The sequence below is a fragment of the Phyllobates terribilis genome, unplaced genomic scaffold (genome assembly GCF_046119375.1).
Source record: "Phyllobates terribilis strain yellow unplaced genomic scaffold, ASM4611937v1 Scaffold_282__1_contigs__length_2493038, whole genome shotgun sequence".
Lineage (NCBI taxonomy): Eukaryota > Metazoa > Chordata > Amphibia > Anura > Dendrobatidae > Phyllobates > Phyllobates terribilis.
In genome coordinates this window covers 2,355,460-2,427,548 of record NW_027363042.1, presented here as the reverse complement: position 1 = coordinate 2,427,548, position 72,089 = coordinate 2,355,460, and the positions used below count along the sequence as shown (strand labels likewise).

The 72,089-nt window shown below is 46.5% G+C and overlaps 2 protein-coding genes across 2 annotated transcripts; both read left to right on the top strand.

Moving 5' to 3' along the window:
- Positions 1 to 19,959: 19,959 nt before the first annotated feature.
- Positions 19,960 to 56,268, top strand: LOC141220332 (microtubule-associated serine/threonine-protein kinase 3-like; the record flags this gene model as incomplete). Its single annotated transcript, XM_073666279.1, has 7 exons — positions 19,960 to 20,057; positions 53,917 to 54,018; positions 54,170 to 54,239; positions 54,813 to 54,880; positions 55,072 to 55,157; positions 55,986 to 56,194; positions 56,264 to 56,268. Coding segments are annotated over 7 exons (638 nt in total), but the record flags the coding sequence as incomplete, so codon positions are not given.
- A 53-nt stretch (positions 56,269 to 56,321) lies between these two features.
- Positions 56,322 to 60,923, top strand: LOC141220331 (microtubule-associated serine/threonine-protein kinase 3-like). The gene is made up of 8 exons (XM_073666278.1): positions 56,322 to 56,367; positions 58,102 to 58,240; positions 58,330 to 58,462; positions 59,761 to 59,926; positions 60,033 to 60,131; positions 60,356 to 60,478; positions 60,623 to 60,732; positions 60,834 to 60,923. The coding sequence occupies exons 1-8, from the start codon at positions 56,322 to 56,324 to the stop codon at positions 60,921 to 60,923; spliced, it is 906 nt and encodes a 301-aa protein (XP_073522379.1).
- The last annotated feature ends 11,166 nt before the right edge of the window (positions 60,924 to 72,089 follow it).

The window sequence follows — 72,089 nt, the reverse complement described above, 5'->3', positions numbered from 1 at the left end:
GTGTATCTAATCCTATCCTGTGTGATACTGTCTGCTGAGCTGTGCATCTAATCTTATCCTGTGTGATACTATCTGCTGAGCAGTGTATCTAATCCTCTCCTGTGTGATACTGTCTGCTGAGCTGTGTATCTAATCCTCTCCTGTGTGATACTGTCTGCTGAGCCGTGTATCTAATCCTATGCTGTGTGATACTGTCTGCTGGGCTGTGCATCTAATCCTATGCTGTGTATCTAATCCTCTCCTGTGTGATACTGTCTGCTGAACCATGTATCTAATCCTCTCCTGTGTGATACTGTCTGCAGAGCCGTGTATCTCATCCTATCCTGTGTGATACTGTCTGCTGAGCTGTGTATCTAATCCTATCCTGTGTGATACCATCTGCTGAGCAGTGTATCTAATCCTATCCTGTGTGATACTGTCTGCTGAGCTGTGTATCTAATCCTCTCATGTGTGATACTGTCTGCTGAGCCGTGTATCTAATCCTATGCTGTGTGATACTGTCTGCTGAGCTGTGTATCTAATCTTATACTGTGTGATACTGCCTGCTGAGCCGTGTATCTAATCCTATGCTGTGTGATACTGTCTGCTGAGCTGTGTATCTAATCCTATCCTGTGTGATACCATCTGCTGAGCCGTGTATCTAATCCTATGCTGTGTGATACTGTCTGCTGAGCTGTGTATCTAATCCTCTCCTGTGTGATACTGTCTGCTGAGCCGTGTATCTAATCATCTCCTGTGTGATACTGTCTGCTGAGCTGTGTATCTAATCCTATTCTGTGTGATACCATCTGCTGAGCCGTGTATCTAATCCTATGGTGTGTGATACTGTCTGCTGAGCCGTGTATCTAATCCTATGCTGTGTGATACTGTCTGCTGAGCTGTGTATCTAATCCTCTCCTGTGTGATAATGTCTGCTGAGCCGTGTATCTAATCCTCTCCTGTGTGATACTGTCTGCTGAGCTGTGTATCTAATCCTATCCTGTGTGATACTGTCTGCTGAGCTGTATATCTAATCTACTCCTGTGTGATAATGTCTGCTGAGCTGTGTATCTAATCCTCTCCTGTGTGATACTGTCTGCTGAGCTGTGTATCTAATCCACTCCTGTGTGATACCGTCTGCTGAGCTATGTATCTAATCGTGTCCTGTGTGATACTGTCTGCTGAGCTGTATCTCTAATCCTACCCTGTGTGATACTGTCTGCTGAGCTGTGTATCTAATCCTCTCCTGTGTGATACTGTCTGCTGAGCTGTGTATCTAATCTATGCTTTGTGATACTGTCTGCTGAGCAGTGTATCTAATCCTCTCCTGTGTGATACTGTCTGCTGAGCAGTGTATCTATTCTATGCTTTGTGATACTGTCTGCTGAGCAGTGTATCTAATCTTATACTGTGTGATACTGTCTGCTGAGCCGTGTATCTATTCCACTCCTGTGTGATACTGTCTGCTGAGCTGTGTATCTAATCCTATGCTGTGTGATACTGTCTGCTGAGCTGTGTATCTAATCCTCTCCTGTGTGATACTGTCTGCTGAGCTGTGTATCTAATCCTCTCCTGTGTGATACTGTCTGCTGACCTGTGTATCTAATCCTATGCTGTGTGATACTGTCTGCTGAGCTGTGCATCTAATCTTATCCTGTGTGATACTATCTGCTGAGCAGTGTATCTAATCCTCTCCTGTGTGATACTGTCTACTGAGCTGTGTATCTAATCCTCTCCTGTGTGATACTGTCTGCTGAGCCGTGTATCTAATCCTATGCTGTGTGATACTGTCTGCTGGGCTGTGCATCTAATCCTATGCTGTGTATCTAATCCTCTCCTGTGTGATACTGTCTGCTGAACCATGTATCTAATCCTCTCCTGTGTGATACTGTCTGCAGAGCCGTGTATCTCATCCTATCCTGTGTGATACTGTCTGCTGAGCTGTGTATCTAATCCTATCCTGTGTGATACCATCTGCTGAGCAGTGTATCTAATCCTATCCTGTGTGATACTGTCTGCTGAGCTGTGTATCTAATCCTCTCCTGTGTGATACTGTCTGCTGAGCCGTGTATCTAATCCTATGCTGTGTGATACTGTCTGCTGAGCTGTGTATCTAATCTTATACTGTGTGATACTGCCTGCTGAGCCGTGTATCTAATCCTATGCTGTGTGATACTGTCTGCTGAGCTGTGTATCTAATCCTATCCTGTGTGATACCATCTGCTGAGCCGTGTATCTAATCCTATGCTGTGTGATACTGTCTGCTGAGCTGTGTATCTAATCCTCTCCTGTGTGATACTGTCTGCTGAGCCGTGTATCTAATCATCTCCTGTGTGATACTGTCTGCTGAGCTGTGTATCTAATCCTATTCTGTGTGATACCATCTGCTGAGCCGTGTATCTAATCCTATGGTGTGTGATACTGTCTGCTGAGCCGTGTATCTAATCCTATGCTGTGTGATACTGTCTGCTGAGCTGTGTATTTAATCCTATGCTGTGTATCTAATCCTCTCCTGTGTGATAATGTCTGCTGAGCCATGTATCTAATCCTCTCCTGTGTGATACTGTCTGCTGAGCTGTGTATCTAATCCTATCCTGTGTGATACTGTCTGCTGAGCTGTATATCTAATCTACTCCTGTGTGATAATGTCTGCTGAGCCATGTATCTAATCCTCTCCTGTGTGATACTGTCTGCTGAGCTGTGTATCTAATCCTCTCCTGTGTGATACCGTCTGCTGAGCTGTGTATCTAATCCTATCCTGTGTGATACTGTCTGCTGAGCTGTATCTCTAATCCTACCCTGTGTGATACTGTCTGCTGAGCTGTGTATCTAATCCTCTCCTGTGTGATACTGTCTGCTGAGCAGTGTATCTATTCTATGCTTTGTGATACTGTCTGCTGAGCTGTGTATCTAATCTTATACTGTGTGATACTGTCTGCTGAGCCGTGTATCTATTCCACTCCTGTGTGATACTGTCTGCTGAGCTGTGTATCTAATCCTGTCCTGTGTGATACTGTCTGCTGAGCTGTGTATCTAATCCTCTCCTGTGTGATACTGTCTGCTGAGCCGTGTATCTATTCCACTCCTGTGTGATACTGTCTGCTGAGCTGTGTATCTAATCCTATCCGGTGTGATACTGTCTGCTGAGCTGTGTATCTAATCCTCTCCTGTGTGATACTGTCTGCTGAGCTGTGTATCTAATCCTCTCCTGTGTGATACTGTCTGCTGAGCTGTGTATCTAATCCTCTCCTGTGTGATACTGTCTGCTGAGCTCTGTATCTAATCCTATGCTGTGTGATACTGTCTGCTGAGCTGCGTATCTAATCCTATCTTGTGTGATACTGTCTGCTGAGCTGTGTATCTAATCCTCTCCTGTGTGATACTGTCTGCTGACCTGTGTATCTAATCCTATGCTGTGTGATACTGTCTGCTGAGCTGTGTATCTAATCCTCTTCTGTGTGATACTGTCTGCTAAGCCGTGTATCTAATCCTTTCCTGTGTGATACTGTGTGCTGAGCTGTGTATCTAATCCTTTCCTGTGTGTTGCTGTCTGCTGAGCTGTGTATCTAATCCTCTCCTGTGTGATACTGTCTGATGAGCTGTGTATCTAATCCTCTCCTGTGTGATACGGTCTGCTGAGCTGTGTATCTACTCCTCTCCTGTGTGATACTGTCTGATGAACTGTGTATCTAATGCTCTCCTGTGTGATACGGTCTGCTGAGCTGTGTATCTAATCCTCTCCTGTGTGATACCGTCTGCTGAGCTGTGTATCTAATCCCTCCCTGTGCGATACTGTCTGCTGAGCCGTGTATCTAATCCACTCCTGTGTGATACTGTTTGCTGAGCCGTGTATCTAATCCAATGCTGTGTGATACTGTCTGCTGAGCTGTGTATCTAATCCTCTCCTGTGTGATACTGTCTGATGAACTGTGTATCTAATCCTCCCATGTGTGATACTGTCAGCTGAGCTGTGTATCTAATCTTATCCTGTGTGATACTGTCTGCTGAGCTGTGTTTCTAATCCCCTCCTGTGTGATACTGTCTGCTGAGCCGTGTATCTAATCCTATGCTGTGTGATACTGTCTGCTGAGCTGTGTATCTAATCCTCTCCTGTGTGATACTATCTGCTGAGCTGTGTATCTAATCCTCTCCTGTGTGATACTGTCAGCTGAGCTGTGTATCTAATCCTCTCCTGTGTGATACTGTCTGCTGAGCTGTATCTCTAATCCTGCCCTGTGTGATACCGTCTGCTGAGCTGTGTATCTAATCCTCTCCTGTGTGATACTGTCTGCTGAGCTGTGTATCTAATCCTCTCCTGTGTGATACTGTCAGCTGAACTGTGCATCTAATCCTCTCCTGTGTGATACTGTCTGCTGAGCTGTGTATCTAATCCTCTCCTGTGTGATACTGTCAGCTGAGCTGTGTATCTAATCCTCTCCTGTGTGATACTGTCAGCTGAACTGTGCATCTAATCCTCTCCTGTGTGATACTGTCTGCTGAGCTGTGTATCTAATCCTCTCCTGTGTGATACTGTCTGCTGAGCTGTGTATCTAATCCTCTCCTGTGTGATACAGTCTGCTGAGCTGTTTATCTAATCCTCTCCTGTGTGATACTGTCTGCTGAGCTGTGTATCTAATCCTCTCCTGTGTGATACAGTCTGCGGAGCCGTGTATCTAATCCTCTCCTGTGTGATCATGTCTGCTGAGCTGTGTATCTAATCCTCTCCTGTGTGATACAGTCTGCTGAGCTGTTTATCTAATCCTCTCCTGTGTGATACTGTCTGCTGAGCCGTGTATCTAATCCAATGCTGTGTGATACTGTCTGCTGAGCTGTGTATCTAATCCTCTCATGTGTGATACTGTCTGATGAACTGTGTATCTAATCCTCTCATGTGTGATACTGTCAGCTGAGCTGTGTATCTAATCTTCTCCTGTGTGATACTGTCTGCTGAGCTGTGCATCTAATCATGTCCTGTGTGATACCGTCTGCTGAGCTACATATCTAATCCTGTCCTGTGTGATACTGTCTGCTGAGCTGTGTATCTAATCCTGTCCTGTGTGATACTGTCTGCTGAGCCGTGTATCTAATCCTCTCCTGTGTGATACTGTCTGCTGAGCCGTGTATCTAATCCTCTCCTGTGTGATACTGACTGCTGAGCTGTGTATCTAATCCTCTCCTGTGTGATACTGTCTGCTGAACTGTGTATCTAATCTTCTCCTGTGTGATACTGTCTGCCTAGCAGTGTATCTAATCCTCTCCTGTGTGATACTGTCTGCTGAGCTGTGTATCTAATCCTGTCCTGTGTGATACAGTCTGCTGAGCTGTGTATCTAATCCTCTCCAGTGTGATACTGTCTGCTGAGCAGTGTATCTAATCCTCTAATGTGTGATACTGTCTGCTGAACTGTGTATCTAATCTTCTCCTGTGTGATACTGTCTGCTGAGCTGTGTATCTAATCCTGTCCTGTGTGATACTGTCTGCTGAGCTGTGTATCTAATCCTGTCCTGTGTGATACTGTCTGCTGAGCCGTGTATCTAATTCTTTCCTGTGTGATATTGTGTGCTGAGCTGTGTATCTAATCCTATCCTGTGTGATACTGTCTGCTGAGCTGTGCATCTAATCTTATCCTGTGTGATACTATCTGCTGAGCAGTGTATCTAATCCTCTCCTGTGTGATACTGTCTGCTGAGCTGTGTATCTAATCCTCTCCTGTGTGATACTGTCTGCTGAGCCGTGTATCTAATCCTATGCTGTGTGATACTGTCTGCTGGGCTGTGCATCTAATCCTATGCTGTGTATCTAATCCTCTCCTGTGTGATACTGTCTGCTGAACCATGTATCTAATCCTGTCCTGTGTGATACTGTCTGATGAGCTGTGTATCTAATCCTCTCCTGTGTGATACTGTCTGCTGAGCTGTGTATCTAATCCTATCCTGTGTGATACTGTCTGCTGAGCCGTGTATCTAATCCTCTCCTGTGTGATACTGTCTGCTGAGCCGTGTATCTAATCCTATGCTGTGTGATACTGTCTGCTGAGCTGTGTATCTAATCTTATACTGTGTGATACTGCCTGCTGAGCCGTGTATCTAATCCTATGCTGTGTGATACTGTCTGCTGAGCTGTGTATCTAATCCTATCCTGTGTGATACCATCTGCTGAGCCGTGTATCTAATCCTATGCTGTGTGATACTGTCTGCTGAGCTGTGTATCTAATCCTCTCCTGTGTGATACTGTCTGCTGAGCCGTGTATCTAATCCTCTCCTGTGTGATACTGTCTGCTGAGCTGTGTATCTAATCCTATTCTGTGTGATACCATCTGCTGAGCCGTGTATCTAATCCTATGCTGTGTGATACTGTCTGCTGAGCCGTGTATCTAATCCTATGCTGTGTATCTAATCCTCTCCTGTGTGATAATGTCTGCTGAGCCATGTATCTAATCCTCTCCTGTGTGATACTGTCTGCTGAGCTGTGTATCTAATCCTATCCTGTGTGATACTGTCTGCTGAGCTGTATATCTAATCTACTCCTGTGTGATACTGTCTGCTGAGCTGTGTATCTAATCCTCTCCTGTGTGATACTGTCTGCTGAGCTGTGTATCTAATCCTCTCCTGTGTGATACCGTCTGCTGAGCTATGTATCTAATCGTGTCCTGTGTGATACTGTCTGCTGAGCTGTATCTCTAATCCTACCCTGTGTGATACCGTCTGCTGAGCTGTGTATCTAATCCTCTCCTGTGTGATACTGTCTGCTGAGCTGTGTATCTAATCCTCTCCTGTGTGATACTGTCTGCTGACCTGTGTATCTAATCCTATGCTGTGTGATACTGTCTGCTGAGCAGTGTATCTATTCCTATGCTTTGTGATACTGTCTGCTGAGCAGTGTATCTAATCTTATACTGTGTGATACTGTCTGCTGAGCTGTGTATCTAATCCTATGCTGTGTGATACTGTCTGCTGAGCTGTGTATCTAATCCTCTCCTGTGTGATACTGTCTGCTGAACCATGTATCTAATCCTCTCCTGTGTGATACTGTCTGCTGAGCCGTGTATCTCATCCTATCCTGTGTGATACTGTCTGCTGAGCAGTGTATCTAATCCTATCCTGTGTGATACTGTCTGCTGAGCCGTGTATCTAATCCTCTCCTGTGTGATACTGTCTGCTGAGCCGTGTATCTAATCCTATGCTGTGTGATACTGTCTGCTGAGCTGTGTATCTAATCTTATACTGTGTGATACTGCCTGCTGAGCCGTGTATCTAATCCTCTCCTGTGTGATACTGTCTGCTGAACCGTGTATCTAATCCTCTCCTGTGTGATACTGTCTGCTGAGCTGTGTATCTAATCCTCTCCTGTGTGATACTGTCTGCTGAGCCGTGTATCTAATCCTCTCCTGTGTGATACTGTCTGCTGAGCTGTGTATCTAATCCTCTCCTGTGTGATACTGTCTGCTGAGCCGTGTATCTAATCCTCTCCTGTGTGATACTGTCTGCTGAGCTGTGTATCTAATCCTATTCTGTGTGATACCATCTGCGAGCCGTGTATCTAATCCTATGCTGTGTGATACTGTCTGCTGAGCCGTGTATCTAATCCTATGCTGTGTATCTAATCCTCTCCTGTGTGATAATGTCTGCTGAGCCATGTATCTAATCCTCTCCTGTGTGATACTGTCTGCTGAGCTGTGTATCTAATCCTATCCTGTGTGATACTGTCTGCTGAGCTGTATATCTAATCTACTCCTGTGTGATACTGTCTGCTGAGCTGTGTATCTAATCCTCTCCTGTGTGATACTGTCTGCTGAGCTGTGTATCTAATCCTCTCCTGTGTGATACCGTCTGCTGAGCTATGTATCTAATCGTGTCCTGTGTGATACTGTCTGCTGAGCTGTATCTCTAATCCTACCCTGTGTGATACCGTCTGCTGAGCTGTGTATCTAATCCTCTCCTGTGTGATACTGTCTGCTGAGCTGTGTATCTAATCCTCTCCTGTGTGATACTGTCTGCTGACCTGTGTATCTAATCCTATGCTGTGTGATACTGTCTGCTGAGCAGTGTATCTATTCCTATGCTTTGTGATACTGTCTGCTGAGCAGTGTATCTAATCTTATACTGTGTGATACTGTCTGCTGAGCTGTGTATCTAATCCTATGCTGTGTGATACTGTCTGCTGAGCTGTGTATCTAATCCTCTCCTGTGTGATACTGTCTGCTGAGCTGTGTATCTAATCCTCTCCTGTGTGATACTGTCTGCTGACCTGTGTATCTAATCCTATGCTGTGTGATACTGTCTGCTGAGCTGTGTATCTAATCCTCTTCTGTGTGATACTGTCTGCTAAGCCGTGTATCTAATCCTTTCCTGTGTGATACTGTGTGCTGAGCTGTGTATCTAATCCTTTCCTGTGTGTTGCTGTCTGCTGAGCTGTGTATCTAATCCTCTCCTGTGTGATACTGTCTGATGAGCTGTGTATCTAATCCTCTCCTGTGTGATACGGTCTGCTGAGCTGTGTATCTAATCCTCTCCTGTGTGATACTGTCTGATGAACTGTGTATCTAATCCTATCTTGTGTGATACGGTCGGCTGAGCTGTGTATCTACTCCTATGCTGTGTGATACTGTCTGCTGAGCTGTGTATCTAATCATATGCTGTGTGATACTGTCTACTGAGCTGTGTATCTAATCGTATCCTGTGTGATACTCTCTGCTGAGTTGTGTATCTAATCCTCTCCTGTGTGATACCGTGTGCTGAGCAGTGTATCTAATCCTCTCCTGTGTGATACTGTCTGCTGAGCCGTGTATCTAATCCTCTCCTGTGTGATACTGTCTGCTGAGCCGTGTATCTAATCCTATGCTGTGTGATACTGTCTGCTGAGCTGTGTATCTAATCCTATCCTGTGTGATACTGTCTGCTGAGCTGTGCATCTAATCCTCTCCTGTGTGATACTGTCTGCTGAGCTGTGTATCTAATCCTGTCCTGTGTGATACTTTCTGTTGAGCTGTGTATCTAATCCAATCCTGTGTGATAATGTCTGCTGAGCTGTGTATCTAATCCTCTCCTGTGTGATACTGTCAGCTGAGCCGTGTATCTAATCCAATCCTGTGAGATACTGTGTGCTGAGCTGTGTATCTAATCCTCTCCTGTGTGATACCGTCTGCTGAATAGTGTATCGAATCCTATCCTGTGTGATATTGTCTGCTGAGCTGTGTATCTAATCCCCTCCTGTGTGATACTGTCTGCTGAGCCGTGTATCTAATCCTATGCTGTGTGATACTGTCTGCTGAGCTGTGTATCTAATCTTATACTGTGTGATACTGCCTGCTGAGCCGTGTATCTAATCCTATGCTGTGTGATACTGTCTGCTGAGCTGTGTATCTAATCCAATCCTGTGTGATAATGTCTGCTGAGCTGTGTATCTAATCCTCTCCTGTGTGATACTGTCAGCTGAGCCGTGTATCTCATCCTATCCTGTGTGATACTGTCTGCTGAGCTGTGTATCTAATCCTATCCTGTGTGATACCATCTGCTGAGCAGTGTATCTAATCCTATCCTGTGTGATACTGTCTGCTGAGCCGTGTATCTAATCCTCTCCTGTGTGATACTGTCTGCTGAGCCGTGTATCTAATCCTATGCTGTGTGATACTGTCTGCTGAGCTGTGTATCTAATCTTATACTGTGTGATACTGCCTGCTGAGCCGTGTATCTAATCCTATGCTGTGTGATACTGTCTGCTGAGCTGTGTATCTAATCCTATCCTGTGTGATACCATCTGCTGAGCCGTGTATCTAATCCTATGCTGTGTGATACTGTCTGCTGAGCTGTGTATCTAATCCTCTCCTGTGTGATACTGTCTGCTGAGCCGTGTATCTAATCCTCTCCTGTGTGATACTGTCTGCTGAGCTGTGTATCTAATCCTATTCTGTGTGATACCATCTGCTGAGCCGTGTATCTAATCCTATGCTGTGTGATACTGTCTGCTGAGCCGTGTATCTAATCCTCTCCTGTGTGATACTGTCTGCTGAGCCGTGTATCTAATCCTATGCTGTGTGATACTGTCTGCTGAGCTGTGTATCTAATCCTCTCCTGTGTGATAATGTCTGCTGAGCCATGTATCTAATCCTCTCCTGTGTGATACTGTCTGCTGAGCTGTGTATCTAATCCTATCCTGTGTGATACTGTCTGCTGAGCTGTGTATCTAATCCTCTCCTGTGTGATACCGTCTGCTGAGCTATGTATCTAATCGTGTCCTGTGTGATACTGTCTGCTGAGCTGTATCTCTAATCCTACCCTGTGTGATACCGTCTGCTGAGCAGTGTATCTAATCCTCTCCTGTGTGATACTGTCTGCTGAGCAGTGTATCTATTCCTATGCTTTGTGATACTGTCTGCTGAGCAGTGTATCTAATCTACTCCTGTGTGATACTGTCTGCTGAGCTGTGTATCTAATCCTCTCCTGTGTGATACTGTCTGCTGAGCTGTGTATCTAATCCTCTCCTGTGTGATACTGTCTGCTGAGCTGTGTATCTAATCCTCTCCTGTGTGATACCGTCTGCTGAGCTATGTATCTAATCGTGTCCTGTGTGATACTGTCTGCTGAGCTGTATCTCTAATCCTACCCTGTGTGATACCGTCTGCTGAGCAGTGTATCTAATCCTCTCCTGTGTGATACTGTCTGCTGAGCAGTGTATCTAATCTTATACTGTGTGATACTGTCTGCTGAGCCGTGTATCTATTCCACTCCTGTGTGATACTGTCTGCTGAGCTGTGTATCTAATCCTATGCTGTGTGATACTGTCTGCTGAGCTGTGTATCTAATCCTCTCCTGTGTGATACTGTCTGCTGACCTGTGTATCTAATCCTATGCTGTGTGATACTGTCTGCTGAGCTGTGTATCTAATCCTCTTCTGTGTGATACTGTCTGCTAAGCCGTGTATCTAATCCTTTCCTGTGTGATACTGTGTGCTGAGCTGTGTATCTAATCCTTTCCTGTGTGTTGCTGTCTGCTGAGCTGTGTATCTAATCCTCTCCTGTGTGATACTGTCTGCTGAGCAGTGTATCTATTCCTATGCTTTGTGATACTGTCTGCTGAGCAGTGTATCTAATCTTATACTGTGTGATACTGTCTGCTGAGCCGTGTATCTATTCCACTCCTGTGTGATACTGTCTGCTGACCTGTGTATCTAATCCTATGCTGTGTGATACTGTCTGCTGAGCTGTGTATCTAATCCTCTTCTGTGTGATACTGTCTGCTAAGCCGTGTATCTAATCCTTTCCTGTGTGATACTGTGTGCTGAGCTGTGTATCTAATCCTTTCCTGTGTGTTGCTGTCTGCTGAGCTGTGTATCTAATCCTCTCCTGTGTGATACTGTCTGATGAGCTGTGTATCTAATCCTCTCCTGTGTGATACGGTCTGCTGAGCTGTGTATCTAATCCTCTCCTGTGTGATACTGTCTGATGAACTGTGTATCTAATCCTATCTTGTGTGATACGGTCGGCTGAGCTGTGTATCTACTCCTATGCTGTGTGATACTGTCTGCTGAGCTGTGTAGCTAATCATATGCTGTGTGATACTGTCTACTGAGCTGTGTATCTAATCGTATCCTGTGTGATACTCTCTGCTGAGCCGTGTATCTAATCTTCTCCTGTGTGATACCGTGTGCTGAGCAGTGTATCTAATCCTCTCCTGTGTGATACTGTCTGCTGAGCCGTGTATCTAATCCTCTCCTGTGTGATACTGTCTGCTGAGCCGTGTATCTAATCCTATGCTGTGTGATACTGTCTGCTGAGCTGTGTATCTAATCCTATCCTGTGTGATACTGTCTGCTGAGCTGTGCATCTAATCCTCTCCTGTGTGATACTGTCTGCTGAGCTGTGTATCTAATCCTCTCATGTGTGATACCGTCTGCTGAGCTGTGTATCTAATCCTGTCCTGTGTGATACTTTCTGTTGAGCTGTGTATCTAATCCAATCCTGTGTGATAATGTCTGCTGAGCTGTGTATCTAATCCTCTCCTGTGTGATACTGTCAGCTGAGCCGTGTATCTAATCCAATCCTGTGAGATACTGTGTGCTGAGCTGTGTATCTAATCCTCTCCTGTGTGATACCGTCTGCTGAATAGTGTATCGAATCCTATCCTGTGTGATATTGTCTGCTGAGCTGTGTATCTAATCCCCTCCTGTGTGATACTGTCTGCTGAGCTGTGTATCTAATCCTATCCTGTGTGATACTGTCTGCTGAGCTGTGTATCTAATCCTGTCCTGTGTGATACTGTCTGCTGAGCTGTGTATCTAATCCTCTCCTGTGTGATACCGTCTGCTGAGCTGTGTATCTAATGCTGTCCTGTGTGATACTGTCTGCTGAGCTGTGTATCTAATCCTATCCTGTGTGATACTGTCTGCTGAGCTGTGTATCTAATGCTGTCCTGTGTGATACTGTCTGCTGAGCCATGCATCTAATCCTCTCCTGTGTGATACTATCTGCTGAGCTGTGTATCTAATCCTGTCCTGTGTGATACTGTCTGCTGAGCTGTGTATCTAATCCTCTCCTGTGTGATACTGTCTGCTGAGCTGTGTATCTAATCCTCTCCTGTGTGATACCGTCTGCTGAGCTGTGTATCTAATCCTCTCCTGTGTGATACCGTCTGCTGAGCTGTGTATCTAATCCTCTCCTGTGTGATACCGTCTGCTGAGCCGTGTATCTAATCCTCTCCTGTGTGATACCGTCTGCTGAGCTGTGTATCTAATCCTATCCTGTGTGATACTGTCTGCTGAGCTGTGTATCTAATCCTATCCTGTGTGATACTGTCTGCTGAGCTGTGTATCTAATCCTATCCTGTGTGATACTGTCTGCTGAGCCGTGTAACTAATCCTATCCTGTGTGATACCGTCTGCTGAGCTGTGTATCTAATCCTATTCTGTGTGATACCTTCTGCTGAGCTGTGTATCTAATCCTATCCTGTGTGATACTGTCTGCTGAGCCATGTATCTAATCCTCTCCTGTGTGATACTGTCTTCTGAGCTGTGTATCTAAACCTATCCTGTGTGATACTGTCTGCTGAGCTGTGTATCTAATCCTACCATGTGTGATACTGTCTGCTGAGCTGTGTATCTAATCCTCTCCTGTGTGATACTGTCTGCTGAGCCGTGTATCTAATCTTCTCCTGTGAGATACTGTGTGCTGAGCTGTGTATCTAATCCTCTCCTGTGTGATACAGTCTGCTGAGCCATGTATCTAATCCTCTCCTGTGTGATACTGTCTGCTGAGCAGTGTATCTAATCCTCTCCCGTGCGATACTGTCTACTGAGCTGTGTTTCTAATCCCCTCCTGTGTGATACTGTCTGCTGAGCTGTGTATCTAATCCTATTCTGTGTGATGCTGTCTGCTGAGCAGTGTATCTAATCCTATGCTGTGTGATACTGTCTGCTGAGCTGTGTATCTAATCCTATGCTGTGTATCTAATCCCCTCCTATGTGATACTGTCTGCTGAGCAGTGTATCTAATCCTATGCTGTGTGATACTGTCTGCTGAGCTGTGTATCTAATCCTCTCCTGTGTGATACTGTCTACTGAGCTGTGTATCTAATCCTATCCTGCAGTGCACACAAACTATGAATCTCAGTACAGCAACTCTGATCTAGTCACCTCTGTACTGAGACAACTAGACTGAGGTTACTGTACAGAGGACGTCTTTATACACAGTACAGTGCACAGAAACTATGAATCTCAGTACAGCAACTCTGATCTAGTCACCTCTGTACTGAGACAACTAGATTGAAGTTACTGTACAGAGGACGTCCTTATACACAGTACAGTGCACAGAGATCATGAACCTTACTGCAGCAACTCTGATCTAGTCACCTCTGTACTGAGACATCTAGATTGAGGTTACTGTACAGAGGACGTCCTTATACACAGTACAGTGCACCCAAACTATGAATCTCAGTACAGCAACTCTGATCTAGTCACCTCTTTACTAATACAACTAGACAGAAGTTACTGTACAGAGGACGTCCTTATACACAGTACGGTGCACACAAACTATGAATCTCAGTACAGCAACTCTGATCTAGTCACCTCTGTACTGAGACATCTAGACTGAAGTTACTGTGCAGAGGACGTCCTTATACACAGTACGGTGCACACAAACTATGAATCTCAGTACAGCAACTCTGATCTAGTCACCTCTGTACTGAGACATCTAGATTGAGGTTACTGTACAGAGGACGTCCTTATACACAGTACAGTGCACACAAATTATGAATCTCAGTACAGCAACTCTGATCTAGTCACCTCTGTACTGAGACAACTAGACTGAGGTTACTGTACAGAGGACGCCCTTATACACAGTACGGTGCACAGAGATCATGAACTTTACTGCAGCAACTCTGATCTAGTCACCTCTGTACTGAGACATCTAGATTGAGGTTACTGTACAGAGGATGTCCTTATACACAGTACAGTGCACACAAACTATGAATCTCACTACAGCAACTCTGATCTAGTCACCTCTGTACTGAGACAACTAGATTGAAGTTACTGTACAGAGGACGTCCTTATACACAGTACAGTGCACAAAAACTAAGAATCTCAGTACAGCAACTCTGATCTAGTCACCTCTGTACTGAGACATCTAGACTGAAGTTACTGTACAGAGGACGTCCTTATACACAGTACAGTGCACAGAGATCATGAACCTCAGTGCAGCAACTCTGATCTAGTCACCTCTGTACTGAGACATCTAGACTGAAGTTACTGCACAGAGGACGTCCTTATACACAGTACGGTGCACACAAACTATGAATCTCAGTACAGCAACTCTGATCTAGTCACCTCTGTACTGAGACATCTAAATTGAAGTTTCTGTACAGAGGACGTCCTTATACACAGTACAGTGCACAGAAATCATGAACCTTACTACAGCAACTCTGATCTAGTCACCTCTGTACTGAGACATCTAGACTGAAGTTACTGCACAGAGGACGTCCTTATACAAAGTACGGTGCACACAAACTATGAAACTCAGTACAGCAACTCCGATCTAGTTACCTCTGTACTGAGACATCTAGATTGAGGTTACTGCACAGAGGACGTCCTTATACACAGTACGGTGCCCACAAACTCTGAATCTCAGTACAGCAACTCTGATCTAATCACCTTTGTACTGAGACATCTAGATTGAAGTTACTGTACAGAGGACGTCCTTATACACAGTACAGTGCACACAAACTATGAATCTCAGTACAGCAACTCTGATCTAATCACCTTTGTACTGAGACATCTAGATTGAAGTTACTGTACAGAGGACGTCCTTATACACAGTACAGTGCACAGAGATCATGAACCTCAGTGCAGCAACTCTGATCTAGTCACCTCTGTACTGAGACATCTAGACTGAAGTTACTGTACAGAGGACGTCCTTATACAAAGTACGGTGCACACAAACTATGAATCTCAGTACAGCAACTCTGATCTAGTCACCTCTGTACTGAGACATCTAAATTGAAGTTTCTGTACAGAGGACGTCCTTATACACAGTACAGTGCACAGAGATCATGAACCTTACTGCAGCAACTTTGATCTAGTCACCTCTGTACTGAGACATCTAGATTGAGGTTACTGTACAGAGGACGTCCTTATACACAGTACGGTGCACACAAACTATGAATTTCAGTACAGCAACTCTGATCTAGTCACCTCTGTACTGAGACATCTAGACTGAAGTTACTGTACAGAGGACGTCATTATACACAGTACAGTACACAGAGATCATGAACCTTACTGCAGCAACTCTGATCTAGTCACCTCTGTACTGAGACATCTAGACTGAGGTTACTGTACAGAGGACGTCCTTATACACAGTACAGTGCACAGAGATCATGAACCTTACTGCAGCAACTTTGATCTAGTCAACTCTGTACTGAGACATCTAGACTGAGGTTACTGTACAGAGGATGTCCTTATACACAGTACAGTGCACAGAGATCATGAACCTTACTGCAGCAACTCTGATCTAGTCACCTCTGTACTGAGACATCTAGATTGAGGTTACTGTACAGAGGACGTCCTTATACACAGTAGGGTGCATACAACCTATGAATCTCACTACAGCAACTCTGAAGTAGTTACCTCTGTACTGTGACAACTAGACTGAAGTTACTGTACAGAGGACGTCCTTATACACAGTACAGTGCACAGAGATCATGAACCTTACTGCAGCAACTCCGATCTAGTCACCTCTGTACTGAGACATCTAGATTGAAGTTACTGTACAGAGGACGTCCTTATACACAGTACAGTGCACACAACCTATTAATCTCAGTACAGCAACTCCGATCTAGTCACCTCTGTACTGAGACATCTAGATTGAGGTTACTGTACAGAGGACGTCCTTATACACAGTACGGTGCACACAAACTATGAATCTCACTACAGCAACTCTGATCTAGTCACCTCTGTACTGAGACATCTATACTGAAGTTACTGTATAGAGGACGTCCTTATACACAGTACAGTGCACACAAACTATGAATCTCAGTACAGCAACTCTGATCGAGCCACCTCTGTACTGAGACAACTAGACTGAAGTTACTGTACAGTGGACGTCCTTATACATAGTACGGTGCACACAAACTATGAATCTCAGTACAGCAACTCTGATCTAGTTACCTCTGTACTGAGACAACTAGACTGAAGTTACTGTATAGAGGACGTCCTTATACACAGTACAGTGCACAGAAATCATGGACCTCAGTACAGCAACTCTGATCTAGTTACCTCTGTACTGAGACAACTAGACTGAAGTTACTGTACAGAGGACGTCCTTTTACACAGTACGGTGCACACAAACTATGAATCTCAGTACAGCAACTCTGATCTAGTTACCTCTGTACTGAGACAACTAGACTGAAGTTACTGTATAGAGGACGTCCTTATACACAGTACAGTGCACAGAAATCATGGACCTCAGTACAGCAACTCTGATCTAGTCACCTCTGTACTGAGACTTCTAGATTGAGGTTACTGTACAGAGGACGTCCTTATACACAGTACGGTGCACACAAACTATGAGTCTCAGTACAGCCACTCTGATCTAGTCACCTCTGTACTGAGACATCTAAATTGAAGTTAATGTACAGAGGACGTCCCTATACACAGTACGGTGCACACAAACTATGAATCTCAGTACAGCAACTCTGATCTAGTCACCTCTGTACTGAGACATCTAAATAGAAGTTACTGTATAGAGGACGTCCTTATACACAGTACAGTGCACGGAGATCATGGACCCTACTGCAGCAACTCTGATCTAGTCACCTCTGTACTGAGACATCTAGACTGAAGTTACTGTACAGAGGATGTCCTTATACACAGTACAGTGCACAGAAATCATGAACCTTACTGCAGCAACTCTGTTCTAGTCACCTCTGTACTGAGACATCTAGACTGAAGTTACTGTACAGAGGACGTCCTTATACACAGTACAGTGCACGCAAACTATGAATCTCTGTACAGCAACTCTGATCTAGTCACCTCTGTACTGAGACAACTAGACTGAAGTTACTGTACAGAGGACGTCCTTATACACAGTACAGTGCACAGAGATCATGAACCTTACTGCAGCAACTCTGATCTAGTCACCTCTGTACTGAGACATCTAGATTGAGGTTACTGTACAGAGGGAGTCCTTATACACAGTACAGTGCACAGAAACTATGAATCTCACTACAGCAACTCTGATCTAGTCACCTCTGTACTGTGACATCTAGACTGAAGTTACTGTACAGAGGACGTCGTTATACACAGTACAGTGCACAGAGATCATGAACCTTACTGCAGCAACTCTGATCTAGTCACCTCTGTACTGAGACAACTAGACTGAAGTTATTGTACAGAGGACGTCCTTATACCCAGTACGATGCACACAAACTATGTATCTGACTACAGCAACTCTGAAGTAGTTACCTCTGTACTGAGACATCTAGACTGAAGTTACTGTACAGAGGACGTCCTTATACACAGTACAGTGCACACAAAGTAAGAATCTCAGTACAGCAACTCCCATCTAGTCACCTCTGTACTGAGACATCTAGACTGAAGTTACTGTACAGAGGACGTCCTTATACCCAGTACGGTGCACACAAACTATGAATATCAGTACAGCAACTCTGATCTAGTCACCTCTGTACTGAGACATCTAGACTGAAGTTAATGTACAGAGGACGTCCTTATACCCAGTACGGTGCACACAAACTATGAATATCAGTACAGCAACTCTGATCTAGTCACCTCTGTACTGAGACATCTAGACTGAAGTTAATGTACAGAGGACGTCCTTATACACAGTACAGTGCACACAAAGTAAGAATCTCAGTACAGCAACTCTGATCTAGTCACCTCTGTACTGAGACATCTAGACTGAAGTTACTGCACAGAGGACGTCCTTATACACAGTACAGTGCACACAAACTATGAATTTCAGTACAGCAACTCTGATCTAGTCACCTCTTTACTGAGACATCTAGATTGAGGTTACTGTACAGAGGACGTCCTTATACACAGTACAATGGACAGAGATCATGGACCTCAGTACAGCAACTCCCATCTAGTCAGCTCTGTACTGAGACATCTAGACTGAAGTTACTGTACAGAGGACGTCCTTATACACAGTACAGTGCACAGAGATCATGGACCTCACTGCAGCAACTCTGATCTAGTCACCTCTGTACTGAGACATCTAGACTGAGGTTACTGTACAGAGGATGTCCTTATACACAGTACAGTGCACAGAAATCATGGACCTCAGTACAGCAACTCTGATCTAGTCACCTCTGTACTGAGACATCTAGACTGAGGTTACTGTACAGAGGACGTCCTTATACACAGTACAGTGCACAGAAATCATGAACCTTACTGCAGCAACTCTGATCTAGTTACCTCTGTACTGAGACATCTAGATTGAGGTTACTGTACAGAGGACGTACTTATACACAGTACAGTGCACACAAACTATGAATCTCAGTACAGCAACTCTGATCCAGTTAGCTCTGTACTGAGACAACTAGACTGAAGTTACTGTACAGAGGACGTCCTTATACACAGTACGGTGCACAGAAATCATGAACCCTACTGCAGCAACTCTGATCTAGTCACCTCTGTACTGAGACATCTAGATTGTAGTTACTGTACAGAGGACGTCCTTATACACAGTACAGTGCACAGAGATCATGAACCTTACTGCAGCAACTCTGATCTAGTCACCTCTGTACTGAGACATCTAGATTGAGGTTACTGTACAGAGGACGTCCTTATACACAGTACAGTGCACACAAAATATGAATCTCAGTACAGCAACTCTGATCTAGTCACCTCTTGTTAAATAGTTAATTATGGATATTCATTTTATTCTTAAATCTGAGTTCTATGCATTAGCCATCGTGTCTAGTTGACATGCGCTATTTGTGTGTTCACTACCATATGTAGAACAGGTGTGCCATACGACTGGCTATAAAAGCCCATGGTACAGAAAGGGGGGGCTCTCTTGCTCTTCCCATCCCACAAGACACAGAAGAAGGATCTTCATGCTGAGGAGCAGCTGACATGTAGGCCTGGACACGTGTTGGACAAAGACATGATTTACCAGCCAGGATCCAAGGAAAGATGGACACTCATGATTGAATCTCTTTGTAACTACTTCATCTATTTTATATTCTGTTTCAATTATTTTTTAATGGACAATCCAAGAATAAATAGATACATTTTTTTATAAGGAAATCTTGATATTGATACTTTGCGAAGTCCTCAGTAGAGAAAAATAATACAGAAAGAAGTATTATTTAACAATGGTGAGCCAGCCAGCCTGATTTTTCGTAAGTGAATTTCTTCCTTGAACAAAGGGGGGGGAAGTCCTGACTAGCTGAACAGCTGTTGTTCACGTGTCAGTAAATTCACTAATTTGTCACGAGAAGCAGTAAGGACCTACAGACTGAGGACTAACAGGAAGCAGAGGTACTAACAAGGAACAGAATCACACAGGAAAAGAATCAGACGAACTGAAGACAGGACGTGCTGATAAAGAGAAGCTAAGGAATCTTAAGGTAAGCAAAATATGGATATCATTTCTGCTTTTGCTAAACAAAGTAATATTAATTTCAAAGTTAATGTAGGAAATGACTTAGACGTTTTGTGGCTCAGTTTATACAAAGAATGTGAATTGCAGAATTTACAGTTAACTTCTAAATTGGTAAATAGAGAGAAACAGGGTCGGTCTGGGCTGGCGGGATACCGGGAATTTTCCCGGTGGGCCCCGCCCCCTGCTGCAGAGTAGAAGGGGAGAAAAGAACAAAAAAAAAATCCTGCGGTTTTAAGGGGCACGGGCCTTTAAAAGCGCAGGCACAGTGTATGCAGGGACGCGCGCACGCAGTGTTCATTACCTGAACCACCGCGGCGCACGTCCCAGTGAAGCAGCTGAAGCTGCGTGTCTCCCTTCGCTGTCCGGCGTATGACGTCATCGTCATGCGCCTGCTGTGAAGGAGGCGCGCAACTCAGGAGAAGGAGGACACCGCACGGGAGCTCAGGAAGGTAAGAGGTGTGTGGGTGGGTGTGTGTGTGTGTGTGTGTGTGTGTGTGTGTAATGGTCTGGAAACACAAGGGGGGCCCAGCTGGACACACAAGGGGGGGCCCAGCTGGACAGACACACAAGGGGGTAGCCTGGCTGGAGACAAAAGGGGGGATCCTGGCTGGACACACAGGGGGGGAACCCTGGCTGGACACACAAGGGGAAACCCTGGCTGGACACACAAGGGGAGCCCAGCTGGACACACAAGGGGAGCCCAGCTGGACACACAAGGGGAGCCTAGCTGGACACACAAGGGGGGAGCCAACTGGACACAAAAGGGGGGGTCCTGGATGGACATACAAGGGGGGAACCCTGGCTGGACACACAAGGGGCGGCCCAGCTGGACACACAAGGGGGGGGCCCTGGATGGACACATAAAGGGTAACCCTGGATGGACACACAAGGGGGGCCCAGCTGGACACACAAGGGGGTGCCCAGCTGGACAGACACACAAGGGGGTAGCCAGGCTGGACAGACACACAAGGGGGTAGCCAGGCTGGACAGACACACAAGGGGGTAGCCAGGCTGGACAGACACACAAGGGGGTAGCCAGGCTGGACAGACACACAAGGGGGTAGCCTGGCTGGACAGACACACAAGGGGGTAGCCAGGCTGGACAGACACACAAGGGGGTAGCCAGGCTGGACAGACACACAAGGGGGTAGCCTGGCTGGACACACAAGGGGGGAACCCTGGCTGGACACACAAGGGGGGAACCCTTGCTGGACACACAAGGGGGGAACCCTTGCTGGACACACAAGGGGGGAACCCTTGCTGGACACACAAGGGGGGAACCCTTGCTGGACACACAAGGGGGGAACCCTTGCTGGACACACAAGGGGGGAACCCTTGCTGGACACACGAGGGGGGGCCCTGGCTGGACACACAAGAGGGGGAACCCTGGCTGGACACACGAGGGGGGGCCAAGCTGGACACACGAGGGGGGAGCCCTGGCTTGATATGCAAGGGGGTCCCTGGCTGGACACGCAAGGGGGAACCCTGGCTGGACACGCAAGGGGGGCCCGGCTGGACACACAAGGGGGGGCCCTGGATGGACACACAAGGGGGAACCCTGGCTGGACCCAGGCAAAGGGGGGTGGGCAGGATGGGTATATGGGGGGGCAGGCTGGACACATGGAGGCCAGGCTGGACACTTGGAGGCCAGGATGGATATATGGGGGGGGGCAGGCTGAACACATGGAGGCCAGGATGGATATATGGGGGGGGCAGGCTGAACACATGGAGGCCAGGATGGATATATGGGGGGGGACAGGCTGGACACATGGGGGGCTAGGATGAATATGTGGGGGGGCGGGCTCGATACACATGGGCTAGCATAAATATATGGAGGGGCACGCTGGATATATGGGGGGTGTCAGGATGGATATATGCAGGGGGTAAGGGCAGTATGGATATATGAGGGGGGAGGCTGGACACATGGAGGCCAGGATGGATATGTAGAGGGCAGGCTGGACACATGGAGGATATATGGGGGGGATATATGGGGGCGCAGGCTGGAAACATGGAGGCAAGGATGGATATGTGGGGGGGGCAGACTGGCCACATGGGGGGGCTAGGATGGGTATATAGGAGGGGGCAGGCTCGATACACGTGTGCTAGGATAAATATATGGAGGGGTCACACTAGACAAATGGGGGCCAGAAGGGACATATGGGGGTGCCTGGCTAGACAAGGGACTTAATTACTGTTTGGGAGCCAGATTGAGGAACATACTTTATTAATGGTGACCAGTGGGGAACATTATTACTTTAGATTCCAATTATTATTATTACATTATTACTTCTGTAATATAATTTACTTTTTAGGAAATTGTTTTCCATGGGATGGGACAAAAGAGGGGTCCTGTTACTGTGCAGGACGGCACTATGTTGCTTTTTTTCTTCAACTGGTGTAGTGTAGAAGTCGGGGGGAAAAGTGGGAATATTCTCTAGAAGAGATCAGTTATTGATAACTGTGTGTTATTTTCTGCAGAGATGATTCCTGGCTGGAAGAAGTGATGGCTGTCTGTGCCAGATGAAGAAGAAAAGCGAAGATGAAGGACTTCACCTAGAGACATCACTGGTGAGTCAGTGTATTACATGTACACTTACACTACACACGTGGTCAAAATTGTTGGTACCCCTCGTTTAATGAAAGAAAAACCCACAATGGTCACAGAAATAACTTGAATCTGATAAATTACAAATTTTTGAAAATGAACAAATGAAAGTCAGACATTGCTTTCCTGCTTCCACAGAATTTAAAAAAAAATTAAACTATGAAATAGGCCTGGACAGAAATGATGGTTCTTCTTAACTTAATATTTTGTTGAACAACCTTTTGAGGCAATCACTGCAATCAAAGGATTCCTGTAACTGTCAATGAGACTTCTGCACCTCTCGACAGCTATTTTGGCCGACTCCTCATGAGCAAACTGCTCCAGTTGTCTCGTGTTTGAAGGTTGCCTTCTCCAGACGGCATGTTTCAGCTCTTTCCAAAGATGCTCAATAGGATTTAGGTCAGGGCTCATAGAAGGCCACTTCAGAATAGTCTAATGTTTTCCTCTTAGCCATTCTTGGGTGTTTTTAGCTGTGTGTTTTGGGTCATTATCCTGTTGCAAGACCCATGACCTGCGACTGAGACCAAGCTTTCTGACACTGGGCAGCACATTTCTCTCTAGAATCCCTTGATATTTCATTGTACCCTGCACAGATTCAAGACACCCTGTACCAGATGCAGCAAAGCAGCCCCAGAACATAACAGCCTCCCCCATGTTTCACAGTAGGGACAGTGTTCTTTTCTTGATATGCTTAATTTTTCGGTCTGTGAACATAGAGCTGATGTGCCTTGACAAAAACTTCCATTTTTGTCTCATCTGTCCATAATACATTCTCCCAGAAGCTTTGTGGCTTGTCAACATGTAGTTTGGCAAATTCCAGTCTGGCTTTTTTATTATTTTTTTTTTCAACAATGGTGTTCTCCTTGGTCGTCTTACATGAAGTTCACTTTGGATCAAACAACGGTGGATAGTACGATCTGACACTGATGTTCCTTGAGCTTGAAGTTCACTTTTAATCTCTTTAGAAGTTTTCCTGGACTCTTTTGTTACCATTCATATTATCCGTCTCTTTGATTTGTCATCAATTTTCCTCCTGCGGCCACGTCCAGGGAGGTTGGCTACAGTCCCATGGATCTTAAATTTCTGAATAATATGTGCACCTGTAGTCACAGGAACATCAAGCTGCTTGGAGATGGTCTTATAACCTTTACCTTTTAACATGCTTTTCTATAATTTTCTTTCTAATCTCCTGAAACAACTCTTTCCTTTGCTTCCTCTGGTCCATGTTGAGTGTGGTACACACCATGTCACCAAACAACACAGTGAGTATCTGTAGCCCTATATACAGGCCCACTGACTGATTACAAGATTGTAGACACCTGTGAAGCTAATTAGTGGACACAACTTGATTTAACATGTTCCTTTTGTCACATTATTTTCAGGGGTACCATCATTTCTGCCCAGGCCTATTTCATGAGTTTAATTTTTTTAAAAATTCAGTGGAAGCAGAAAAGCAATGTCTGACTTTCATTTGTTCATTTTCATAGATTTTTAATTTATTATTACTTTTGTCAGATTCAAGTTATTTCTGTGACCATTGTGGGTTTTTCTTTCATTAAACGAGGAGTACCAACAATTCTGACCACGTGTGTATATAGTATATACAGAACTCCTGTGTATGTCACTGGTGATCACTGTATTATGTATACACTATATACAGAGCTTCTGTGTATAATGTCACTGGTGACCACTGTATTACCTGTACACTATATACAGAGCTCCAGTGTATAATGTCACTGGTGACCACTGTATTACCTGTACACTATATACAGAGCTCCTGTGTATAATGTCACTGGTGACCACTGTATTACCTGTACACTATATACAGAGCTCCTGTGTATAATGTCACTGGTGACTAGTGTTGAGCCACCCCCGTAGTGTTCGAGTTCGGTTCGGTTCGTCGAACACCCGTGTGTTCGCCGAACTGTTCGTCGAACTGTTCGTCGAACACCTTCGAACACCGTTAAAACCAATGGCAGGCAAACAAAAACACATAGAAACACATAGAAAACACCTTCAAAGGTGTCCAAAAGCTGACAAACTGCTCAGAAGACATAACTAACACATGGAAAAGTGACAAGTACATATAGTCATGCGAAAATAAAAGAGGTGGAGGAGTAAAAGGAGGGGGAGACACAGATATAGGCATGTCATGCCCTTCTAAAATCCAAAAAGTGAGAAGCCGACACGGCCAGTCCGCTCCTGCCCGTGCCACCTCCGTGTCGCCGGGTTTGTGCCAGAGCCGCGGTGAACCCTGACGGCCAGCCCCCCTCTCCCAATACTGGTGCCTGTCCGCTGGTGGGTCGAGCGAGCCCCCCTGTGGTGGAGGCAGCTCTAAGCTTTTTAATTTAAATTGTCTCTCTAATTTGAATGAATACACTTTAAATCCATTTACAAGGATCTATTGGAGGGCAAGTCTCATGCCAGCAGCCGCGTAATTCCAGCTCCAGTAGCGTCCACTAAAGCTGCTGCAGTTAAAAAGCTTTTCTAAGGATCGAGCTCGGCTGTCCACCGCAAGGCATCCTACTGCCAGTCCCAGCCCCTATGCCTTGGGGTGCCTCCTGATGCTCTTCACTAAGTATCCCATGGTCCCGAAGCATTTCCTTTGAAAAAATTAAGTGTCTAAACTACAGGTGGTGCAGCTTGCTTAACAGCCGGGATAATCCGCTTACTAGCAGACACTGCTACTAGGCACAAAGTATTTCCTGGGCTAGATGCAGTTAAAAATTTGTAATTAGATACTCTCGTTGGATGCTGAGAAAGCATTCCATAGAGTCTCCTGGCACGCCATATATGATTCTCTTAAAAAGCTTGGGGTAGGGGTCTAGGGGACCCTTTTATAGCCAAAATCACGGCCCTGTATCGCAATACGTCACCTAGGCTGAAGATAAATGGAACTGTAGCACCCTGAGGGCTCGGTTGCTAAAGACGTATTGCACCTCACCCAGAGGTGTGATATCTCACTCTCAGGTAAGGATGGAGTGTGGATCAGGACCCGACACCTGCATGCATTACACCACATTGCCGTGGGGCAGGGCGACCAATATGCCCCTGAGATGGGCACGACAGTCCCTGTCCCTGGCTGGAGTGGGGGGAGGGAACACTGAGGAAGGGGAACCCTGTAGTGCAGGAGCAGGGAGGAAGCAGTTCCTGGGTGCATTGAGAAGGGAGTATAAAAGGTGGGCACCATCTTAGTTCAGTGCAGAGAAGTCTGAGCAGAAGTGGCAGGGAGCAGGGGCTCTGCATGAGCTCTGCTCCGGAGGCGGGCCTAGTAACAGAGGCCCAGGCCTGGAAGAGGGAGAAGGAAGGAAGAGGAGCGGAGAAGGCTCCAGGAACGAGGAATGAAGGGATCCCAGGGGTGCGGACGGGCGAGTCGCCACCGCACGCCCGAATCCACCTGCGTGGAGGGGTCAGGCCAAAGGGGGAGACCGGTCCCCGAACTAGTGGAGGCAGGAAACGACCCTCAGCTAGAAACCGGAGGCTCTGACATTTTATGTGGCGCAGCCCCTCGCTACACCCGCTAGGAAGGCACCACATAGGGTCAGGGAAACTGGCGCCAAGTTTACCAAGAGGAGGCCCGAGGCAGCCGGACAGAAGTGTTGGTAAGAAAGGCCAGACAAAGGACACACAAAGGGGGTCCTGTGAAGTGCTCCAAAGTTATCTGGGAGTTGTCTGAGCCCCTCACCTGGTGAGCACAGTACGACGTGGGCAGCCGTTACCTGCAGACGTGGTCTGGATAATAAGAACTGTGAGTAAAGGCCCTGAACTGCATCACTGACTCCGTGTCGTTACTGCTGCTGCCCTGCACCATCACCCCCATCCTCCGCATACACTGCCCTGAGGCTATACTCCTCCCGTGGGGAGTTATGCTACGCTCTGCTGCACCCACAACACCAGCCTCAGTGGTCTGCCCTGTAGCGGCGGTTCACTCTGACCGCAATCCACGGGTGGCGTAGTCGGACATTTAAACATCAAAACCACATAAATAGTTCCGCCACTGGTTTGACCGCCCTGAGCCACGGAACTGGGTCGCCGCCACGAAGACTACAACCACCAGCATCCACCAAAAAGGGTCCGGCTCCGGGTGTCCCAAGGCCCAGGGGGTGCGTCAGAACATTTTCATCACCTTTCACAATCACCAATGGGACAAGGCAGTGATGTCCTCTGTCCCCTCTCTTATACATCCTAGTGACGGAGCACCTGCTCTCATCAATTCGCCATAAGCCCAATATTAGGTGGATTGAGGTGGGAGGCACCGAGTACAAGTGCTCTCTATTTGCTGATGATGTCCTAGTATATATCACTCAATCACATATATCCATCCATGCTGTTATGGCTGAAATAGATCACTTTGTTACATGGTAAAATTTTAAAATCAATGCAGCGAAGTCTGAGGCCCTCGATGTCTCCCTCCCCAAATCCATATAGGATTCCATCCAGTCCAACTTTCCCTTTGCCTGGCCCTCACAGGGTATCAAATACTTAGGAATTCCTATTCATAGAGACCTCTCCCATCTATGTTATCTTAATTTTGGGCCCTTTATTGAACAACTCCATACAGACCACGGTTGGCAAGTTAGAACTGTAAGATTCACTACGTGAACCACTGGTGTTTTGTGGAAAAGCACATGTACACTGCGTTCCAAATTATTATACAAAAAGTGTTTAGGAGTGATAAGGGAAGAATTTGTTTGTTTGTCAGTTAAACTCATTGATGGTGATGTGTGTCAGGGCTCTTTATATCACTGTAAGCAATTGCAGACACCTGTGCTAATTAGTTTGGCAGGTGTGTCCAATGAAAGGCAAGACTACTTAAGAAGGCTCTCTCACATTATTAAGCAGCCTACATTTTCTGCCAAAATGGGAAAGAAAAAGGATGTGTCGGCTGCTGAGAAGCAACAAATTGTGGAGTGTTTAGGTCAAGGCATGACTACAATCAACATTGTGCGATGATCAGGATGAAGTGTCCTGGCAATCAAGAAGTATGTAGCTGATTCACAGTACACACGTGTGCGTGCTGATAAGGGCAAATTGAGGACTCTTTCCTACAGGCAATTACGTCAGGTTGAAAGAGCAGCGGCAAAAAAGCCTTGTCATAGCAGCAGACAAGTTTTTGAAGCTGCTTGTGCCTCCAACGTCCCCCGAACAACAAGATGCAGGGTCCTTCAGAGGTTTGCAGCTGTGCATGCGCCATCCTGTCGACCTCCTCTATCCACTTCACACAAGCAGAAACAGCTCCAGTGGGCCAAACATTACATGAAGACTGATTTCAAAACTGTTTTGTTCACGGATGAGTGCCGTGCAGCGCTCGATGGTCCAGATGGATGGAGTGGAGGATGGCTGGTTGATGGACACCCCACGCAAACACGGCTACAGCGCCAACAAGGAGGAGGTGGAGTAATGTTTTGGGCTGGAATCATGGGGAGAGAGATTGTCGGCCCCTTTAGGATCCCTGAAGGCGCTAAAGATGAACTCCATAATGTATGTGGATTTTCTCAAACAGCACTTCCTGCCATGGTTCAAGAAGAAGAACCGTGTATTTCACAGCAAGATCATTTTTCTGCATGATAATGCACCATCTCATGCTGCACATAAAACATCTGCATCTCTGGCTGATATGGGCATAAAAGGGGACAAACTTATGGTGTGACCCCCATGCTCCCCTGACCTCTACCCCATTCAGAACCTTTGGAGCATCATTAAAAGGAGTGTCTATGATGGCGGGAGGCAGTTCACATCTAAGCAACAGCTCTGGGAGGGTATTCTGTCCTCATGCAAAACAATTGAAGCAGAAACCATCCAAAACCTGACAAATTCAATGGACGAGAGAGTTCAGAAGCTCCTTTCGAACAAGGGGTCCTATGTGAAAATGTAACATCACCTAGAATAAAGTTTTGAGTTGAAAACTGTTTGATTTCAGTTTCTAACAACCTGCTAATGCTTATAATTTCAAAAATGACCATTTTTTTGGTCTTTATTAAAATGAAAAGGTTGATCGAAAAGTTTGGGGGATCTAAGAGTGTGGCAACCCAGTAGTCATGATTACTTCGAATTCTGACAATATGAGGGTCATGCTGCAGGTAGTGCAGCAAGAAGGCACTTATGTGTCTTGCGCATCTCGGAGCCCCAAAATTATTTTCCGGGCTAGATGCAGCTAAAAATTATTATTAATTTTAAATCTGGTGAAGCTTTAGTATAGATGGCCTAATAGGATCAGTGCTGCACACTGCTACAAAGCCCAAATTATTTTCCAGTCAAGATACAGATAAACATGATTAGTAATTTGAAAGCTTAAAACGTTTGGTAGGGTGATTTTAACCAATCATCAAGCTTTTACTCTCCCCAGGATGACACAGGGGTAGAAAAGTCGTTTCGGATCCATGATTTGTTCATCTTTATGAACGCGAGTCTGTCTACATTATCAGTGGAGAGCCGCGTGCGCTTATCTGTCAGCACACCACCAGCAGCGCTGAACACACGTTCAGACAGAACGCTGGCTGCGGGGCATGACAAGATCTCCAAGGCGTAAGTGGCTAGCTCCGGCCATTTATCCAGATTGGAAGCCCAAAAAGAGCAAGGGTCCAGTGACACAGTCGTGGCTTCAATGTTTACTTGGAGATACTCCTGTACCATCGTCTCTAGGCGTTGACTATGTGTCAGACTTCTTGTCTCCTGTGGCCTTGCAAAGGATGGGCTAAAAAAGTGGTGAAATGATTCCGCAAAATTGATGTTACCAGCAGATACTGTGGTTCTGTTACGGTTTGAGTGCTGAACACTTGACGGTCCCACGGTTGGCAAGTTGGAACTGTGAGATTCACTACGTGCACCACTGGTATTTTGTGGAAAAGCACATGTAAGATTCTGCAACAGTCTCTGCTGATACTCCTGCATGCGTGCATCCCTTTCTATGGCAGGAATAATTTCTGCAAATTTACTTTTGTACCGGGGATCTAACAGTGTGGCAACCCAGTAGTCAGGATTATTTCTAATTCTCACAATTCGAGGGTCATGTTGCAGGTAGTGCAGCAAGAAGGCACTCATGTGTGTTGCGCATCCAGGAGCACCAAGTCCCTGTTGTGTTGGTGGCGAGGTAACAATCATGCTTCCTTCCTCTGTCCTCTCCCCCCAACCTCGCACAACAGAAATGTGATCAAGGTCTCCCTCATCTGATGAGTCTTCCATCAGTTCGTCCTCCACTTCTTCCTGGGCTCCTGCACCTTCCTCACTAGTTTGGCTGCTACCATGCGCCCTGGTAAAACCATCTCCCCCACCCTCACATGCCTGCCGCCTTGGTGCTGCCGACCGTCTGGACCTTGCAGATGTTAGCCCTTCCGCATACAACTCCTCCTCCTCTACTTCCTCCACCTCCTCTTGTGCCACCACCTGACTCCGAATTCTGTTTAACATGTGCTCCAGCATGTAAATCACCGGAATAGTCATGCTGATAATGGCATCGTCAGCACTAAACATCTTCATCGCCATTTCAAAACTGTGCAGAAGGGTGCATAGGTCCCTGATCTGAGACCACTCCTCCAGCGTGATTTGCCCCACCTCTGAATCTCGTTGGCCCAGGCTATACGTCAGAACGTATTGCACCAGGGCTTGTCGGTGCTGCCACAGTCGCTGCAACATGTGCAGAGTTGAATTCCACCGGGTAGGCACATCGCATTTTAGCCGGTGAAGTGGCAGGCCCAACGACTTCTGTAGAGATGTAAGTCGCTGAGCTGCGGGATGCGAACGGCGGAAGTGAGCACACAGCGACCGTGCCCTCTGCAGAAGGCCATCTAGTCTGGGATAGTGGGCTAAAAATTGCTGGACAACCAGGTTCAACACGTGAGCCATACAAGGCACGTGTGTGACATTGCCCCGGCGAAGGGCCGCACCCAGGTTTGCAGCATTGTCGCACACGGCCTTCCCTGGTTTCAGGTCCAGTGGAGACAACCATTCATGAAATTGGTTCTCCAGAGCTGACCACAACTCCTCAGCTGTGTGACTCACATTTCCCAGACATTTCAATGTAAAAACCGCCTGATGACGTTGAGCCCTACTGCCAGCATAGTAAGGAGGTGTGCAGGATCCCTTCTGCGCAGTTAGAAAGCTTGTGGCATGACCAGACAGGCTTTGGGTGCAGGTGGAAGACCGAGAGGAGGTTGAGGAGGCAGAAGCAGTGGAGGAAAAATGACATAAAGAGGATTGACGCACAACTCGTGGGGACGGCAAGACTTGGACAGCAGCCCCTTGTCCTGCTGTCACCATAGTTACCCAGTGCCCAGTCAGCGACATGTAACGCCCCTGTCCATGCCTACTCGTCCAAGTGTCTGTGGTGAAATGCACCCTGTCACACACAGAGTTTCTCAAAGAAGCGGTGATGTTGTGTGCGACATGCTGGTGGAGCGCAGGCACACCTTTCTTTGAGAAGTAGTGCCGACTGGGCATCTGGTACTGGGGCACTGCGACGGACATAAGGTCTCGAAAATCCTCTGTGTCCACCAGGCGGAAAGGCAGCATTTCTGTAGCCAAGAGCTTGCAGATGGTGAAATTCAACCTCTTAGCTTTCTCATGGCTAGGAGGAAATGGTCTTTTACTTGTCCACATCTGAGGGACCGAGGGCTGGCTATTGTGCTTAGACGGGGTTGATAAGGGTGTCCCCGGCAAACTGCCGGTCTGTGAGGAAGATGCAGGCGGACATGTTAGGTTGCCTTGATCCAAAGGTGGTGCTATTGATGTCGGACAGCGCTCAACACCAGCTGGTGTTACCACCTCCAAAGAAAATGATGACCTGCCAATCACGCTGGCTGTTGCGGGTAAAGAGGTGGCAGGTCTGCGCCCCAAAACAGGTGTGACTGCTGTCCCCCCAGTCACAGAGGATGAAGAGGCCGCGGATGCACAAGATATGGCAGACGGTGATTGGCCCGGCCGGCTAGGCCGCATTGTAGCACACTGAGCTTCCCACTGCAACTTATGCTTCATGTCCATGTGCCGGTTCATGCATGAAGTACTCAAACTATGTATTTTTTGGCCTCTACTTAGCTTTTGCTGACAAATGTTACAGATAACACGAGTTGGGTCATCTTTATCGATCTGAAAAAATGCCCAGGCTATGCAAGGCTTAGCACCCATGCGACCTGAAGAGCCACCACGACTTGTGGTGAGAGGCAGAGTTGTGTTTGAGGATGCAGTTGTTGACGTGCTTCCAGTACTACGTCTCTGTCCAGGAAGGCGCAACCTGACCTCGTCGTCACTAGCATCTTCCTCCACCTCCTCTGCTGACCTCATCTCTTGGCTGACTGTGGGTTGACAGTAAGTGGGATCTCCGACCTCATCATCATCACCCTGTGCGTTATCACACCCGTCGTCCTCAGAGCCAACCTGTTCCTGCCCTGACAAAAAACTAAAGTTGTCGCTCCAATCAGGTATTTGAGTCTTATCATCGTCTTCCTCATTGTCTCCACCAACAGGAGTTACAGTTTGGGAATGAGGGTCTACATTATGGTCAGAACCTTCTGCGTCTGGTCCTGGATCCAACTCATAAAGATTCTGGGCATCAGTGCAGATCATTTCCTCGTCTGGATTCACAGAAGCGCTGGAGTCGACCTCTGATTCCCAGGCTATAGTATGAGTAAACAGCTCTGCAGACTCAACCATCTGTTCTACCTCACACTCAGACGGGCAGCTGGAGATTTGGGAGCTGTGAGGAAGCAAGTGCGATTTGGGTGACACCTTTGAGGACTGGAGTATTTGTGATGTTGAAGTTGATGTGGAGGAGAGCCCACTTAAAGGAGCACTTGATATCCGTTGAAGCACCTGCTGTTTTTGTGCCTCATCTGGAATTTGTAGCGATTGGCGTGGCCGTAAGAAAGGGATCTTATCACATTGTCCGCTAAAAGAAGTAGACATTTTAGTTTGGCTGGAAGATGGTCTTTCTTCTGCACCTACCCCACGGACACAACCTTTTTTCCCCTTCCCAACACGCCTATTCCCCTTTCCACCAGCAGCAGGCCTTTTTCCACTCATTTTGGTGGTTAACTAATTCACAACTCTGGAGTTGTTTGCACAAAAAAACAATGGATGGTAACCGAGCAGAGCTGAGTGGCCAAACTGTGGTATTAGGCCAAAACTATTGGCTGGGTTAGATGCAGAAAAAAATTATTTTTAATTTGCAACCTGATGGAGGTCAGTATAGATGGACTAATAGACCAAGTCCCACACACCGCTAGAAGCCCAAATATTTTTTCAGAGCTAGATGCAGAAAATTTTTTTATTCAATTTGCAACCTGATGGAGGTCAGTATAGATGGGCTAATAGAACAAGTCCCACACGCTGCTAGAAGCCCAAATATTTTTTCAGAGATAAATGAAGAAAAAAATTATTTTTAATTTGCAACCTGATGGAGGTCAGTATAGATGGACTAATAGACCAAGTCCCACACACTGCTAGAAGCCCAAATATTTTTTCAGAGCTAGATGCAGAAAAAAATTAGTTTTAATTTGCAACCTGATGGAGGTCAGTATAGATGGACTAATAGACCAAGTCCCACACACCGCTAGAAGCCCAAATATTTTTCAGAGCTAGATGCAGAAAAAAATTATTTTTAATTTGCAACCTGATGGAGGTCAGTATAGATGGACTAATAGACCAAGTCCCACACACCGCTAGAAGCCCAAATATTTTTTCAGAGCTAGATGCAGAAAAAAATTATTTTTAATTTGCAACCTGATGTAGGTCAGTATAGATGGACTAATAGACCAAGTCCCACACACTGCTAGAAGCCCAAATATTTTTTCAGAGCTAGATGCAGAAAAAAATTATTTTTAATTTGCAACCTGATGGAGGTCAGTATAGATGGACTAATAGACCAAGTCCCACACACTGCTAGAAGCCCAAATATTTTTTCAGAGCTAGATGCAGAAAAAAATTATTTTTAATTTGCAACCTGATGGAGGTCAGTATAGATGGACTAATAGACCAAGTCCCACACACCGCTAGAAGCCCAAAAATTTTTTCAGAGCTAGATGCAGAAAAAAAATATTTTTAATTTGCAACCTGATGGAGGTCAGTATAGATGGACTAATAGACCAAGTCCCACACACTGCTAGAAGCCCAAATATTTTTTCAGAGCTAGATGCAGAAAAAAATTATTTTTAATTTGCAACCTGATGGAGGTCAGTATAGATGGACTAATAGACCAAGTCCCACACACTGCTAGAAGCCCAAATATTTTTTCAGAGCTAGATGCAGAAAAAAATTATTTTTAATTTGCAACCTGATGGAGGTCAGTATAGATGGACTAATAGACCAAGTCCCACACACCGCTAGAAGCCCAAATATTTTTTCAGAGCTAGATGCAGAAAAAAATTATTTTTAATTTGCAACCTGATGGAGGTCAGTATAGATGGACTAATAGACCAAGTCCCACACACCGCTAGAAGCCCAAATATTTTTTCAGAGCTAGATGCAGAAAAAAATTATTTTTAATTTGCAACCTGATGTAGGTCAGTATAGATGGACTAATAGACCAAGTCCCACACACTGCTAGAAGCCCAAATATTTTTTCAGAGCTAGATGCAGAAAAAAATTATTTTTAATTTGCAACCTGATGGAGGTCAGTATAGATGGACTAATAGACCAAGTCCCACACACCGCTAGAAGCCCAAATATTTTTTCAGAGCTAGATGCAGAAAAAAATTATATTCAGTTTGCAACCTGATGGAGGTCAGTATAGATGGACTAATAGAATGATGCTATGCCCAAAAGATTTTACTTCACTAGGTGCAGTAAAAAAATTGGTATTCTATACACAGGTGTTATATCTTGCAACACAGATAGGCTACTCCACTGACTAACACACTCTGCAATAGGCCAAAAAGGATTAGCTTTGCTAGATTCAGCCAAATGCTGTGAAAAAAACTTGCACAGCACTGGCACAGACCTGCCTGGCAAAAACTGATAGGAACTGATGTAACCTAGTCCTGAAAAGGACTCCAATTACAATTAGTCTTTACTCCCACAACCTATCTATTTAAGAGCACAGACCTCCCTGATAAAAGTCGTAGGAAATGCTGTAACCTAGTCCTTAAAAGGACTGCAATCACAACTATTCCCTACTCCCAAGCTATCTGTATATTTGTGCGAAAATTGGCTTGAAATTAACAAGGTATAGCACACACAGCAACAGCGGTGCCGTCTAACACGCAGCTGCAGCAGTGAGAAAATGGTGGCGACGGGGAAAATGGCTTGGTCTTATAGGGCAAGGACATGTGACATACACTGCCAATCACACATGCCCTTGCTTGTGTGAAAAAAAGCACTTCGCTCCGTGTGTGCGCTGCTGATAGGCTGACAGATTGCACCTCCCCACTGCAAATGCGGGAAAGAGAAAAAAAAATGGAGATCTTCATTGTTCCTGCAGAGATCCATCCCCTGCCCCTCCCCCCGCCCCGCTGTACACTCAAACTGCGTATTAACATTAATTTTCATCATTACTGAGAAAAAATCCAGTTATGATTTTGGTGCACGAACAGTTATCGAACATAACCTCGAACAGCCGAATTTTTCTCAAATTGTTCGTGTTCGCCGACCGGCTCGAACACCGCCCAAAACAGCTCGAATTTGAGATTGGCGAACAGTTCGAGTAGAACAACGCTCATCTCTACTGGTGACCACTGTATTACCTGTACACTATATACAGAGCTCCTGTGTATAATGTCACTGGTGACCACTGTATTACCTGTACACTATATACAGAGCTCCTGTGTATAATGTCACTGGTGACCACTGTATTACCTGTGCACTATATACAGAGCTCCTGTGTATAATGTCACTGGTGATCACTGTATTACCTGTACACTATACACTATGTACAGAGCTCCTGTGTATAATGTCACTGGTGACCACTGTATTACCTGTACACTATATACAGAGCTCCTGTGTATAATGTCACTGGTGACCACTGTATTACCTGTACACTATATACAGAGCTCCTGTGTATAATGTCACTGGTGACCACTGTATTACCTGTACACTATATACAGAGCTCCTGTGTATAATGTCACTGGTGATCACTGTATTACCTGTACACTATATACAGAGCTCCTGTGTATAATGTCACTGGTGACCACTGTATTACCTGTACACTATATACAGGGCTCCTGTGTATAATGTCACTGGTGATCACTGTATTACCTGTACACTATACACTATGTACAGAGCTCCTGAGTATAATGTCACTGGTGACCACTGTAATACTTGTACACTATATACAGAGCTCCAGTGTATAATGTCACTGGTGATCACTGTATTACCTGTACACTGACACTATATACAGAACTCCTGTGTATAATGTCACTGGTGAACCCTGTATTACCTGTACACTGACACTATATACTGAGCTCCAGTGTATAATGTCGCTGGTGGTCACTGTATTACCTGTACACTGTACACTATATACAGAGCTCCTGTGTATAATGTCACTGGTGATCCCTGTATTACCTGTACACTGACACTATATACAGAGCTCCTGTGTATAATGTCGCAGGTGGTAATAACAGTGTTGTTAGTATTGTAGTTTGTATTCATGATCAGTATTGTAGTATTTGGTCACGTTGGGGTGGTAATATGTGGTCTGGTCATGGTCTGGCCGTATTTATTCCTTGCATGTAGTATTCGGTCACTATGTGGTGGTAATATGTGATCTAGTCATGGTGTGGCGATATTTGTCCCTTTTGTATGTGGTATTATTGGTGTTGATATAGTGGACTGTGTTGTGTATGGCAGTCATTTTGTTCTTGCTGATATTAACTAGGAAAAGATTTTTTTCCATTAGGCCACAGCCCCACCATCAGTATTTGGTTAGTATTTTTTCTCAGGAGTCGCTGCCAAAACCAGGAGTGGGTGATAAATGCAGAATTGGTGACTTGTTTCTATTTTACCTTTTCTCTGATTGTTCCTCACCTGGTTTTGGCTCCCACTCCTGAGAAAAAATACTGACCGAATACTGACCAAATACTGATAGTGGGGCCGTGACCTTAGAGATTAAATACCTGGAGCAGAGCGGCAGAGATGCACTTACAGGGGTTCTCTGGTGAAAACAAGTAATCACCTCTCCACAGGATTAGTGATAATATTGATTGGCGGGGGTCTGACTACTGGGACCTGCACCGATCGGCAGAATGTGGAGCTTTTCTCCCCATTAGACTGGAGCTCATGTGCGACTCGACCACTGATCCATTCATTCCCTCAGAGGCTGCGAGCGCTGCTCTTTTTTTGGAAGCCCCCAAGAGAACGAATGAGGCTGTGGTCAGACTTCCCACCTGTTGCTGCATTTTAAAATGGGGATAAGTGTCCTGTCAGGGATGAAACTTCCCCATTCTTCCGATTGGTGCGTTTTCCAATGTTCGGACCCAAACGATCAATAAGTGATCACCTATCCTGTAGAGCCCATGGATCGGTGATAACTTGTTTTAACCAAAGAAGCCCTTTAATGCAAACTAACGTAGTTGTCCATCCCAGTTAGTGTCGCCCAGTAGATGTGCAGGAGCCGCCTGTCAATGCTCCACTATAACAGGGAGAGCGGATAACAGATATTTGCATATGGCTGTAGGTGGGCCCCTAGAGTCAGTTCTCCCTGTGGGCCCCAGACACCCCAGTCCGACCCTGGAGAGAAACACAAATTGCGGAATATTCTACATCTTTTTCAGGTATTTCATAATTTTGTACTTGAGAGGTCTAAGCAGGACAATAGTGTAGAAGAAGTGTCAGATGGTGACAATGATTCTGACTGTAATGTGGAAAATGAACAAGAAGTAAGACACGTGTCTGTAACTGAAGGTGACCTTGGGTCTGACCAAGAGACGGACATACAGAAACCTGACATGGGAGGAGACATGACTGACATACGAGAAACCGACATACTAGGTGATGTGGGAGTAGACGTGAGTGACGTAGGAGGAATGGACGTACAAGAGCCACTAAAAATATCAGAGAATTCAGGAATTACCCAGGCTCAACTGCAAATTAAAAGGAGGAAAAATTTGCTGAAATTATACAAAATCATGCCAAAATATGATGTCAAAATCCATGCCTGTAGAAATTCAGAGACATTTGAGAGCTTCTCTGATAAGTTTGATTTATCCAATGAGGAGAGGAATCAATTATTTAAAATATGGATTCCTGTGACATTGTCCAGATGTTACTCTCCTAATGGATGGGAAAATGATTCGGACAGGTTAAGATATTTGATTTATTGTGTCACAAAGGATTTTCCCAACATAGAAGATCTGCAGAAACTAAGGATTGGTAGGAAGGAATGTACATATACATTCATGTCCATATTTGAACGGTTGTACAAAGCTCTCATCAAAAATGGAAAAGTACAACAAATCATAACAACTTTTGTACAAAAATTCAAATTCCTAAATCCAGTTTCCCAAGTTATTGCATCACAAAAATTCATTATTTGAATGTGCGCAGTTGCTGGATTTTGTTAGAAAACATGAAAGTTGTGAAAAGAAAATAGATCAAGTTAAATTTGTAAAACCAGAAAAGGTAAAATCTTACCAAAAGCCAATATCAACCTCTCCTAGACTGAGTCATCCCCATAGTGAACTCTATCAAATACGCAGAAGATTTCATATCTGTTATAAGCCATATCAGCCAGTGCAAAGGTCCATCTCTTCACAGAAAGAGTTAAAAATCCAAAGCTGTGACTTCTCCCTGGAAAGGAAAATGGCTGAAACTGATGGACAAAGTCAGGTGAGACGACCGGCTCACAGTGACATCATGGAATGTGGACGGAAGGACAGGCAGTTCTCTGAGGTTTTGAAGGATAGAAAAATGTCTTTCCTAAATAGGGCGTTCCTGGAGATATTTGAGAGAGACAGAAGATTTGGTTTAGGGAGTGGCTAAGAAAAAACTGTAATGATAATGTAGCATAGAAGTGTTACAATGTCTCAATATTTATTTATAATCTTATACAGTAAAATTGTAGTTACATAGTTTCTAATAGTTCATATATATATATATATATATATATATATATATATATATATATATATATATATATATATATATATATATATATACACACTTGTCTAAGTAGAGATTGTGTATAATTGTATTTATATATATATATTTATAAAAATATATATATATTAATTAATAAATTAGAACTTCATATATAAATTTAAGTAACAATATTTTGAATTACATTAGAACCAACCAATATATGCATAAGATATTTAAATAATGCTGTTTCTGTATTAATTTGATATTTAATTTTATTTTCTTATATTTCCTTAGAGTTTTCATTCCAAAGCAGGATTTGATCAAACAACTCTAAAATGGATTTATTTCTTTATTCACACAGGAAGCTGAAAATTGCATGATTTATGTGTAACATTAATTAATATTTTCTATGCATGAAGTGTTTATTTTATAACAAGTAGCTTTACAGCATGACGTGTGACAGCTGCGGCCTTTGAACTTTGAGCTAATAGTATAGATCCCATTCATTCTATTTTCAGCTGATGTAACCTAAAACCTGGCAGCCAGTGAAAAAAGAATCTAAGACAAGAGTTTTTTCAAGTGTCTGAAATTCCAGTGACTTACTCTCATATTATATATATACTTCTACTTGGGGAATATTCAAAGAAATATTAAGATATTAAATGCGCATTAATAAATTGGGATACTACAATTTTGGGTTAAATATATATATATATATATATCTAAAACTTCATATGTGGAATGTTTGAGTTGAACAGATCTGTGAATGTGACAGATGAGTAAATCAGCAGCTGCTAAGTGTGATTGATGTGACAGAGGCCTCGTATGTTTGTATGTTTGAGAAAAAAATGTTTCTTTATGTGAAGGTACAAAAATATATTTAATTCTGAGAAAATTATAATATAATTAGGTATTATCTACATAATATATACGTTTCTATACATAATTAAGTAATTATTATTTCTTGATTTAGCTAATAGTGGATAAGGGCAACCACACATCAAATGGTTTATAAAGCAAATTTATATTTAGAATAATTTTCCACATGATAATATTCTTGAATAACTATGATATTATTTTTAAATGGTTACCTAAATAGGTACACACCTCTCTTTAGACAAATCTATGCTACTTACTCATCGATATGAAATGTATGCAAAATATTTATAGAAGAATAACTTTTTAATTTGGTTCTGATATATAAATTATTTTATAAAATAATATTTTTTTGTATTAAGGGGGAAAATGTGTTTTTGATCCTGATTACATAATCACTTGTGATCAATACTTATTTTCCACACATTTTAATAAAGGTAAAATATTAATAAGGTACTATGATATAATTAAGAAGGGTATTACATGCAAAGTTGCATAGTTTAATAATTTTTGGTGATACAAGGTTATGACAAATATGAAATCATCCAGATAATGGAGATATAAGGGTATTTTTTATGGAGAATATAATTACTCTGCATTTGTCATTAAAATTTAAAGGCCTTATTTTTATTTTTATTCTTATTTTTATTCTTAATTTTATTTTTCATTTTTAAAATTTTATTCTTACTTATTTTCTTATTTTTCAATTTTTCATTTTTAATTCTCATTTGATTTTATTTCAGTACAGTATCTCAATTGAGAAAACACATTAATATTTAATAAAGTAATGTCTAGTACAAGAATATTGCTTCATTAAATATAATGATGATATATATTAATATAAGAAAAATGTTTACATTTTCTGAGTAAACACAACAATTCATTCATTCATTCATACATTTATTCATTTTAGTTCAGCAGTATACATTCTTTGGTATTATTGGTTTAATAAAGATATAAACACTTGTTTCAAAACACACTGACACCTATGGGTTGGAAAAGGTAATTACACCTATGACATAAAAATATTTTATCACATGGAGAACTTGATAGTAATTCAATCTATTATTGTTTATTATTCCAAACATAATTTATTTTAATATTTTGATAATAATTAGATGGATATTATTGATTGCTATGGTACGCTGTGATATTATAGGTTAGGAAAAATTGCCGGATTTGGTATCAGATTAGGGAATGAAGACTTCAATCAAGACATCGCAATTATGAATTCTATCTTAATAAAGACTTTTCATATTTATAAATCAAAGAGACTCTCAAAGGTTACAAGAAGAAGCAACCGATATCCGGAAGTCTCAGAAGGTAACAGGTGTGAACGCTGAGTGATAATAGACTGTGTCAGATACAATTCACACCACTGATCACCGGGACGGCAGAGGACGATGATCCTATATGAACTGGGTTGTGCTCAAGTTTCATCACGTTCCAGTGGTTTCCTATCACCTGCAACGCTTCAATGAAAGCTGGTGAACAGGTAATACCTGGCATATGTGTCCTGTATATAAAGGACTGAGTACTGGTTATGGGGCTATATAAAGCAGGGAAGTGTCAAGTTAACCCTTGCTTTACTGACCAAAGACGTCACATCTGTTCCAAAAGTGACACGAGACCAGTGCGGACGACACGGAAGATTCCAGAACTATCCAACGTAAGTCCAGGTGACATCGCACAGATATTAAAGCTACATTTCATCCATGGACTTTGTTTTATCATCTGACACACATGATCTTTCTAATAAAGAGCACAGTTTATAGACTGCACAATAATGAATACAATTATGGACTGTACAATATCTACACACTATAATTTATTTCAAAGGAGTTTTCATCTAAAGACTGTGTTATAAAAGAACCAAGAAAAAGACGAGACGACGACCCGATGACATCAGACGATGACGATTGGACCCGCGATTGCTTCAATTTAGATATAGGGAAGTATAATTATACATATTAAATGAATATTAGTCACGGCTTACCATAACATGAATTCACATCATTATATAACAATAATCAGATATTGATATTAATAATAATAATAATAATAATAATATCAATATTATTATTATGGAAATTTAATAATATTGCCAAGGAAGAAGAAAAGGAAAAAAATGATTGTTATCCTAATGATAAACCTGTCTTCTTTTGAGGATTTTTCAGTCCTTTTTATCCTCAAAAAGGGGGGAATGTTAAATAATTAATAATCGATAATCATTTTTCTTAAATCTGAGTTCTATGCCTCAGCCATCGTGTCTAGTTGACATGCCCTATTTGTGTGTGTATTTTTGGTTCACTACCATATGTAGAACAGGTGTCCATACGACTGGCTATAAAAGCCCATGGTACAGAAAGGGGGGGCTCTCTTGCTCTTCCCACCCCACAAGAAGAATCTTTATGCTGAGAAGCAGATGACATGTAGGCCTGGACACGTGCTGGACAAAGACATGATTTACCAGCCAGGATCCAAGGAAAGATGGGTGAATCTCAACAATTAAGCTAATTATGGACAAATGGACAATTACTTTATAACTAATTATTGTATGTACCTGCTGCAATCTGATTCTATTTAATGGACAATCCAAGAATAAATAGATACATTTTTTTTATAAGAATATCGTGATATTGATACTTTGCGAGTAGAAAAAAATAATACAGAAAGAGTATTATTTTACAGTGTTACAGGGGCCCACTGAGACCCTTTCGCCCAGGGCCCACGAAAACCTGGAGCCGGCCCTGGATGAAAGCAGTGATGGAGGAGGGAGCATCATGTGACACTCCCTCTCCCATCATTCCTCCTCTGCATCTGACGCAGCGGCATGATGACGCGCCACGCTGTGCCAGACAGTGGAGCTGGCAGCTGCTGAGGTGATCAGCTGCAGAGACTGAAGCAGCGGGGAACGAGGAGCGGTAAGTATGTATTTATTTATAAATCAGTATGTCCTGATAATACTGGAGGACTGGGGCTGCATTTTACCCTATGGTGGGGGACCGCATTTTACCCTTTGGGGGGCTGCACTATACTGCGTACAGGACCATGGGGAGTGCATTATACTGTGTGCAGGACCATGGCGAGTGCATTATACTGTGTGGAGGACCATGGGGTGTGCATTATACTGTGTGGAGGACCATAGGGTGTGCATTATACTGTGTGGAGGACCATAGGGAGTACGTTATACTGTGTGGATGACCATAGGGAGTGCATTATACTGTGTGGAAGACCATAGGGAGTTCATTATACTGCGTGGAGGACCATAGGGAGTGCATTATACTTAGTGGAAGACCATAGGGAGTGCAATGTACTGTGTGGAGAACCATAGGGAGTTCATTATACTGTGTGGAAAACCATAGGGAGTTCATTATACTGTGTGGAGGACCTTAGGGAGTGCATTATACTGTGTGGAGGACCTTAGGGAGTGCATTATACTGCGTGGAGGACCATGGCGAGTGTCTTATACTGTGTGGAGGACCATGGCGAGAGTCTTACACGGTGTGGAGGACCATGGTGAGGATCTTATGTAGCACCCTGAGGATTCGGCTGCTACAGGGGTATTGCACCTCACTCCAGAGGTGTGGTATTCCACTCCCGGGTAAGGATGGAGTGTGGAACTGAGCTCAGTAGGCTGCATGCACTACATACATCCCATTTCCGGGGGACAGATCAACGGTACTCCCACCAGTATATGTGCAGGTACGACAGCGTCTGTCCCTGGCTGGAGTGGGAGGGGGGTGGAACATCCCAGTAGTGTAGGGGCAGATAGGGGGAGTAGTCTGGGTAAAGCTAGGAGTTCATTGGGTGCTAGTCACCTGGGCTCACACATAGAGGGAGTATATATGGTGGGCACCATCTTAGGACAGGGTCTTTTTAGCCTGAGGAGCAGAGCAGAGGAGCTCAGCCAGGAGGGCTGACAGGGAGCTGTGGCTCCGGCTGGGCCCAGCTCCAGAGCCAAGCCTGCAGAGGGAGAGAGGAGAAAAGAAGGACCCAGAGAGAAAGACAAGAAGGGAACCCCAAGACCCCAGAATAAAGACAAAAGGGTGAAGGGTTGGCGGACACGGGTACCGGATCCCAAGCTGGCAGAGGCCAAAACAAACCTTAGCCAGGAACCGGAGGTCGTGGGCAGGATCTGCCACGACCCTCACCAAATCCACCAGAATGGCACACCGAGCATAGGGTCAGGGAAGCCAGGGAAGGTTCAACCAACAAGAGACCCGAGGGAGCCGGACACAGGTGGATCCCTGGTGGGAACGGCCAGAGAGAGAGAGAGAGTCAGAAGGGAGCTCAGGACCACGCTCCGGAATCGCCTGGGGGTTAGCCGAGTCCAGGACCTGGTGGACGCAGCACGGCTCGGGTGGTCACTCAAGGCCAGAGTGACCAAAAGAACACCAGTAAGTAAAAACCCTGAACTGCATCTCCTGACTCTGAGTCTTCTTTCTGCATCATCACAACCCCCATCATCCACACCTGCTGCCCTGAGGCCATACCCCTCCCGTTGGGGGTTATACCATCACTGCTGCACATATACCACCGGCCTCAGCGGACTGCTCTGCAGCGGCGGCGTCAAAGCCGCACTCAACGGGTGGCGTAGTCGACAATCAAGTTAACATCTACTGCCATAGACTGCCACTTAGTTTGACACCCTGGGCACGGACCGGGTCACCGCCACAAGGACTACTACCCCTATCCAGATCCGGCTCCGGGTATCCCTTGCACACGGACCAGGGGGTGCGTCAACTTTTGGCGTAGTCGGCAGGATAACGTGCCCGCAACCACCGGGTACTGCGTGCCTGAAGAAAAGTTCACATTTACCTCAAAAAGAAGTCTCCCGCCAATTCCGGAGGGTCCCCGCCATCGGACGCCATCACGGTTCGTTTCCCGCCGTTTGCCCGCCATCTGCAGTCTTTTCCCGCCATCCACAGAGTTTCCCGCCATTGGGAAGCGGTTCCCGCCATCTGAGAAGATTTCCCGCCCTGGCAGAGCGGACGCCATTATGGGCGTGCCAGAGGGTGGTAAGAGACGACCTCCCATCGTGGGCCAGGACCAAGAATGGCGCCAAAAACGAAGACCGCCCCCACCAGCAGAGGCTGCGATGCTAGCGATGTCCATCAGTGTGAGAGAACTGCCCCTGGAGCTGTCAATCACCAAGTTGCCCGAGGACCGCCCTCAATGGGGGCGGAGACAGAACAAAAGAGAGAAGATGGGAGCAGCTTGGAGAAGTCTGGAGGAGCCGTACCCGGAGATGGAGGGAGAGGCAGGCAGCACTGACCCTGTGGTCAGGAGCCTGATGCAAGCTACCACTCCACAAGACCTGGTGGAGATCCTGGCACAGCTCCCCCGAGACCGGGAGCGTGCACAGACCGCGCTGGAGGGCCTCGCACGGAGGATGGCCCAGGTGCAGCGAGAAACGCTGATGGAGTGGAGCAGGGAGATGGCCCAGCAGGCTGGAACCCGCCAGCGGAGCACACCACCCGCAACGAGGAGCACGCCTGCCCCTGAAGAGGATGCAGAGGGGACGGAGGCCGGAGACGCCGCCGCAGAGGGAGCTGAAGAGACGGAGGCAAGTAAAGGGGACGTTACTACCCCAAGCCCGGCCACCGCAAGCCTACCCCCGCTCCCCGTCGCAGAGCCCGAAGTCCCACTGATCGTGCCCGTTGCCGCACCGCTACCGCTCTAGACTAGGCCCCAAGCAGGAGCCGCGACCACGCCCCCTGTGACGTCACGCGCCTCAACCCTGAGCGCGGCCAAGCAGGAGACGCCACCGGCCTGGTCGCAAGGCCGAGTGCCCCCGGGCGCCGCCGTCTTCACGGTGCCCTTTACCTTCAGGGTACCCCAAGCCTGGTCGCAAGGCCTAGTGATCCCGGGCGCCGCTGCCACCACCGCGCCCTCAACTTCCACTGTGCCGCACCTGGGTGAGGACTTGTTTGCCCAGCACACTTGCCCGGATGGGCAGCCCTTTGTGTGGCCGCCGGAGTACCACCATCCCCGACTCCGGAAAGAAAGACCCCTGGATGAGCCCCTAATCCCGGTTCCGGCGCCCGTCAAGATGACCCTGCTCTCGCTGGAGGAAGCGCAGTTTGCGTGGGACCCCGCAGGAGGAGACTTCATCGGGTTCACTCAAGAGACCCGGGCGGCTGCAACTGAGCGTGCAGAGTGCTGCCGCCAGCAGTTGGAAGTCTTTGAGCGAGAACGGAGAGAGAGACGGGTCCGCGAGGAGCGGCTGCAAGTAAAGAGTGCAGAACAAAAGAGCCGGACCCGAAGGAACCCCCGTGCAGCCCACGGTCCCCGTGCCACCGGGACTGTAATCAAATTCCAACTGCAGCACGGTTGGGGCTTCATCAGAGATCATCACACCCCCGGCGACGTCTTCGTGACCAGGAGAGATGTCGAGTCCCACCTACCGGAGGGACACAGAGGTCGTGACCTTTACCTGGGTGATGAGGTCACCTTCACCCGGCACCAATGTGCCAAAAGACCCTATGCCCTTCATGTACACCGACTGACAGAGAAAGAGCTGAGGTGTCAGGAGGAGCAAGAGGACCCGGACGGGTCTGAAGAATACAGGGAGGAAGCATCAGGAGGATGCCGCTACTAAAGTACGGTAAATGGAACTGTAAAATAGTTACCCGTTAGGGTACAGGAACTGTTACCATTATAGTCCCCGTTGGGACCAGTGAACTGTTCTAGTGTGTCCTATATCCCCACAGGCTGAGGACTGTGAGCAGCCATCCCTAATCCCACTGGCCGAGGACTGAGAGCGGCCACCTTCCCTTGTACATAGTTGCGCTTCCTAAAGCGCCCCCTACCGGTTTTTTAGGAAACTGTTTTTTCTACCAGAGACTGTGGCACTTACCTGGTCACAATTTGCACAAGTGGCCAGAGGTCAAAAATGTTTTTTATGAAAAGTTTTATATGAAGAGTATTATGCTGCTGATATATATATAGTGTTTTATATGTTTATGATGTTTTGAAAAAAAATTGTATGTTTGTGGATATTTTATTCTTTTACAGCCCGAGGACGTGCTGTGATTTACCAGGGGGGAATGTAGCACCCTGAGGATTCGGCTGCTACAGGGGTATTGCACCTCACTCCAGAGGTGTGGTATTCCACTCCCGGGTAAGGATGGAGTGTGGAACTGAGCTCAGTAGGCTGCATGCACTACATACATCCCATTTCCGGGGGACAGATCAACGGTACTCCCACCAGTATATGTGCAGGTACGGCAGCGTCTGTCCCTGGCTGGAGTGGGAGGGGGGTGGAACATCCCAGTAGTGTAGGGGCAGATAGGGGGAGTAGTCTGGGTAAAGCTAGGAGCTCATTGGGTGCTAGTCACCTGGGCTCACACATAGAGGGAGTATATATGGTGGGCACCATCTTAGGACAGGGTCTTTTTAGCCTGAGGAGCAGAGCAGAGGAGCTCAGCCAGGAGGGCTGACAGGGAGCTGTGGCTCCGGCTGGGCCCAGCTCCAGAGCCAAGCCTGCAGAGGGAGAGAGGAGAAAAGAAGGACCCAGAGAGAAAGACAAGAAGGGAACCCCAAGACCCCAGAATAAAGACAAAAGGGTGAAGGGTTGGCGGACACGGGTACCGGATCCCAAGCTGGCAGAGGCCAAAACAAACCTTAGCCAGGAACCGGAGGTCGTGGGCAGGATCTGCCACGACCCTCACCAAATCCACCAGAATGGCACACCGAGCATAGGGTCAGGGAAGCCAGGGAAGGTTCAACCAACAAGAGACCCCAGGGAGCCGGACACAGGTGGATCCCTGGTGGGAACGGCCAGAGAGAGAGAGAGAGTCAGAAGGGAGCTCAGGACCACGCTCCGGAATCGCCTGGGGGTTAGCCGAGTCCAGGACCTGGTGGACGCAGCACGGCTCGGGTGGTCACTCAAGGCCAGAGTGACCAAAAGAACACCAGTAAGTAAAAACCCTGAACTGCATCTCCTGACTCTGAGTCTTCTTTCTGCATCATCACAACCCCCATCATCCACACCTGCTGCCCTGAGGCCATACCCCTCCCGTTGGGGGTTATACCATCACTGCTGCACATATACCACCGGCCTCAGCGGACTGCTCTGCAGCGGCGGCGTCAAAGCCGCACTCAACGGGTGGCGTAGTCGACAATCAAGTTAACATCTACTGCCATAGACTGCCACTTAGTTTGACACCCTGGGCACGGACCGGGTCACCGCCACAAGGACTACTACCCCTATCCAGATCCGGCTCCGGGTATCCCTTGCACACGGACCAGGGGGTGCGTCACTTACACTGTGTGCACTTTCTGCTGCTCACGGCACTTTACTAAAACTGTGGATGGATGTTAGCAGAAATAACCATATCAAACCTACTAAAATGTAACGCTAATTCCCAGGTGCCGGTACGTGTGATCCTGATGCGGCACACTGTTGCCACACGTGTGACAAACAGGGACACACGGGACACGGATATCTCTGGTACCGTTTTTTCCTTTCCGGTACTGGAAATATATGGACGTGTGAAACCGGCTTTATAGGGAGTCTGGCCGACTGACAGCGGCTCACCGCTCCTGCAGCTGCACGATCTCGCGACCTAAACACAACAAGGTAAAGGATTGAACTTTATAAAGACACAACGATCAATGACAATGATGTAAATGATTTATCACTTTTTATTAATTCTTCAATACCTTCAATATTTGTCACAGTTGTTAATAGTAAACTAAAATGTTCTATGGAGAAAAAAAAGACAAATGAGGAATAAACCTACACATTATTTCCCATATGACTGAGTATATCTTTTGGGTGTGTTCACAATTGGCTGTTTTTCTGCGGCAATAACACTGCACTTTAAAGTACGAGCTTAGTGAATGAGATTTCTGAAGTCTCATTCACATGCTGCGTTTCTTTTCTAGTGTTTTTTGTATTCTGCAGCTTGTCAATCCTTTTAGGGCCGTTGCAGCGTTTTTCACCAATTCAAATGAATGAGAAAAAAAACAATTAAAAACACAGCAAAAACGTGCGTATTTTACTCAGTGTTTTTCCTGCCACCAGTTTGGTTTTTGTTGAACAAAAAATGCTGCAAAAATGCAGCGTGTGAACATACCCTTATACTGGTTGTGTTCTAACTGGAAATAAAAGAGAACGGTCATGATAACATGGAGATGGATTTTATTCTATGGAGTTTCCACTGTACACATTGCTCGGCAGCATCTGTTTGTGCAGAGTCGCCTCATGAAGATTCTATCACAAGATTCCATCATGACATCACTGGTGATGCTCGCCCATTATGACATCACAGCTCACAGTCACTACTTCTACAATGTACACAGGGTAGCGGGTGCCATTTTGGCTCCATAGCTAGTTACTGAGCGCACTTACAGTTTCTCACTATGGCCGGATTTTTTCTGGATAATTTTCAGGTACAAGCACTATGGGGTATTCTTATCAACAATCGCCCTAACATTGTGCTTCTACCACCCGATGGCGTTCACAGCTTCACTCACCGGCTGGTGGTGCAGCTAGTAAGGAACTGCCTGACCAAACACCAACAAGGTCATCTCACCTCAGAGTATGTGACGGATTTACTTCATAACATCAGGACATTACTACAGCAGGTAAATAGCGGACGCTCCGCACAAAACTTCTCCATATAGATAATTGAACCCGTTCTACACCCTGGTGACAAACATTTTTATTGGTACAATTTCGGCACCATTTTTTTAAAGACACTGTGTCTGCGAATTCACACAGAGTGTCTTCAATAAAATGCAGCCGGATAGAGTAGTATGCGCACACGCAAACCCCCATAGCCTCCCCACGTCCAGCAGGAGACCCCCATACCCTCCCCACGTCCAGCAGGAGAACCCCATAACCTCCCCACCTCCAGCAGGAGACCCCCATAGCCCCCCCACCTCCAACAGGAGACCCCCATAGCCTCCCCACGTCCAGCAGAAGACCCCCATAGCCTCCCTACGTCCAGCAGGAGACCCCCATAGCCTCCCTACGTCCAGCAGGAGACCCTCATAGCCTCCCTACGTCCAGCAGGAGACCCCCATAGCCTCAATGCATCAAGCAGGAGACCCCTAAAACCTCCCCACGTCCAGCAGGAGACCCCTATAGCCTCCGCACGTCTAACAGGAGACCCCCATAGTCTCCCCCGGTCCAGCAGGAGACCCTCATAGCCTCCCCACGTCCAGCAGGAGACCCCCATAGCCTCCCCATGTCCATCAGGAGACCCCCATAGCCTAAACACGTCCAGCAGGAGACCCCCATAGCCTCCCCACCTCCAACAGGAGACCCCCCATAGTCTCCCCACGTCCAGCAGAAGACCCCCATACCCTCCCCATGTCCAGCAGGAGAACCCCATAACCTCCCCACCTCCAGCAGGAGACCCCCATAGCCCCCCACCTCCAACAGGAGACCCCCATAGCCTCCCCACATCCAGCAGAAGACTCCCATAGCCTCCCTGCATCCAGCAGGAGACCCCCATAGCCTCAATGCATAAAGCAGGAGACCCCTATAACCTACCCACGTCCAGCAGGAGACCCCTATAGCCTCCACACGTCTAGCAGGAGACCCCCATAGTCTCCCCCGGTCCAGCAGGAGACCCTCATAGCCTCCCCACATCCAGCAGGAGACCCCCATAGCCTCCCCACGTCCATCAGGAGACCCCCAGAGCCTCCACACATCCAGCAGGAGACCCCCATAGCCTCAATGCATTGAGCAGGAGACCCCTATAGCCTCCCCACGTCCAGCAGGAAACCCCCATAGCCTCCGCAGGTCTAGCAGGAGACCCCATAGCCTCCCGTGGTCCAGCAGGAGACCCTCATAACCTCCCCACATCCAGCAAGAGACCCCCATAGCCTCCCCACATCCAGCAGGAGACCCTCATAGCCTCAACGCATAGAGCAGGAGACCCCCATAGCCTCCCCATGTCCAGCAGGAGAACCCCATAGCCTCCCCACGTCCAGAAGGAGACCCCTTTAGCCTCCCCTGGTCCAGCAGGAGACCCTCATAGCCTTCCCACATCCAGCAGGAGACCCCCATAGCCTTCCCACGTCCAGCAGGAGACCCCCATAGCCTCCACACATCCAGCAGGAGACCCCCATAACCTCCGCACATCCAGCAGGAGACCCCAATAGCCTCCCCACATCCAGCAGGAGACCCCCATAGCCTCCATACATCCAGCAGGAGACCCCCATAGCCTCCCCACATCCAGCAGGACACCCCCATAGCCTCCATACATCCAGCAGGAGACCCCCATAGCCTCCACACGTCCAGCAGGAGACCCCCATAGCCTCCGCACATCCAGCAGGAGACCCCCATAGCCTCCCCACATCCAGCAGGAGACCCCCATATCCTCTGCATTTCCAGCAGGAGACTCCCATAGCCTCCACACGTCCAGCAGGAGACCCCCATAGCCTCAATGCATTGAGCAAGATACCGCATAACCTCCCCATGTACAGCAGTAGAACCCCATAAACTCCTCATGTCCAGCAGGAGACCCCCATAGCCTCCCAAGATCCAGTAGGAGACTCCTATAGCCTCCCCACGTCCAGCAGTAGACCCCATAGCCTCTGCACGTCCAGCAGCAGACCCCCATAGACTCACCACGTCCAGCAGGAGACCTCCATAGCCTCCACCCCTCCAGCAGGAGACCCCCTTAGCATCCGCATGTCCAGCAGGAGACTCCCATAGCCTCCGCACGTCCAGCAAGAGACCCCGATAGCCTCCCCACGTCCAGCAGAAGACCCCCATAGCATTCGCACGTCTAGCAGGAGACCCCCATAGCCTTCCCCGGTCCAGCAGGAGACCCTCAAAGCCTCCCCACGTCCAGCAGGAGACCCCCATAGCCTCCCCACGTCCAGCAGGAAACCCCCATAGCCTCTGCACGTCCAGCAGGAGACTCCCATAGACTCCCCATGTCCAGCAAGAGACCCCCATAACCACCCCACATCCAGCAGGAGACCCTCATAGCCTCAACGCATCGAGCAGGAGACCCCCATGGCCTCCCTACGTCCAGCAGGAGACCCCCATTAGCCTCCGCACGTCCTGCAGGAGACCCCCATAGCCTCTGCACGTCCAGCAGGAGACCCCCATAGCCTCCGCACGTCCAGCAGGAGACCCCCATAGCCTCCGCATGTCCAGCAGGAGACCGCCATAGCCTCCTCACATCCAGCAGGAGACCCCTATAGCCTCTGCATGTCCAGCAGGAGACCCCCATAGCCTCTGCATGTCCAGCAGGAGACCCCCATAGCCTCCGCACATCCAGCAGGAGACCCCCATAGCCTCCCCACGTCCAGCAGGAGACCCCCATTGCCTCCCCACGTCCAGCAGGAGACCTCCATACAGGGGCGTACATAGGAATCATGGGGCCCCATAGCAGAAGCGCTAAATGGAGCCCCTCCAAAAAAGTGAAAATTGTCGGGGGTCAAGGAAGAGCATATCTCATAACTTTCCAGCCTTTACACAGTAATTTTTCTCCTGCTGAAGTCCTAGATTCCTCTTTTATTTCCCCATAAGGTATGATGCCAACAACAGTGCCCCCTCTAAACACAGTATGTTACCCCCATGGTGAATTCCTCCACATGCACAGTATAATGACTCTACCGTACCCCACCTCAACTCTCAAGGCAAAGTATGGTGACTCCAACACAGTATGATCCCCCAACTGTGACCCCCACACAGCCCTCCATGTAGTATAATGGCCCCACACCTCTCCACACAGTATAATGCACTCGCCATGGTCCTCCACACAGTATAATGCACTCGCCATGGTCCTCCACACAGTATAATGCACTCGCCATGGTCCTCCACACAGTATAATGCACTCCCTATGGTCCTCCACGCAGTATAATGCACTCCCAATGGTCCTCCAAACAGTATAATGCACTCCCTATGGTCCTCCACACAGTATAATGCACTCCCTATGGTCCTCCACACAGTATAATGCACTCCCTATGGTCCTCCACACAGTATAAGACATTCTTCATACAGAATACTGGCCCCCATATAGTCCTCTCCATACAGTATACTGGCCTGCATATAGTCCTCCATACAGTATACCGGCCTCCTTATAGTCCTCTATAGAGAATACTGGCCTCATATAGTCCTCCACACAGTGTATGGGTCCCAATATAGCCCTCCATACAGTGTATTGGCCCCCATATAGTCCTCCATACAGTATACTGGCCCCCATATAGTCCTCCATACAGAATACTGGCCCCCATAGAGAATACTGGCCCCCATATAGTCCTCCATACAGTGTACTGGCCCCCATATAGTCCCATATAGTCCTCAATACAGTATACTGGCCCTCATATAGTCCTCCACACAGTGTATGGGCCCCCATATAGTCCTCCCTACAGAATACTGGCCCCCATATATTCCTCCATACAGTATACTGGCCCCCATATAGTCATCCATACAGTATACTGCCCCTCATATAGTCCTCCACACAGTGTATGGGCCCCCATATAGTCCTCCATACAGAATACTGGCCCCCATATAGTGCTCCATACAGTGTACGAGCCCTTATATAGTGTATGGGCCCCAGGCCTCCATACATTAAAAAAAAAAAAAAAATGACATACTCACCTCACCTGCTGCCGCTGCTCTGCTCCGGACTCCTCAGCGTCGCTGTCTTCCCGCTCTGCACTGTGACTGCTCAGCAGAGGGTGTGGTGGAAAGACGTCATCCCACCCTCTAACCTGAGACGTCACAGCACAGGACGCGGAAGACACCGGAAGACACCGGAGCTGCGGAGGCACGGGGAGAGGTAAGTATTGTGCCGGGGCCCTGAGCGGAGTGGGGCCCCCTGCCTGCTCAGGGACCTGGCACTTGCCCGGGTGCTAACGCCGGGCCTGGGAGCGGAGCCTGTTGCAAGGGCCCCGATGCGGGGCATACACGGTGCAGACGACTGCTATGGGCCCCCCCCCCGGCTCACGGGCCCCATAGCAGTGGCGTGGCGGTACGCCACTGCCTCCATAGCCTCCCCACTTTTAGCAGGAGACCCCCCATAGCCATGATGAAATGACGCATACCTCTATTTCTGGCACCACACTCCTCCTCCATCCCCGTCCTCCTCCCGGTCTGGATGTGTTCTTCTGTCTGCGGCCACATTGTGCAGGTACAGTGCGCTTGCGCAGTCTATAGAGGCTTCGGAAAGAAGGACCCATCCCTGGTTATATTATAGATAATGGTGGGATAGAAGTTTCTTTCCTCCAATATAAAACACGATGAGTCCCCAGAGTTATTGTATCTGCAGAGAGGAGCAAATGTCACATACAATGGCGGCCTCCTCCATTGTGACCTTTCTCATCTCCAAATTTTCCTTTTTGTTTCTTTTCCTCTTTTTAGGCTGAAGAAAGATCTCAATATGGAGATTTGGCTTTTATTAAAGACCTGGCCGAAAAAGTCCTGTGTGTACTGGAGCGTCCGGCCCGCTCATTGGAACGCCTGGTAAGGAGCCGTCATCTTCTCTAGCACACGTCTGATTTGTACAGTTACAATTGGCTGCATCTGTAAATGCAGGTTTAGTCCTTCCTGATTTATCTATGTGATGATTTAGTGTAAGGTTCCACATGTTAATTATATATATTATATCTATCAGGAAACAGCAGAAGGCGACACCAAAGACGAGCAAAATCTAATCCCGGGACTGAACAGCGATCTGACTACAGGTAAGCCGATCACCCGACCTCCTACAAGAAATATCCAGATATTATAGAGAACAGGGAATAATCTTACATTTACTCTGTATATTCTGTGTAATGGGAACCTGTCAGCACATTTTTGCATATTGTGGTATGACTGTACTGGCCATTTCTCTGTAATAATTTTTTGCAGAAATCCAATGTCTCAGTCAAGGGAAATCTAATGTAGAAGCCGTATACAAATCAGCATGGAAGTGCACTGGGGGCGTGGAAGAAGAAATCCATACTGTGACACGCCCCCAGTGCACTTCCAGGATAATCTGCATATGGCTCCTACGCTTCAGCTCTCTTACCATCACTCACATGTACAGCGAGGGTGGGGGGTCCTCATTCATGTGATGATTGGGGGAGTCCTTCATCATTTCCATTACGTTTATTCATGGATGCGCCATACGTTCTCATATTTAGAATCCCTATATAATAAGTATTATTCCCATTTACAGACATCTTGTCATGTCTGAGTTATATTGTTGTAATATATATGTAGGATTAATATCGTCTAATACATTTTATTTCTTCATCATTTTTTCACTCTTTTAGAAACAACTGTGTTGGCGGATGCTGACAGTAGAATCTGTGAGATCCCGGAGATCCAAGAATCTGACGGTGTAAGTATCATGGAGAGAGATGTCGGTGTATCACCAGATTATGGGGTGGGAATGACACCTCCAGTATTGTCCCCATATAACCATGGGATGTCTCTATTCTAAGAGGAGATGACAGAAGGGAGATGTTTTTGCATCTGGAGCTTTTTTCCAGCAGCTTCTATATCTTTATATAATTTCTTATTCTTTTATAGAGCGTGATCAAATCATTGACCCCGTCAAGACAGCCGCATAAGAGCGACTATGGGACATCCAAACTGATCAGCAGTGGAAGTTTTGGGTGAGTTTTCTGTTGGCATAATCCACATTTCTCAAGGTTCCCAATGACAATGCTCCAGACTCTGTGCTCTTCCCTTCAGTGTTATCATAGGGAAATTATATGATCTGTAGGAAAACAAACTATTAAGGAAAGGGATTAAAATAGAATAATATATTACACCTGCCTGTCCTAGACCCTCATCTGTTCTTACACTGCCACCCCCATCAGAGCTTCCCCCTCCTCCGCACCGGTCTGTTCTTTTCGGAATCCATTAGCGAACTGATAAGAGTAATTGGCAACACATGGTCAAGTGAGGGGGTGACACGAAATTTCATCAATGACATCTGCACCCCCCAACCTCCACCATGACCATGTGAGTCTACTCCCTGGTCTCAGCAATAAAGACTGGCACAGAGGACAAGTGGCTATAATGGGTTTCATTTTTTGTAACTCCTTCGCTCCCCTCCATTTATTATGTTGTTATGTCTTGGGGTATGCGGGAGCATAATTAACGTCATGTTATGGCAATTGGAGCACTTTTAATTTGGACCAACTTTTATTTGCACTGAATCGTATCTCCTGGTCTAATGTAGTGAATCTGCCCAAGAATAATTTCAGTAGATTCTCTCATCTGTAATGTGACCTGGGTGAGGGCTCCGGCGGACGTGGCATTGTGGACACCTCCCATAGGTGATCTATGTAGTGATCTTTTATCAAATTCTAGACATGGATTTCCAGTGACGGACAGACTTCTAGCATTAAACATTAGTACAAAACATTATATAATGACTTCTATAGAAGTTCTTGTAGTAAAGATTCATTCTAACCATTGATTCTCTTTCTCTCCAGTGCCGTCTACTTAGCGCACCATAAAGACTCACACCAGATCTTTGCTTTGAAGAAAATGTTCAAGCGAAACCTGAACACTCCAAAAAGAGTGGCATTGGCCTTTCTGGAGAGGGACATCCTAACATTCGCAGATTGTCCCTTCGTGGTCTCCATGCTCTGCTCCTTTCCAACAAAATCTCACCTGTGTATGGTCATGGAGTATGTAGGAGGTAGGACATGTATATTGTAGTATATTCAGCCCATGTCTGCTTACATCTTATCACTGCTCTTATAATTAGGATAATTAGGACAGTTACATCCTCACAGTGCGTTTACTGTAGGTTTTCTATTACCAAGATGCCTGGAAATTCATTGATCTGTGTGCAGCAGTGCTATGGTGCCAGTGAGTCAGATCGGGCCTGGCACCGCTCGGCACTGGGCCCCATTCCACCACCTGTCATCACAATTTCAGTGGTATTCACATTGTCAGAATATGAATACCGATGAAAACAATGGTGGATCAGGGAGCCAAAGGTTCCTAAATCCACCATTCAGCCTCCGCAGATGGGTCCGAGACTCCGTGTACTGCAGGTTCTTCGATGTCGCCACAATATTGCATCTGTAGTGTGGAGTCTCAGTACTTACACTGCACAGGTGGGGCTGGTGGGGGCCATAACACTGAGTGATGGGGCAGGTGGAGACCATATGCTGAGTAGTAGGGCTGGTTGGGGCCATAATACTGAGTGGTGAGGCTGGTGAGGGCGATAATTCTAAATGGTGAGGCTGGTGGGGGCCATAACACTAAGTAGTGGTGGGGGCCATAATACTGAGAGGTAGGGCTGGTGGGGGCTATAGTACTGAATGGTGGGGCTGGTGGGTGCCTTACTACTAAGTGGTGGGGCTAATAAGGGCCATAATTCTGAGCAGTGGGGTTGGTGAGAGCGATAATACTGAGTGTTGATACTGGTGGGGGCCATAATACTGAGAGGTGGGGCTGGTGGAGGTGGTAGTACTGAGTGGTGGGTGCCTTACTACTAAGTGGTGGGGCTGGTAGGGGCCGTAACAATGAGTGGTGGGGCTGGTGAGGGCCATAATACTGAGTGTTGAGGCTGGTGGGGGCCATAATACTGAGTAGTGGGGCTATTGTGTGCCTTACTACTAAGTGGAGGGACTGTTGGGGGCAATAACACTGAGTGGTGGGGCTGCTGAGGGCCATAATACTGAGTGGTGGGGCTGGTGAGAGCAATTATACTTAGTTGTTGGGCTGGTGGGGGCATAATACTGAGTTGCGAGATTGGTGGAAGCCATAATACTGAGAATTGAGGGTTGTGGGTACCATAATACTGAATGGTGTGCCGTGTGAGGGGCTATAGGGGACTGTGAATGCCGCTATATTGAGTTGGTGACTGTACATGCCCCTACACCCCCTGGGGGTCCTCATATTGAATGGTGTGCAGTGGGGGTCCTTATTCTGTGTGGGGATCCTAATTCTGTTTGATTGGCTTTGGGGGCCATCATACTGAGTGGGCAGTGGTGGAGACCATTATATTGTCTGAGGGGCTATGGGGGCCATTATATTAAGTAGGGGGGGCTGTGGGCACCATTATACTGAGTAGGGGGCTGTGACTGGCCTCATACTGAGTGGGGACATTATAGACAGGTGCTACGTTATATCTGTAAGGTGAAACTAGATTAAGATTTCACTGTGGGGATATCTAACTCAGTCTGTGGGTGGGGGCATTTTTTGGGAGTATCATATGCTAAAATGGCTATAAAAGGTGTATTGCTGTTGAGAACATCGATTGACTTCAGTAAGGGTTTTTTTTGAAGGGGCGTGCAGTTAGAACTTTTGCTATGGGGCCCTGAGATTTCTCTGTCCGCCACAGTCTGTGTGATCTCCCTGTAAGTCCGCACTGAGCATGTCAGTATCTCCAGCTGTAGACGAGATGTGACATCACTTTATGTTATTAGTTACATGGACGACATTTCTCCATCGATTCAGACTAATATTATGTGCACTATACATTATATCTGTTTATATTCTCTCCTATCCCAATGTCTCCGCTCACTTCCCATTATACATCATGGTGATCTGCTGTGTAAACCACTCACCGGTCATATTTCCTTTCTTCTATAGGTGGTGACTGTGAGACCCTCCTAAGCACCAGGGGTCCTCTATCTGTCCCCTTGGCCCGCTTATACTTTGGAGAAGCGGTTCTTGCTGTGGAATACCTCCATAGCTACGGTGTGGTGCACAGAGACCTGAAGCCGGATAAGTAAGTGCCCCTCGTAGTATAATAAAGGGGGGAAGTTATCATTTATTATCATACGGTCTGTGAGGCTAAAACCATCTTCTCTTCCACAGCCTCCTGATTACATCTGCTGGACACATAAAAGTTACCGATTTTGGGATTTCAAAAGTTGGTGTCATGATACCAAAAACCAACACCTACAAGGAATTAGCGGAGGACATCACCAGGGAGTTCCTGGACCGTGAGGTGGGCAACACTTACAGGAATTTAGCTTGTTCTTTACAAATCTCCAAGGACCAAAGCAAAGAAAGACCTTAAATATAACTTTTAATAGATACATTTAAAAGCACCCATATCAATATATAAAGACAAAATCCATAAAATGTGGCGGCAGCAGTATTCTCCGATCGGGGTGTATTTATCTCCCGCGTCTGTCCAGACTCATTGTGGCTATCTCCTAATATGATCCCCTGATGAACCCCAAATTAGGAGGGGGAGAAACGTGTTGGGACAATTTACAGATAAGTCCTCTGGTTACTGCTGACTAAAATGCTTTTTTGGCAACTTTTTTTGCAATTCGCACACTGGATAATGCTCTGTCCCAACATTTGGACGTGTCCTGTGTAGATCAGTCCTGATTATAGATTAGCCAGGGTGGTTTTGAGGTTGTCTATATGTACCGTCTGTCCTAGACTATTATCTTCATGCTCAATGTCATTATATAGGTGACTTGTTACTACTTTGGACATATTTATGTTCCTATGTTTACCGTTAATTGAGCACACGTGCTTTTATAATATTGTTCTTGTTGCCCGTAATTGCCAGCACTAATGTACTTTATGTATCTATAATAGGCTTCTGAATGATGGTTTATATATCATACTGAATTGTGTATAGATTGGTGCATTTGATATCCTATCTGTACTAGTGGAACTACATTATATCAGCTTCCCTGTTTCCATATAATTGATACATTGAATATTGCCTTTTTTTCATTCAGCATGTTAGCAGCGACATGACTGTCTGCCTTTCATCATTATCTGTATATGTGTATGTCTGTCTAGGGGTGGATAGGGTCACGGAGGGTGTGCCGATGTGGAGCGGGGGCGCCAAACCGATTAGCTAGGGTGCCAACCTCCACTGGCAGGCGGGATCTCAGCCCATTTGGGATCTCTAGGGCAAGCCTGCATGTCAATTATCCTACGTTTATCCCACTACCCATATATTGTACATTTTATGCATTTTGTCTTCATATATTGATATGGGTGCTTTTAAATGTAGCTATTAAAGATTATATTTTAAGGGGTTTTCTTTGTTTTGCTCTGGTATTTGGTTAACTAATATACCCCATCTGTTCACCTTGCCTTTGGCATATGTTTTTTTTTCTTTACAAATCTCATCACACTATTGTGTCTTCTCTACATTCTTCATTTCTAGAGAACGTTTCCATTGATATTTTATCTTTTGTCATTGTGTTTTTATGGCGAGAACGTGTTATAATAACAATTTTATCATTTTCATCTTTATCTTCTGTTGTTTTCCAGTTATGTGGCACCCCATATTACATCGCCCCAGAGGTCATCCTCAAAGAAGGCTATGGAAGACCTGTTGACTGGTGGTCAATGGGGATAATCCTACATAAATTTCTCACGGGATCTGTACCATTTGATGGAGATTCTGTAGCTGAGCTTTATGACAGGATTGTCATTGGTAAGTGGAATGATCCGACCATTGCTTTGATCAGTTACATTGGTTTAGGTGTTTACTTTGCTTTAGCTTACAGTCCAGTAAAGAGATTTTATTTTCTGTATAACAGGTGACATAATTTGGGATTGTAATTCCGCTCCTACTCCCAATGCACAGAACCTGATTACTGAGCTGCTCAGAACAAATCCTGCAGATAGACTTGGGACAGGTAAGAGATATAATACTATTCACCTATCACACTTATCACTCATGTCCTTGAGGATCAACACGTCTCTATCAGATTGTCCATTTCTAGTTCTCCACACTATGACTTTCAGTCTTCTTCCTTCATGTTGACTCAGTTATGTCATTAATTCAGATTAAGTTAAACTGTTCAGATGTGAAGCAATCTCTGACAATGTCCACATCACTTTTGTTTTGTTCTTTTTCCAGGAGGATCACTTGAGATCAAGAGTCATCCATTCCTGAGTGACTTAGATTTTAACAACCTTCTAAGTCAGAAGCCAGAGTACATTCCTCAGCTTGCCTCAAATGTGGACAACAGCTTATTTATCGGTAAGTAGAAGAAGACATCATCTAGACTAAGCGGCTGTTTGTCTTGTCTTCCATAAAATGTAATAATCAGTACCCACTAATATTGTGATAAATGACGCCTGTTTTATACTAACAACCTCTAATAATACTTCATTACTTTTGTAGATCACTCTGAAATAGACCATTCGGTCTCAGAGGATGAGGAGGGTACAAGTGAGAACAATGAGAACCTTGACTTCCAAAATTTTACATCATCTTCTGAAAGGCTTTCTAAAGTAAGTACCGTATGTGATCAATAAATCCAAAATATGTGAAACAAAAAAGACCTCTAAAAGTAAAAAAAAGTATTTCATATCTTGTTTTTGTCCATGTTTAGCTCTGTACCATCACTACCAGAACGATGAATGATGAGGACCAGAAGTCTCCTCCAGAGTGTACGCCAGCAACCAATATCTCAGAAATGTGAGTAGATTATGGGGTCATTAATGGGAGTTCCAGGCTGATATATATGCACAACATATAATATAGGACATAAATACCATAATATCAAATTCAGCCTCAATGATTAGCGGTCATTGTGCTTTTGGCTTCAGAAACCGTTGGTGATAATAGCCCATAATTGCAGCCATTCACGCGTATTAGAGCTGCCCATACTGTAGGAGAGATGTAGTATTACATGCCAGCCATTATTGCTAGTTGTTTTTCGCTCTGATCCATAGAAGGTAGATTGGAGCATAAAACCTTCCTCACTATGACAGTCATATGTCCTATTAGGCCCTCTAGTCGGTGTTCTTCTAGTGAGACCACCCCTTTTATTCTGCATTGACTTGTGATTTACATGTTTTTCTTAAATCATAGAATGGGAGAGTTGCAAGTTACCTCCTGGGTCTTCTGGTCCGACCCCCTGATTCTTCCTGACAGGCAGAAAGAATCGCTTTCTGAATCTGATAGCGACAATGCTATAAACAGCTTGCCCTCCTCGTCCCCATCATCAGGTATGTATGTACAGCATCAAAAGGTGAATGTTGACTTCAAGGCTCAAATATTTGGTTTCTCTGTATTAGGTCTCCTATGTTGTCCAGGTTTCATGGATCCCAATTATTTTTTCCATGGGCCCATACTGTATTTCTATTTCCTTAATTTTATCCAGGAATTGTTTTCATGGATTCTGTAAAATACGTTTTAGCATCCAGGAACTCACTTCAATATAAGGAGACATCGTCTCCTATAGTAGAATATCGCTCATTAGTGATGCACCACGTGGCGGCACACAGGGCGCTTACTGCTCCATATCAGTGATACATCTAATGCCCCTCAGATTAGGTCATGAACGGTATATAGGACTTATTCTGCCCTATAATAATGCAATGCCAGATTATCAGGACTATAGGGGACAGGACTAGAACAATTCTTCTATATACAGTACACAAAGCAGATCCTATAAGAATATTTCTTTACTGAGTTTTTTTACTTTCTCATCAGAATTTACAACTGAAGAGGAAAGAAAATCTGAAATGAATCTGAGTATAGACCAACAAAACTCAGAAAATGGGAAAAAGGGGAAAAAGAGACGAGGTAAGTGTGAGAATCATCTCCATGTTGTGTGATGTTAGTGATGAGAATAAGTCATGGGGAGCAGAGGTCATCTGTCAGTGATGGGATTGTCACATGTATGATGGCTGACAATGACCCCGGACATCTGTGTGAATAAGATTCCTCTGCTGTCCGGCCGGCCACACTGACCGCACAGTAGCATCATGTAATATGGAGTCCCATCACTTACATTGTATGTATTTCTCTTCTCTTAGGTTCCATCTTCCGCCGGATCTTATCATCCTGCCGGCGTGGATTATCCAGGGCAGCTCGTGCATTTGCATGCTGTCGCTGTTGCCCAAGTGTCATCTAAAAGACGGAAGTTGACGCGCCCCCTGGGACATATTCCTTTTTTTGAGGGGAATACCCGGCACCGGATCAGATGGGGGGGGTTGTAGTCTCCGAGCGGCTGTGACCCGGTCCCGTGCCCAGGGCGTCAAGCTCAGTGTTATGTGGCAGTCCTACAGATGTTATTAAAGTTCTTTTGTGTCGACTACGCCACCCGTTGTGATGCGGTCACTGTGGCCGCCGCTGCAGCAGGGTCCGCTGAGGCTGATGGTGGATGTGCAGCTTGGTGGGATAACCCCCAACGGGAGGGGTATAGCCTCAGAGGGGACAGGCGCAGAGGATGGGGGTTGTGGTGGTGCGATGCAGCCGGCAATGAAGACAGACTCGGGTTGTGCAGTTAAGGGTGTTTACTTACTGCTGATGTTGTACTGGTCACTCCAGCTGCTAGTGACCACCCGAGCCGTGCTGCGTCCACCAGGTCCTGGATCCGGTCAACCCCCAAACAAGTCCAGAGCGTGGCCCTGAGCTCTCCCTCTGTCCTTTCTTCAGCCGTCCCCACCAGTGATTCACCTAGGTCCAGCTCCCTCGGGCCTTCTTTTGGGACACCCTTGGCCCTGGGTTCCCTGACCCTTCACGTGGTGTGCCTTCGGGGTGAATGTGGTAGGTGACCGTGACAGACACTGCCCACGGTCTCCGGTCTCTGGCTGGGGATTGTTTTTGCCCCCACCAGCTTGGGTTCCGGTACCCTCTTGCTGACTCCTCACCCGGTGCTCTAATTTGGGTTCTTGGGTCCCTTCAGTCTTCCCCCTCTGGGTCTTTCTCTTTCTTTCTCCTCTCTCTCTCTCCAGGGCTGCTGTTTCCTTCTCTCTCTCCAACTGACTTGTTCTCAGCGTCTGACCCTGATCTAAGTTGGTGCCCTCCTTATATATCCCTCTATGTGTGAGCTCAGGTGACCAGCACCCAATGAGCTCCTATCACTACCCAGACTGCTCCCCCTATCTGCCCCTACACTACATGGGATGTACCACCCCCCTCCCACTCCAGCCAGGAACAGGCTCGGTTGTACCTGCACATTTCTAAGTGGGAGTACCGTCGGCCTGCTCCTCTGGAATGGGATGTATGTAGTGCATGCAGTCTATCTGAGCTCAGTTCCACACTCCATCCTTACCCGGGAGTGGAATATCACACCTCTGGGTTGAGGTGCAATACCCCTGTAGCAGCCGAATCCTCAGGGTGCTACAAAAGCTCCGCATCTAGCGGAGTACAGCTGATCCACCATCACTGCTGGACCTGTAAAGAAGGACCTTCACCATCTACCTGTGGCCTTCTAACTGTAACATCTCTACCCGGACTTGTTTCGGTAATGCCTCTGTCACCAGGCTCCGCTGTATCCATACTGCTCGCCTGACTTGGCTTTTTTTACTGATCACCTGGTATCTGATCCGGATTTCTTCCTGACTATGATTTTGTCTACTGATTCTGTCCCTGATTTTGTTCATCCCTTATCCTTCTACCCTATCCCTAATAAAAAAAAAAAACAACTTCTATATTTATTGAAATTTTCTTATATCTATCAAACTTCACTCTGCATTCTGCTAAGCGATAAAAAATACATATTAACACTTCTGCTTTTAAAAGAATTTTAGAGACAGAGAGACAGAGAGACAGATATCAGGGCTGGAATGGGATGAAAAATGAAAAAGCACGCCTGTCACACAAACCCCACCAGCCCACATACCAAATCACCGCCCCCCTCATCCCATTGAGGCACAATGAAAAGTTCAGCACATTTTGCTTTCCTGTTCATGCCCCTCACCACTCCATTATAGGGGATGTTTATTAAGCCACGTGTGAATGGAGCTGCAATGCGAATGATCGACTACCGCTCCATTCACCCAGAGCTCTTCAGATCCCTGGTTCTCGGAAACAGTGGGGGTCCCGGCTGTTGGACCCCCAGCAATCAGAAAATTATTCCATATCCCAATGATAGAGGACAATTTCCAAACTTCAGATAACCCCTTTAAACAAGTTGTTCAGGATTAATTTTTATTTAACCATAGGATTGTAGACATAGAAAATAATAAACCCATCAGTACTGACCCTCCCCAAAGCCAATGCCACCTCTTCTTCAGCAGAACAGGAGCAGTGGTACTGTGCAGAGTATATATACAGAATAATACAGATACTGAGAATTACACCCAGTATACAGGACAAGAGAAGTGGCACTGTGCAGTGTATATATACAGAATAATACAGATACTGAGAATTACATCCACTATTCAGGACAGGAGAAGTGGTACTGTGCAGTGTATATATACAGAATAATACAGATACTGAGAATGACACCCAGTATAATATACAGAATAATACAGATACTGAGAATTACACCTAGTGTAATATACAGAATAATACAGATACTGAGAATTACACCCAGTATACAGGACAAGAGAAGTGGTACTGTGCAGCGTATATATACAGAATAATACAGATACTGAGAATGACACCCAGTATACAGGACAGGAGAAGTGGTACTGTGCAGTGTATATATACAGAATAATACAGATACTGAGAATGACACCCAGTATACAGGACAGGAGAAGTGGTACTGTGCAGCGTATATATACACAGAATAATACAGATACTGAGAATGACACCCAGTATACAGGACAGGAGAAGTGGTACTGTGCAGCGTATATATACACAGAATAATACAGATACTGAGAATGACACCCAGTATACAGGACAAGAGAAGTGGTACTGTGCAGTGTATATATACAGAATAATACAGATACTGAGAATTACACCCAGTATACAGGACAAGAGAAGTGGTACTGTGCAGTGTATATATACAGAATAATACAGATACTGAGAATGACACCCAGTATAATATACAGAATAATACAGATTGTAAGGCAGCGCTAGTCATCATACTGGGGGTTACTCGCTTCGCTGCGTCAATCAATGCACACGTGCAATGTCTTTACGTTTTTCTCACAATGTTGCAGTTTATTACATCATAAGCCACAGTTCACCAGGTCCAACTCCGTGGCACGCCGACACACATATCTACAACATTCATGAGACAAGTGGCACACAGGCCCACTTGCTCCAGGTTACAGCCTACGGCAAGGTAATAAATTATCAATGACCATAACACAGTCCATGTAACAAAGTGTACTACCTTTGCCGGGTTTAGTTGCTGCAGTCCATTTTAATCCGCCACCACTGTGGCTTTGTGGCTTCCCAGGTAGGGGTCTCCAGCCGTCGTTCCCTCAAAGGCCACTGACATCCACACAGGATCCAGGCTCTGCCTTTCAGGACTCTTCCTCAATAATCCGCCACCACTGTGGCTTTGCGGCTTCCCAGGTAGGGGTCTCCAGCCGTCGTTCCCTCAAAGGCCACTGACATCCACACAGGATCCAGGCTCGACCTTTCAGGTACCAGGCTTCACTCCAAAGCCGCTGCCTTCCAAGGCCACTAGCATCCGCACAGGATCCAGTCTTTGCCTTTCAGGCTGCCAGGCTTCACTCGGCCTCACTAGGCCTCTCACAAACGGTGTCCCACACACACGGAGCACAGGCCTCACGCCTCACACCGAACACACCTGTCTCCAATTACCGGGGTTTATATATCCTGTGCACACATACACCCATACTGACAGGACCTTGCTGATGTCACAGTCATGTGATCAGTCAGCTGTGTGTATAGGTCCTGTGTGCTGTCCCAGTCATGTGTACAGACCTTTACTGTGCATACAGGACCTGTGTGATGTCACAGTCATGTGACCAGTCAGTTAAAGGGGAAGGTACATGGTCAGGTAAAACACATCCTGGACCATTTACAGTAATGCTAGCAAGCTGCTGCATTACAAGATACTGAGAATTACACCCAGTATACAGGACAAGAGAAGTGGTACTGTGCAGTGTATATATACAGAATAATACAGATACTGAGAATTACACCCAGTATATAGGACAAGAGAAGTAGTACTGTGCAGAGTATATATACAGAATAATACAGATACTGAGAATGACACCCAGTATACAGGACAAGAGAAGTGGTACTGTGCAGTGTATATATACAGAATAATACAGATACTGAGAATTACACCCAGCATACAGGACAAGAGAAGTAGTACTGTGCAGAGTATATATACAGAATAATACAGATACTGAGAATGACACCCAGTATACAGGACAGGAGAAGTAGTACTGTGCAGAGTATATATACAGAATAATACAGATACTGAGAATTACACCCAGTATACAGGACAGGAGAAGTGGTACTGTGCAGTGTATATATACAGAATAATACAGATACTGAGAATGACACCCAGTATACAGGACAGGAGAAGTGGTACTGTGCAGTGTATATATACAGAATAATACAGATACTGAGAATTACACCCAGTATACAGGACAAGAGAAGTAGTACTATGCAGAGTATATATACAGAATAATACAGATACTGAGAATGACACCCAGTATAATATACAGAATAATACAGATACTGAGAATTACACCCAGTATACAGGACAAGAGAAGTGGTACTGTGCAGTGTATATATATACAGAATAATACAGATACTGAGAATTACATCCACTATACAGGACAAGAGAAGTGGTACTGTGCAGTGTATATATACAGAATAATACAGATACTGAGAATGACACCCAGTATAATATACAGAATAATACAGATTGTAAGGCAGCGCTAGTCATCATACTGGGGGTTACTCGCTTCGATGCGTCAATCAATGCACACGTGCAATGTCTTTACGTTTTTCTCACAATGTTGCAGTTTATTACATCATAAGCCACAGTTCACCAGGTCCAACTCCGTGGCACGCCGACACACATATCTACAACATTCATGAGACAAGTGGCACACAGGCCCACTTGCTCCAGGTTACAGCCTACGGCAAGGTAATAAATTATCAATGACCATAACACAGTCCATGTAACAAAGTGTACTACCTTTGCCGGGTTTAGTTGCTGCAGTCCATTTTAATCCGCCACCACTGTGGCTTTGCGGCTTCCCAGGTAGGGGTCTCCAGCCCTCGTTCCCTCAAAGGCCACTGACATCCACACAGGATCCAGGCTCTGCCTTTCAGGACTCTTCCTCAATAATCCGCCACCACTGTGGCTTTGCGGCTTCCCAGGTAGGGGTCTCCAGCCGTCGTTCCCTCAAAGGCCACTGACATCCACACAGGATCCAGGCTCTGCCTTTCAGGACTCTTCCTCAATAATCCGCCACCACTGTGGCTTTGCGGCTTCCCAGGTAGGGGTCTCCAGCCGTCGTTCCCTCAAAGGCCACTGACATCCACACAGGATCCAGGCTCTGCCTTTCAGGACTCTTCCTCAATAATCCGCCACCACTGTGGCTTTGCGGCTTCCCAGGTAGGGGTTTCCAGCCGTCATTCCCTCAAAGGCCACTGACATCCACACAGGATCCAGGCTCGACCTTTCAGGTACCAGGCTTCACTCCAAAGCCGCTGCCTTCCAAGGCCACTAGCATCCGCACAGGATCCAGTCTTTGCCTTTCAGGCTGCCAGGCTTCACTCGGCCTCACTAGGCCTCTCACAAACGGTGTCCCACACACACGGAGCACAGGCCTCACGCCTCACACCGAACACACCTGTCTCCAATTACCGGGGTTTATATATCCTGTGCACACATACACCCATACTGACAGGACCTTGCTGATGTCACAGTCATGTGATCAGTCAGCTGTGTGTATAGGTCCTGTGTGCTGTCCCAGTCATGTGTACAGACCTTTACTGTGCATACAGGACCTGTGTGATGTCACAGTCATGTGACCAGTCAGTTAAAGGGGAAGGTACATGGTCAGGTAAAACACATCCTGGACCATTTACAGTAATGCTAGCAAGCTGCTGCATTACAAGATACTGAGAATTACACCCAGTATACAGGACAAGAGAAGTGGTACTGTGCAGTGTATATATACAGAATAATACAGATACTGAGAATTACACCCAGTATATAGGACAAGAGAAGTAGTACTGTGCAGAGTATATATACAGAATAATACAGATACTGAGAATGACACCCAGTATACAGGACAAGAGAAGTGGTACTGTGCAGTGTATATATACAGAATAATACAGATACTGAGAATTACACCCAGCATACAGGACAAGAGAAGTAGTACTGTGCAGAGTATATATACAGAATAATACAGATACTGAGAATGACACCCAGTATACAGGACAGGAGAAGTAGTACTGTGCAGAGTATATATACAGAATAATACAGATACTGAGAATTACACCCAGTATACAGGACAGGAGAAGTGGTACTGTGCAGTGTATATATACAGAATAATACAGATACTGAGAATGACACCCAGTATACAGGACAGGAGAAGTGGTACTGTGCAGTGTATATATACAGAATAATACAGATACTGAGAATTACACCCAGTATACAGGACAAGAGAAGTAGTACTATGCAGAGTATATATACAGAATAATACAGATACTGAGAATGACACCCAGTATAATATACAGAATAATACAGATACTGAGAATTACACCCAGTATACAGGACAAGAGAAGTGGTACTGTGCAGTGTATATATACAGAATAATACAGATACTGAGAATTACATCCACTATACAGGACAAGAGAAGTGGTACTGTGCAGTGTATATCTATATATATAATCGTCTTATCCCGTCTGTCTGTCTGTCTGTCTGTCTGTGTGTCTGTGTGTCTGTCGGTGTGTCTGTCTGTCCAGGAAATCCCGCGTCGCTCATTGGTCCGGCAGCGGCCAATCAGCGCCGGGGGATTTCTAAAAAAAGATGGCGGCCGTTAGCGGCTCATCTGCGGGACGGAGCTGAGCGGCGATGCAGCCGGGAGATGAGTGCCGCGAGGCGCTCATCTCCCGGCCGGCAACAGCAGAAGGAACCCGACCGCCGGACCCATCTGCGGGAAGGAGATGCAGCCGGGAGATGAGCGGCGCGAGGCGCTCATCTCCCGGCCGGTAGAAGCAGAAGGACCGCCGGCGCCGCTGACCTCCATGCGGAAGGGAGGACCGGGGACCAGCGCTGCGGGTCGGGATACTTCTGCTGCGAGCGCCCGCGATGTCCCGGGTTCTCGCAGCGTAAGTAACCGCACAGGCAGCGCCGCTCCCTGGTCCTCACCAAGACGATTCGATGATTGGTCGGGGTCTTCGGACCCGACCAATCATTGATCTTAGCGCAAAACTTAAACACCGCTGTGCTGATTGGTCGCCGACGCTGCCCGCGACCAATCACCGATTTGGGCGCCAAATTTAAATATCGGCCGCGACCAATCACCACAGCGGTGTTTAAATGTGGAGCCAAGATCGGTGATTGGTCGCGGCCGATATTTAAATTTGGCGCCCAAATCGGTGATTGGTCGCGGCCGATATTTAAATTTGGCGCCCAAATCGGTGATTGGTCGCGGTCAGCGTCCGCGACCAATCAGCCCAATAGTGTTTAACTTTGGCGCCAAGATCAGTCATTGGTCGCGGGCCAAGACAGCGACCAATCACCGATTTGTGCGGCTATTTTAAATAGCGTCCGCGACCAATTGGATGTCAGCGCCGCTGCCTGTGCGGATACTTCCGCTGCAAGAACCCGGGACATGAGCGGGCGCTCGCAGCAGAAGTATCCAGATTTGCAGCGCCGCTCCCCGGTCCTCCCTTCACACCCTAGCCACTGATGTCCCCACTGTATCCGCATGGTGTTACAAAGGTCCGGAAATTTGTGTTAAAAATCGCTGATTGGTCGCTGGCGCTGCCCGCGACCAATCACCTATTTGGGCGCCAAATTTAAATATCGGCCGCGACCAATCAGCACAGCGGTGTTTAAATGTGGAGCCAAGATCGGTGATTGGTCGCGGCCGATATTTAAATTTGGCGCCCAAATCGGTGATTGGTCGCGGGCAGTGCCAGCGACCAATCAGCGATTTTTAACACAAATGTCCGGACCTTTGTAACACCATGCGGATACTGTGGGGACATCAGCGGCTAGGGTGTGAAGGGAGGACCAGGGAGCGGCGCTGCGGGTCGGGATACTTCTTCTGCCAGAGCCCGCTCATGTCCCGGGTTATCGGAGCGGAACTATCCGCACAGGCAGCGCCGCTGACATCCATGCGGCTATGGTGTGAAGGGAGGACGGGGGAGCGGCGCTGACATCCAATTGGTCGCGGACGCTATTTAAAAGTGCCGCACAAATCGGTGATTGGTCGCGGTCTTGTCCCACGACCAATCACGGATCTTGCCGCAAAAGTTAAACACTACGGTGCTGATTGGTCGCGGATGCTGCCCGCGACCAATCACCGATTTGGGCGCCACATTCAAATATCGGCCGCGACCAATCACCGATCTTGGCTCCACACCGCTGTGCGGATTGGTCGCGGACGCTATTTAAATGTGGCGCCAAAATCGGTGATTGGTCGTGCCCAGCGTCGGCGACTAATCAGCACAGCGGTGTTTAAATGTGGAGCCAAGATCGGTGATTGGTCGCGGCCGATATTTAAATTTGGCGCCCAAATCGGTGATTGGTCGCGGGCAGCGTCCACGACCAATCAGCACAGTACTGTTTAACTTTGGCCGCAAGATCAGTGATTGGTCGCGGGCCAAGTCGGCGACCAATCACCGATTTGTGCGGCACATTTAAATAGCGGCCGCGACCAATTGGATGTCAGCGCCGCTCCCCGGTCCTCCCTTCACGCCCTAGCCGCATGGATGTCAACGCCGCTGCCTGTGCGGATACTTCCGCTCCGAGAACCCGGGACATGAGCGGGCGCTCGGAGCAGAAGTATCCCGACCCGCAGCGCCGCTCCCCGGTCCTCCCTTCACACCCTAGCCGCTGATGTCCCCACAGTATCCGCATGGTGTTACAAAGGTCTGGACATTTGTGTTAAAAATCGCTGATTGGTCGCTGGCGCTGCCCGCGACCAATCACCGATTTGGGCGCCAAATTTAAATATCGGCCGCGACCAATCACCGATCTTGGCTCCATATTTAAACACCGCTGTACTGATTGGTCGCGGACGCTATTTAAATGTGCCGCCAAAATCGGTGATTGGTCGCGCACAGCGTCGTCGACCAATCAGCACAGAGGTGTTTGAATTTGCCGCCAAGATCGGTGATTGGTCGCGGCCAGCGCCAACGACCAATCAGCGATTTTTAACACAAATGTCCGGACCTTTGTAACACCATGCGGATACTGTGGGGACATCAGCGGCTAGGGTGTGAAGGGAGGACCGGGGAGCGGCGCTGCGGGTCGGGACACTTCTGCTGCGAGCGCCCGCTCATGTCCCGGGTTCTTGCAGCGGAACTATCCGCACAGACAGCGGCGCTGACATCCATGCGACTAGGGTGTGAAGGGAGGACCGGGGAGCGGCGCTGACATCCAATTGGTTGCGGCCGCTATTTAAATTTAAATGTGGCGCCAAAATCGGTGATTGGTCGCGCCCAGCGTCGGCGACCAATCAGCACAGCGGTGTTTAAATGTGGAGCCAAGATCGGTGATTGGTCGCGGCCGATATTTAAATTTGGCGCCCAAATCGGTGATTGGTCGCGAGCAGCGCCAGCGACCAATCAGCGATTTTTAACACAAATGTCCGGACCTTTGTAACACCATGCGGATACTGTGGGGACATCAGCGGCTAGGGTGTGAAGGGAGGACCGGGGAGCGGCGCTGCGGGTCGGGATACTTCTGCTCCGAGCGCCCGCTCATGTCCCGGGTTCTCGCAGCGGA

What these genes read in the sequence shown, in the direction of transcription:
- LOC141220331 (XM_073666278.1), top strand. Translation starts at nt 56,322, where the DNA reads ATGCCTGGAAATTCATTGATCTGTGTGCAGCAGTGCTATGGTGCCA. An exon ending in TGCAGATAGACTTGGGACAG is followed by an intron (nt 60,132 to 60,355) that starts GTAAGAGATATA and finishes TTCTTTTTCCAG; the next exon opens with GAGGATCACTTGAGATCAAG. An exon ending in CTTCTGAAAGGCTTTCTAAA is followed by an intron (nt 60,733 to 60,833) that starts GTAAGTACCGTA and finishes GTCCATGTTTAG; the next exon opens with CTCTGTACCATCACTACCAG.